General features: G+C 39.6%; 3 protein-coding genes and 4 long non-coding RNA genes across 8 annotated transcripts in view; 3 read left to right on the forward strand and 4 right to left on the reverse strand.

Annotated features, from left to right (window-relative positions):
- Positions 1-15,673: 15,673 nt before the first annotated feature.
- On the reverse strand, positions 15,674-19,998 carry LOC102081749 (uncharacterized). Its single transcript, XR_003221494.1, has 3 exons — positions 19,180-19,998; positions 16,817-16,936; positions 15,674-16,290 (listed from the first exon to the last, which is right to left on the reverse strand). It is a non-coding gene; the product is annotated as an uncharacterized LOC102081749 (long non-coding RNA).
- Positions 19,999-29,359: 9,361 nt separating this feature from the next.
- LOC112847874 (uncharacterized) lies at positions 29,360-32,843 on the forward strand. Its single transcript, XR_003221711.1, has 2 exons — positions 29,360-29,744; positions 32,549-32,843. It is a non-coding gene; the product is annotated as an uncharacterized LOC112847874 (long non-coding RNA).
- A 4,730-nt stretch (positions 32,844-37,573) lies between these two features.
- On the reverse strand, positions 37,574-38,299 carry LOC109203462 (uncharacterized). The gene is made up of 2 exons (XR_002063235.2): positions 38,214-38,299; positions 37,574-37,735 (listed from the first exon to the last, which is right to left on the reverse strand). It is a non-coding gene; the product is annotated as an uncharacterized LOC109203462 (long non-coding RNA).
- A 1,509-nt stretch (positions 38,300-39,808) lies between these two features.
- LOC106097781 (serine/threonine-protein kinase pim-2) lies at positions 39,809-42,840 on the reverse strand. The gene is made up of 10 exons (XM_019362832.2): positions 42,582-42,840; positions 42,308-42,478; positions 42,047-42,208; positions 41,764-41,858; positions 41,631-41,678; positions 41,314-41,535; positions 41,038-41,224; positions 40,709-40,864; positions 40,460-40,552; positions 39,809-40,338 (listed from the first exon to the last, which is right to left on the reverse strand). The coding sequence occupies exons 1-9, from the start codon at positions 42,643-42,645 to the stop codon at positions 40,461-40,463; spliced, it is 1,197 nt and encodes a 398-aa protein (XP_019218377.1). The 5' UTR covers positions 42,646-42,840; the 3' UTR covers positions 39,809-40,338; position 40,460.
- A 13,328-nt stretch (positions 42,841-56,168) lies between these two features.
- On the forward strand, positions 56,169-57,738 carry LOC112847741 (uncharacterized). Of its 2 annotated transcripts, XR_003221497.1 has the most exons (4): positions 56,169-56,686; positions 56,808-56,852; positions 57,396-57,458; positions 57,650-57,738. It is a non-coding gene; the product is annotated as an uncharacterized LOC112847741 (long non-coding RNA). The 2 variants fall into 2 exon arrangements; XR_003221496.1 differs by having other exon boundaries at positions 56,169-56,978.
- Positions 57,739-59,386: 1,648 nt separating this feature from the next.
- On the reverse strand, positions 59,387-70,984 carry tm9sf1 (transmembrane 9 superfamily member 1). Its single transcript, XM_003457889.5, has 10 exons — positions 70,831-70,984; positions 70,490-70,751; positions 69,166-69,377; positions 68,368-68,499; positions 65,099-65,221; positions 64,632-64,990; positions 63,556-63,710; positions 63,137-63,322; positions 60,925-61,198; positions 59,387-60,443 (listed from the first exon to the last, which is right to left on the reverse strand). Exons 3-10 carry the CDS (start codon positions 69,370-69,372, stop codon positions 60,050-60,052), a joined length of 1,830 nt encoding a protein of 609 aa, XP_003457937.2. The 5' UTR covers positions 69,373-69,377; positions 70,490-70,751; positions 70,831-70,984; the 3' UTR covers positions 59,387-60,049.
- A 99-nt stretch (positions 70,985-71,083) lies between these two features.
- fen1 (flap structure-specific endonuclease 1) overlaps positions 71,084-71,752 on the forward strand; it is a 4,106-nt gene continuing 3,437 nt past the window's right edge. The window contains exons 1-2 of the mRNA XM_003457913.5: positions 71,084-71,220; positions 71,657-71,751. Of these exons, the coding sequence (XP_003457961.1) occupies positions 71,670-71,751 (82 nt within the window). The 5' untranslated portion in view covers positions 71,084-71,220; positions 71,657-71,669. The remainder of the gene's footprint in view (positions 71,221-71,656; position 71,752) is intronic.

The raw sequence follows: 71,752 nt of genomic DNA on the forward strand, positions 1-71,752 counted from the left end.
GCAAGCAAGACGTCTCAGGCGAAGGAACTATTTTTCAAAAGGGCTGAACTTCATCTGGCACCTGGACTCCTACGATAAACTGAAACCATATGCCATCTGTATCAATGAGAGTGTTGATGGTTTATCAAGAAAAATAATCTGTCTTAATGCATACACAATAAATAGTAATCTGAAAGTGATTGGGGGGTATTACATAGAAGCGGTGAGTTAATAAATTATGTTTTCTTGCGTGTATGGATGCATGCGTGTGTGAGTGACAGATAAAGGGAACGAAGGAAGTGATAGAGAGGGAGTAGAAGAAGTATAGTGAGAGATGAGATGTGGGCCAGATTGAGGGAATGGAGAGACTTGCAGGAAGAAAGAGACAAGAGAGGGAGAACAGGTGGAGAGCAGCAGGGAGTAAATGAAATGCAAATTGTGTAAATACTATAATTTAGGCTTAAGAAATTGGCTGCCTTAAGGAACAGCTCAACAACCAAGACTAGAGAAAGATCTATGTTCAAGATGTTGACGTGGCATATGAAAACTTCTTATCAATAATATTAACTCTTTACAATAAACGCTGTCTCCTGGTGAATAAAGCAAAGAAAACTGAAAACATGGCTAACAAACGCATGTAAGAAAAAGAATCTGTTGTACAAGAAGAAGAACAATAGATGCTGAACAAACTTATAAGAGGTATAAGAATACATTTATAACAATTATCAGAACGAGTAAAAGAAATTACTACAGTAAACTTTTAGATAAAATAAAATATGAAAAACGTGGACAGTACTAAATGATACTGTAAATAAAGGAACTAAAGGATTGGAATATCCCAATAACTTTCAAATACAAAATACAATGATCAGTGACATAAAACAATTTGCAAATGGTTCTAATGACTTTTTTCTTGATGTTGGTCCTGGCTTGCCTAAAGAAATTGTAAAAACTGAACACCCTACTAAAAATAAAACATTAACTATTAATGTAGCAAACTCAGTGTTTATGAGGGGAGTAGATGAGCCAAGCCAATGGTAAGGACTAATGTAAAATATCACAGCATTACAATCACAGGAGTTAGTGTGTGGAACACCTATACAGATCAAATTAACAAAAGTACATCAATACAAAAATTCATACGATTGCTTAAAAATAATAAATTGCATGACTATAGGAAATACAAGCTGAGCACTAACTGTATTTCTAGTTTAACAATCCCACACCGACTGCTGCTCCACTGCCCTCTTAAGTTGAGCTCCTTTTATTAGCAGATCAGCAACAGGTGAGTGATTATCACAGGTGTAGCTGGCTCCAAGGCAGGGACTCTCCAGGCCTGGCGGGGCAGCAAAACTGACACAGCAACACACACGGGGAAACAAGGAACTAGGAGAAGATCACATCACAACTAACTAACTTACTTATCGTTCTTGTAGAAATGTGCTCCAAATAAAGAACTTTGTGTTGACAAGATTGTTAGCTAAACATTTTCAAATCAATATTGTCCGTATGGACAGCAACATTTTTTTTAAAAAGTGAACATATAAGGAGAGGCGTCCACCAAGTATTTCCTGCCATGGCGTCCATGTCACCATGGTAACGGCACAGCCAGATAACAACATGAAATTTCAAAACATATGTACACTTAACGAGTTATGTTTAATGAACCTCAACATAATTACAAGAGTTAACATTAAAGGCTTGCATGTACAACTTCTGCTTTTAAACAAGTTACTCGCCTTCTCAACCCCAGTGTTTTATGCTATCTTGTTCTTTCACTTACTGAATTTTAGACGTTTCTCATACAAAAGGCGTGTAATATTCTTCGTGTACATTCATACCAGCAACAGGGTTGAATTCATACTGGCCGTTGCCTGGTGGCATCGACCAGTCAAACATCTGGTGCGAGTTGGGGAAGGTCCATTGAGGTCCAGGAGCAAAACTGTCCACAGGATGAGGATAGGGCCCTGATAATTTGCACCATTTGTGATTAAGTTTACCTCCAGGTCCTGGGTGTACTCCTGCCTGAGTGGGGGCTGTCCCTCTCCCTGAAACTGAATCACAGACAGGTGGACTGTCAGTAAAACAAGAATACTTCAAGAATACTTCCCCAGATAATGATCAGAAAAAGTGCTTTTTAATAATAGGAGATACTTACATGAAGTGGGACGCCCTGATTCACATGCTGAGGATGTGAACTCCTCCTAAACTTACTCCGTCTGTTTGAAACCAAGTTTTTACCTAAAGATGGACGACAACAGAAAACATTTAATGAGTACAATGGACCCAAAATTCAATTTCTTATGTTCCAGTAGGTTGAAAAACACTCACCTGTTTGTAGGTCAGTCCTGTCATCTCTGCCAACTGCTTCATCTCACTTGGCTCATAGTAACGTTTCACATTAAACTGATGGACAAGAATATTCAGCTGTCTCTCTGTGAACACCACCCGGGCCTTTCCTTTAGGTTTCTCTGGAGCAGTGCTGGGATCGTGCAGAGTGGCACTGATGTTGCCATCCTGGCTTCTTGGGACAGCAAAATTTTGTTTCTCCTGTGAGACAGAGCTTGAAACTGCCTCAGAAGTATCACCGGTTTCTTCGAAGTGAAGACTCGCTTCTACACCGCTGCCAGAACTCCACGAGTCTGTAAGGGTAAAGAGACAGAGGCCAAGTAAGCACAAGTCTATATGGTCCACGTTGGTCAGTTACTGATATGTGTTGGCACGACTGACTTTGTAACAGTAATAATTTAAAAAAAGGATAAATTGATGAGTCTTAAATCCCAAAAGGTCTCAGACTGAAGAAGTCACGTGGATGAGTGACGAAACGTTTCTCTCACTGAAAACATGCATGCATTAGCATTATTGAGCATGCATGAAGACAATGAGTCTTAAACACAACAGTTTCCAACAAACTTGGGAAAAAAAAGTGGTGGGATATTTGTACATTCTTTAAAACCAAAAAGAATTTAAAGTGGACTCCCCGATCAGCTGTGGAGGGAGAAATGGTGACTTCTGCCATCAGGACTTACAACACAGAGTGAAAGAGTATTTTTGCAAGTTGTCTTAGAGGTTAGCCAACTCTGTTCAAATCAGCTCACCAGTAAGCAATGCTGAGTACATACCTGGTGAAAAGTGCATCCCATAATCTTCCATCTTTGAAATCCCAGTGATTAAAACAGGAAAGCTGGAATAAGTATCTCTGCTGAAAGAGCTCCAAACCAAGCAGGAAGGTGCTGTGTGTCCTAAGACTGACCTGACTTAAGAGCAATTCTCCTGTGCTTTTAAGGAGGTTTGTGGGAGTGGGCAGGAATGTGGGGGGTTGAGCTTCTTCTTTTGTGAGTTGCTTTACAAAACAGTCGGGCTGTTTCTACCAACTGGCATCATTTACATTTCTTTAAAATGCTGTTTCTCAGGTCTGAAAAAGGAAAGTACAGTTAGAAAGCAGCTGTACAAATGAGCTTTACCAAATCCTTCCAGCTCACACTTTATAAAATATTAAACTGTTAATGCCTAAAATTATTTTATCTTTTAATCACTGATACTTCAAGAAATGACAAAGTGTGATCTCTAACCTTTTCTTCTTCTCTGCTCCATCTGTGGGGAGGGAAAATTAACAGAGCCCCCCAAGACAACAACAACCACCTTAAGCTTAAGTTTAGCCGTCCACAGGAATTGTAATGTCAGTGAAATGGATTCAGTTTTGTTTGGTGACATTTCTGGAGTCCTGAAGTAGTACTGTAGTTCTGTTTATCCATCTAGATTGTTGCCCAGGTTTGTAAATAAGTCTCTACAGTAAATCGGAACAAGATGGACTTGTGATGTGTTTCTCAGAGTAACAAAAGTTTTCCTCAGCAGCAAAGTCTGTTTTTAGAAATCACGCCTGACTCAAAATGAAATCCACAAACTTTTATTAACATTTTAATGTAGGAACTGTTTTCTTTCTACTGAACTACATCCACCAGCTGTATCAGTGTGCAGGAGGAAGCACACATCAGGCTGTGATGAGAGACTTGAGCTCAAAACAGGTCAAACCCTTCCTTTGGTTGGTGGGTGTGACATGACACAGTAAGATTTCTGAGTCTTTTTTTATCGTATTTAACAGAAGCAGTATTTCATTCTACCACTGTCCTCATTAAAGGAAAATTAATTGCAGATAAATGCATTGGTGACTTTGAAAGAGTTATAACAACATATATAAGAAGTGGACTTTATCAGTCAGCTACACATGAAGTCCTCTACCACACCACCCTCAGAAAACCACACTGATTCCTCTTCAGCCTCCTTTAATTGACCTAAACTGCCACACTGTTTTCACACATAAACATGTTAAAACTGCTCACAAGAATTATTTTGGTGAGGACATCACTGGCTCCCTCACTGGTGTGCTCATGTTTGAGCAGCACTTAGCAGCTAATTACTGAAATGAACTGATTCCATGTTTGCATCAATTAACGCAGTATTAGATCACCCAAAGAACTTTCCACTCACATAGAGCATTTTGCAAATGCAACATCATGATAATTTGACCTGCAGGCCTTAAGTTGCACCTCTCTTTAAACCCCCACAGCAGCTTGTTGAGGCAAAAATGGTTTTTGTACTCATGCAAACCATTCAAAAATGTGACATGGAATATCACAATGACCGCTGACCACTCTTTTTGTCTTTATTAACTTTATTAAATGAAACAGTCTGAAAGTGGCAACTGAAATTAAATCAATTCATCAAGGTCTGCATCTTTAATTGTGTTTAAAACATATGATGGACTATATAATGTGAAAAATTCTCATTTAGTAAAGAAAACCAAACCTGATGAGTTGCTGACTGTGAGCTGCAGCTGGTGTAAATCATGCTTTTTATGGATATTTCTCACTGGTGAGTTGAGAACAGTTTAGCCTGTTCTGCTTTTATGTCAACTGGATCTGTGTTAGATGATTTTGATTTAACTTCCTGCTCTGGTTGTTTCAGACAAGACACCAGTTTGATCTTTGCACCGATGATTAATTTACTTTCTATCATCAGAAGATTTGTGCACATAGTTTATAATTTCAAATGTATCACAGCAAATACAGCTCCTCTTTAAATATATTTTACACAAAATCTGCATTATTTCAGTGAGCTTTGAAACCTGATATGTATAAAATGTTTTAAAATAAGCCAAATTATACCAATATTACATACAAATAAAGACTTGCACGTCTAATTTAGATCTTTGTGATCATCTGGAGAACATTACTGAGTTTATAAGGTAGCAAATGGCAGCTTTCACCTTCTTTGAAATGCACCTCTACATTGTAAAAAGTCTCTGACACTAAAACACCCACATAAGTCAACGTCAACAACAGCAAGACTAACGATCCACATCAACGCCCGTCATAAACCCACAGACACATGCATCTGGCCCCCTCTGGCTCATTCAGAATTAGAGACGCACCCAGTTCAGCCAGTGACCACTAAACATACGCTAATGTGTCTCTTAGAGTTCCTGTATCACATCCTGCTACCTCTGATTAATTATCAAGTCAATGCAGACAGATGGCACCAGGGCCATGAGAGATCAATGTGGGTAAAGGTGTTTGTGTTCACGTGTCTTAATTTGAAGTAATTTCAAAGAGACAGAAGTCATATTGTTTGCAGATGACACAAAGTTATTGTGGAAGTAACTTGGAACAACTTCTGAATGAACTTCAGGTGAAATGAGTTCACCTGAAACCTTGGCTGAATATGACCTACACCCGTTTTCACACCTTGGCTCGTGTCACTAGGTAGAGGATCGTTATAGGGTCCATTGTCCCTCTTGGGGCGACACTCCTATACGGCTTAAATCTGTGACTCTCTACCACTTTGAACTGAAAAAGCCTATCAGATGAGAGGTGAAACATCTTCAAGCAACTAAAAAAGTCATTTTCTTTCTAAGCTCCTGAGACTACGATGACCTGGATAACTGGGAACCTTCCCAGACATCTACGAGAAAATGAATTTAAGGAATTGAAGACTTGGTTTTTCTATAATGATTTAACACTGAATCTGAGCAAAACAAATCTCATACTATTTGGGAGTCGAACAAATTATATCACTAATAAACTGATGATAAATAACATAGAATTAGGATAATAAATAAAACTACTTCAACAGAACCACCAAATCCACTTTTTAGCCTTTTTATTAAATACTCTTAAATTTAAAGACTTGGTTGATCTCAAAACTCTACACATAATTAATAAAGCAACAAACAAATCTTTGGCCCACAACATTTAGAACTTGATCAGGGCATACTTGTGTGGCACCTTCTCAAAATCTCACTGATTCACTGAGAGAGAAAACATCTTGAAAGAGTGAGTGATGAATGAAAGAAAAGAAATTAAAGAAACTAATGTAAAGTGCAGAAAAGAATGTAAAACTCAGTGATACATGTAGTGAGCAGCACTTCTCTGAGTGAAATGAGCTTGTTGATGTCAGAGGTCAGAGAAGAAAGACCAGATGACTTCATGCTGATAGGAAGGCAGCAGAGACTAAAAATAACCACTCATTAAAAGCAAACTATACAGAAGACCATCTCCGAGAGCACAACATGTCAGACCTTGAAGCACATGGGCTAGAAGCAGCAGAAGACCACATTGGCTACCACTATCTGTCAGCTAAGAACAGCAAACTGAGGAAACAGACTCACAAATATTAGACAATAAGAGATTGGAGAAATGTTTCCTGGTCTGACGAGTCTCTATTTCTGCTGTGACATTCTGGGTCAGAGGCTAAACACAAGATTTCATGACTTTTGCTTTTTAACATCATATCAAATATTGTAAATTGATATGAAAGCAGCCTATGTTTTATATTTAAATGGCAGGAAGATAAAATGAAAGAAATAAAACCTGTAAAACAGTATAAAACATGCATGTAGCTTCCATGTTGAAAACTGCAGATGAGGTGGAAGTGTCTTAAATCTTTGTGAAAACCACCAGCATGTGCTTTGGCAAGACCAAGATGGAAGAAATCCTCATCTGAAGCTTTGCTGAACATAAGGATTTCTCTCAGGTCATCATGATTTGGTCTTTATCCTGATCAAGTTCTAAATGTTGTGGGACAAAGATTTGTTTGTTGCTTTATAAATTATGTGTAGAGTTCTGAGGTCAACCAAGTCTTTAAATTTAAGAGTATTTAATAAAAAGGCTAAAAAGTAAGTAAAGTAAGTACATTTTAATTTTGAGCTTGGACTAAATTATAAAGACATTAAAACAGTGCTTGGCAGTACACACAATTTTTATAAAAGTGAGAGACATCTGAAGAGAGTTCTTAGCGCAAGGGGACATACTCATCACAAAAGCGTACTCTGACCTGGAAGTCTTGGTTGAATTCATTGACAACCAGTTGCAGTACTCTGGTAGCTTCACGTGTACCGATGGATGTACGCTAAATGCACAGAACATTGACTACGCGTGAGGAAAGGGGATGTACGCTTGGTGTTGAATGAGCTGGATCCCTGAGGGGTGGCACTGAAGCAAGCAAGACGTCTCAGGCGAAGGAACTATTTTTCAAAAGGGCTGAACTTCATCTGGCACCTGGACTCCTACGATAAACTGAAACCATATGCCATCTGTATCAATGGGAGTGTTGATGGTTTATCAAGAAAAATAATCTGTCTTAATGCATACACAATAAATAGTAATCTGAAAGTGATTGGGGGGTATTACATAGAAGCGGTGAGTTAATAAATTATGTTTTCTTGTGTGTATGGATGCATGCATGTGTGAGTGACAGATAAAGGGAACGAAGGAAGTGATAGAGAGGGAGTCAAAGGAGTTTGCAAAGAAAAGTGACCAAGACTAGAGAAAGATCTATGTTCAAGATGTTGACGTGGCATATGAAAACTTCTTATCAATAATATTAACTCTTTACAATAAACGCTGTCTCCTGGTGAATAAAGCAAAGAAAACTGAAAACATGGCTAACAAACGCATGTAAGAAAAAGAATCTGTTGTACAAGAAGAAGAACAATAGATGCTGAACAAACTTATAAGAGGTGTAAGAATACATTTATAATAGTTATCAGAACAAGTAAAAGAAATTACTACAGTAAACTTTTAGATAAAATAAAATATGAAAAACGTGGACAGTACTAAATGATACTGTAAATAAAGGAACTAAAGGATTGGAATATCCCAATAACTTTCAAATACAAAATACAATGATCAGTGACATAAAACAATTTGCAAATGGTTTTAATGGCTTTTTTCTTGATGTTGGTCCTGGCTTGCCTAAAGAAATTGTAAAAACTGAACACCCTACTAAAAATAAAACATTAACTATTAATGTAGCAAACTCAGTGTTTATGAGGGGAGTAGATGAGCCAAGCCAATGGTAAGGACTAATGTAAAATATCACAGCATTACAGTCACAGGAGTTAGTGTGTGGAACACCTATACAGATCAAATTAACAAAAGTACATCAATACAAAAATTCATACGATTGCTTAAAAATAATAAATTGCATGACTATAGGAAATACAAGCTGAGCACTAACTGTATTTCTAGTTTAACAATCCCACACCGACTGCTGCTCCACTGCCCTCTTAAGTTGAGCTCCTTTATTAGCAGATCAGCAACAGGTGAGTGATTATCACAGGTGTAGCTGGCTCCAAGGCAGGGACTCTCCAGGCCTGGCGGGGCAGCAAAACTGACACAGCAACACACACGGGGAAACAAGGAACTAGGAGAAGATCACATCACAACTATAAATGATTAAGAAAGACAAATGAAACTCATAATATTCATTATACTCAAAAATAACACATGATCCCCAGGTCACAGACTCAGGCCCATGACATAATGCACCTTAAAATCCGGTGTGCCGTATGGTCTAAATGCGGTAACTTATCTTTCTTGTAGAAATGTGCTCCAAATAAAGAACTTTGTGTTGACAAGATTGTTAGCTAAACATTTTCAAATCAATATTGTCCGTATGGACAGCAACATTTTTTTTAAAAAAAGTGAACATATAAGGAGAGGCGTCCACCAAGTATTTCCTGCCATGGCGTCCATGTCACCATGGTAACGGCACAGCCAGATAACAACATGAAATTTCAAAACATATGTACACTTAACGAGTTATGTTTAATGAACCTCAACATAATTACAAGAGTTAACATTAAAGGCTTGCATGTACAACTTCTGCTTTTAAACAAGTTACTCGCCTTCTCAACCCAGTGTTTTATGCTATCTTGTTCTTTCACTTACTGAATTTTAGACGTTTCTCATACAAAAGGCGTGTAATATTCTTCGTGTACATTCATACCAGCAGCAGGGTTGAATTCATACTGGCCGTTGCCTGGTGGCATCGACCAGTCAAACATCTGGTGCGAGTTGGGGAAGGTCCATTGAGGTCCAGGAGCAAAACTGTCCACAGGATGAGGATAGGGGCCCTGATAATTTGCACCATTTGTGATTAAGTTTACCTCCAGGTCCTGGGTGTACTCCTGCCTGAGTGGGGGCTGTCCCTCTCCCTGAAACTGAATCACAGACAGGTGGACTGTCAGTAAAGCAAGAATACTTCAAGAATACTTCCCCAGATAATGATCAGAAAAAGTGCTTTTTAATAATAGGAGATACTTACATGAAGTGGGATGCCCTGATTCACATGCTGAGGATGTGAACTCCTCCTAAACTTACTCCGTCTGTTTTGAAACCAAGTTTTTACCTGAAGATGGACGACAACAGAAAACATTTAATGAGTACAATGGACCCAAAATTCAATTTCTTATGTTCCAGTAGGTTGAAAAACACTCACCTGTTTGTAGGTCAGTCCTGTCATCTCTGCCAACTGCTTCATCTCTCTTGGCTCATAGTAACGTTTCACATTAAACTGATGGACAAGAATATTCAGCTGTCTCTCTGTGAACACCACCCGGGCCTTTCCTTTAGGTTTCTCTGGAGCAGTGCTGGGATCGTGCAGAGTGGCAGTGATGTTGCCATCCTGGCTTCTTGGGACAGCAAAATTTTGTTTCTCCTGTGAGACAGAGGTTGAAACTGCCTCAGAAGTATCACCGGTTTCTTCGAAGTGAAGACTCGCTTCTACACCGCTGCCAGAACTCCACGAGTCTGTAAGGGTAAAGAGACAGAGGCCAAGTAAGCACAAGTCTATATGGTCCACGTTGGTCAGTTACTGATATGTGTTGGCGCGACTGACTTTGTAACAGTAATAATTTAAAAAAAGGATAAATTGATGAGTCTTAAATCCCAAAAGGTCTCAGACTGAAGAAGTCACGTGGATGAGTGACGAAACGTTTCTCTCACTGAAAACATGCATGCATTAGCATTATTGAGCATGCATGAAGACAATGAGTCTTAAACACAACAGTTTCCAACAAACTTGGGAAAAAAAGTGGTGGGATATTTGTACATTCTTTAAAACCAAAAAGAATTTAAAGTGGACTCCCTGATCAGCTGTGGAGGGAGAAATGGTGGCTTCTGCCATCAGGACTTACAACACAGAGTGAAAGAGTATTTTTGCAAGTTGTCTTAGAGGTTAGCCAACTCTGTTCATATCAGCTCACCAGTAAACAATGCTGAGTACATACCTGGAGAAAAGTGCATCCCATAATCTTCCATCTTTGAAATCCCAGTGATTAAAACAGGAAAGCTGGAATAAGTATCTCTGCTGAAAGAGCTCCAAACCAAGCAGGAAGGTGCTGTGTGTCCTAAGACTGACCTGACTTAAGAGCAATTCTCCTGTGCTTTTAAGGAGGTTTGTGGGTGTGTGCAGGAATGTGGGGGGTTGAGCTTCTTCTTTTGTGAGTTGCTTTACAAAACAGTCGGGCTGTTTCTACCAACTGGCATCATTTACATTTCTTTAAAATGCTGTTTCTCAGGTCAGAAAAAAGAAAGTACAGTTAGAAAGCAGCCGTACAAATGAGCTTTACCAAATCCTTCCAACTCACACTTTATAAAATATTAAACTGTTAATGCCTAAAATTACTTTATCTTTTAATCACAGATACTTCAAGAAATGACAAAGTGTGATCTCTAACCTTTTCTTCTTCTCTGCTCCATCTGTGGGGAGGGAAAAGTAACAGAGCCCCCCAAGACAACAATAACCAACTTAAGCTTAAGTTTAGCCGTCCACAGGAATTGTAATGTCAGTGAAATGGATTCAGTTTTGTTTGGTGACATTTCTGGAGTCCTGAAGTAGTACTGTAGTTCTGTTTATCCATCTAGATTGTTTCCCAGGTTTGTAAATAAGTCTGTACAGTAAATTGGAACAAGATGGACTTGTGATGTGTTTCTCAGAGTAACAAAAGTTTTCCTCAGCAGCAAAGTCTCTTTTTAGAAATCACGCCTGACTCAAAATGAAATCCACAAACTTTTATTAACATTTTAATGTAGGAACTGTTTTCTTTCTACTGAACTACATCCACCAGCTGTATCAGTGTGCAGGAGGAAGCACACATCAGGCTGTGATGAGAGACTTGAGCTCAAAACAGGTCAAACCCTTCCTTTGGTTGGTGGGTGTGACATGACACAGCGAGATTTCTGAGTCTTTTTTAACCGTATTTAACAGAAGCAGTATTTCATTCTACCACTGTCCTCATTAAAGGAAAATTCATTGCAGATAAATGCATTGGTGACTTTGAAAGAGTTATAACAACATATATAAGAAGTGGACTTTATCAGTCAGCTACACATGAAGTCCTCTACCACACCACCCTCAGAAAACCACACTGATTCCTCTTCAGCCTCCTTTAATTGACCTAAACTGCCACACTGTTTTCACACATAAACATGTTAAAACTGCTCACAAGAATTATTTTGGTGAGGACATCACTGGCTCCCTCACTGGTGTGCTCATGTTTGAGCAGCACTTAGCAGCTAATTACTGAAATGAACTGATTCCATGTTTGCATCAATTAACGCAGTATTAGATCACCCAAAGAACTTTCCACTCACATAGAGCATTTTTGCAAATGCAACATCATGATAATTTGACCTGCAGGCCTTAAGTTGCACCTCTCTTTAAACCCCCACAGCAGCTTGTTGAGGCAAAAATGGTTTTTGTACTCATGCAAACCATTCAAAAATGTGACATGGAATATCACAATGACCGCTGACCACTCTTTTTGTCTTTATTAACTTTATTAAATGAAACAGTCTGAAAGTGGCAACTGAAATTAAATCAATTCATCAAGGTCTGCATCTTTAATTGTGTTTAAAACATATGATGGACTACATAATGTGAAAAATTCTCATTTAGTAAAGAAAACCAAACCTGATGAGTTGCTGACTGTGAGCTGCAGCTGGTGTAAATCATGATTTTTATGGATATTTCTCACTGGTGAGTTGAGAACAGTTTAGCCTGTTCTGCTTTTATGTCAACTGGATCTGTGTTAGATGATTTTGATTTAACTTCCTGCTCTGGTTGTTTCAGACAAGACACCAGTTTGATCTTTGCACCGATGATTAATTTACTTTCTATCATCAGAAGATTTGTGCACATAGTTTATAATTTCAAATGTATCAGAGCAAATACAGCTCCTCTTTAAATATATTTTACACAAAATCTGCATTATTTCAGTGAGCTTTGAAACCTGATATGTATAAAATGTTTTAAAATAAGCCAAATTATACCAATATTACATACAAATAAAGACTTGCACGTCTAATTTAGATCTTTGTGATCATCTGGAGAACATTACTGAGTTTATAAGGTAGCAAATGGCAGCTTTCACCTTCTTTGAAATGCACCTCTACATTGTAAAAAGTCTCTGACACTAAAACACCCACTTAAGTCAACGTCAACAACAGCAACACTAACGATCCACATCAACGCCCGTCATAAACCCACAGACACATGCATCTGGCCCCCTCTGGCTCATTCAGAATTAGAGACACACCCAGTTCAGCCAGTGACCACTAAACATACGCTAATGTGTCTCTTAGAGTTCCTGTATCACATCCTGCTACCTCTGATTAATTATCAAGTCAATGCAGACAGATGGCACCAGGGCCATGAGAGATCAATGTGGGTAAAGGTGTTTGTGTTCACGTGTCTTAATTTGAAGTAATTTCAAAGACACAGAAGTCATATTGTTTGCAGATGACACAAAGTTATTGTGGAAGTAACTTGGAACAACTTCTGAATGAACTTCAGGTGAAATGAGTTCACCTGAAACCTTGGCTGAATATGACCTACACCCGTTTTCACACCTTGGCTCGTGTGACTAGGTAGAGGATCGTTATAGGGTCCATTGTCCCTCTTGGGGCGACACTCCTATACGGCTTAAATCTGTGACTCTCTACCACTTTGAACTGAAAAAGCCTATCAGATGAGAGGTGAAACATCTTCAAGCAACTAAAAAAGTCATTTTCTTTCTAAGCTCCTGAGACTACGATGACCTGGATAACCGGGAACCTTCCCAGACATCTACGAGAAAATGAATTTAAGGAATTGAAGACTTGGTTTTTCTATAATGATTTAACACTGAATCTGAGCAAAACAAATCTCATACTATTTGGGAGTCGAACAAATTATATCACTAATAAACTGATGATAAATAACATAGAATTAGGATAATAAATAAAACTACTTCAACAGAACCACCAAATCCACTTTTTAGCCTTTTTATTAAATACTCTTAAATTTAAAGACTTGGTTGATCTCAAAACTCTACACATAATTAATAAAGCAACAAACAAATCTTTGGCCCACAACATTTAGAACTTGATCAGGGCATACTTGTGTGGCACCTTCTCAAAATCTCACTGATTCACTGAGAGAGAAAACATCTTGAAAGAGTGAGTGATGAATGAAAGAAAAGAAATTAAAGAAACTAATGTAAAGTGCAGAAAAGAATGTAAAACTCAGTGATACATGTAGTGAGCAGCACTTCTCTGAGTGAAATGAGCTTGTTGATGTCAGAGGTCAGAGAAGAAAGACCAGATGACTTCATGCTGATAGGAAGGCAGCAGAGACTAAAAATAACCACTCATTAAAAGCAAACTATACAGAAGACCATCTCCGAGAGCACAACATGTCAGACCTTGAAGCACATGGGCTAGAAGCAGCAGAAGACCACACTGGCTACCACTATCTGTCAGCTAAGAACAGCAAACTGAGGAAACAGACTCACAAATATTAGACAATAAGAGATTGGAGAAATGTTTCCTGGTCTGACGAGTCTCTATTTCTGCTGTGACATTCTGGGTCAGAGGCTAAACACAAGATTTCATGACTTTTGCTTTTTAACATCATATCAAATATTGTAAATTGATATGAAAGCAGCCTATGTTTTATATTTAAATGGCAGGAAGATAAAAATGAAAGAAATAAAACCTGTAAAACAGTATAAAACATGCATGTAGCTTCCATGTTGAAAACTGCAGATGAGGTGGAAGTGTCTTAAATCTTTGTGAAAACCACCAGCATGTGCTTTGGCAAGACCAAGATGGAAGAAATCCTCATCTGAAGCTTTGCTGAACATAAGGATTTCTCTCAGGTCATCATGATTTGGTCTTTATCCTGATCAAGTTCTAAATGTTGTGGGACAAAGATTTGTTTGTTGCTTTATAAATTATGTGTAGAGTTCTGAGGTCAACCAAGTCTTTAAATTTAAGAGTATTTAATAAAAAAGGCTAAAAAGTAAGTAAAGTAAGTACATTTTAATTTTGAGCTTGGACTAAATTATAAAGACATTAAAACAGTGCTTGGCAGTACACACAATTTTTATAAAAGTGAGAGACATCTGAAGAGAGTTCTTAGCGCAAGGGGACACACTCGTCACAAAAGTGTACTCTGACCTGGAAGTCTTGGTTGAATTCATTGACAACCAGTTGCAGTACTCTGGTAGCTTCACGTGTACCGATGGATGTACGCTAAATGCAGAGAACATTGACTACGCGTGAGGAAAGGGGATGTACGCTTGGTGTTGAATGAGCTGGATCCCTGAGGGGTGGCACTGAGGCAAGCAAGACGTCTCAGGCGAAGGAACTATTTTTCAAAAGGGCTGAACTTCATCTGGCACCTGGACTCCTACGATAAACTGAAACCATATGCCATCTGTATCAATGGGAGTGTTGATGGTTTATCAAGAAAAATAATCTGTCTTAATGCATACACAATAAATAGTAATCTGAAAGTGATTGGGGGGTATTACATAGAAGCGGTGAGTTAATAAATTATGTTTTCTTGCGTGTATGGATGCATGCATGTGTGAGTGACAGATAAAGGGAACGAAGGAAGTGATAGAGAGGGAGTAGAAGAAGTATAGTGAGAGATGAGATGTGGGCCAGATTGAGGGAATGGAGAGACTTGCAGGAAGAAAGAGACAAGAGAGGGAGAACAGGTGGAGAGCAGCAGGGAGTAAATGAAATGCAAATTGTGTAAATACTATAATTTAGGCTTAAGAAATTGGCTGCCTTAAGGAACAGCTCAACAACCAAGACTAGAGAAAGATTTATGTTCAAGATGTTGACGTGGCATATGAAAACTTCTTATCAATAATATTAACTCTTTACAATAAACGCTGTCTCCTGGTGAATAAAGCAAAGAAAACTGAAAACATGGCTAACAAACGCATGTAAGAAAAAGAATCTGTTGTACAAGAAGAAGAACAATAGATGCTGAACAAACTTATAAGAGGTATAAGAATACATTTTTAATAATTATCAGAACAAGTAAAAGAAATTACTACAGTAAACTTTTAGATAAAATAAAATATGAAAAACGTGGACAGTACTAAATGATATTGTAAATAAAGGAACTAAAGGATTGGAATATCCCAATAACTTTCAAATACAAAATACAATGATCAGTGACATAAAACAATTTGCAAATGGTTTTAATGGCTTTTTTCTTGATGTTGGTCCTGGCTTGCCTAAAGAAATTGTAAAAACTGAACACCCTACTAAAAATAAAACATTAACTATTAATGTAGCAAACTCAGTGTTTATGAGGGGAGTAGATGAGCCAAGCCAATGGTAAGGACTAATGTAAAATATCACAGCATTACAGTCACAGGAGTTAGTGTGTGGAACACCTATACAGATCAAATTAACAAAAGTACATCAATACAAAAATTCATACGATTGCTTAAAAATAATAAATTGCATGACTATAGGAAATACAAGCTGAGCACTAACTGTATTTCTAGTTTAACAATCCCACACCGACTGCTGCTCCACTGCCCTCTTAAGTTGAGCTCCTTTTATTAGCAGATCAGCAACAGGTGAGTGATTATCACAGGTGTAGCTGGCTCCAAGGCAGGGACTCTCCAGGCCTGGCGGGGCAGCAAAACTGACACAGCAACACACACGGGGAAACAAGGAACTAGGAGAAGATCACATCACAACTATAAATGATTAAGAAAGACAAATAAAACTCATAATATTCATTAAACTCAAAAATAACACATGATCCCCAGGTCACAGACCCAGGCCCATGACATAATGCGCCTTAAAATCCGGTGTGCCGTATGGTCTAAATGCGGTAACTTATCTTTCTTGTAGAAATGTGCTCCAAATAAAGAACTTTGTGTTGACAAGATTGTTAGCTAAACATTTTCAAATCAATATTGTCCGTATGGACAGCAACATTTTTTTTAAAAAGTGAACATATAAGGAGAGGCGTCCACCAAGTATTTCCTGCCATGGCGTCCATGTCACCATGGTAACGGCACAGCCAGATAACAACATGAAATTTCAAAACATATGTACACTTAACGAGTTATGTTTAATGAACCTCAACATAATTACAAGAGTTAACATTAAAGGCTTGCATGTACAACTTCTGCTTTTAAACAAGTTACTCGCCTTCTCAACCCCAGTGTTTTATGCTATCTTGTTCTTTCACTTACTGAATTTTAGACGTACTTTGTCTTGTTGCATCTGTATGATGTGTTCTCGTGGGACCTCTCTTGTCCGCATGAAACACTTCAAATCCTTCTCCCTGTCTACTAAATGGACCCTTCTGATTCCTGAATGGATAGAAACAGAACCGCCATGAAAAAGTAGTGAGAGATTTCGCAAACCATCTCACCAAACTCCATCTTCATTTTTTTTTTGTACAATGTCCCTTGCGGGGCTCCATAAAAAAGTGAATATGGTGGTTCTTTTAAAGTGTTTTTATTTATGATCCTTATAACGCTTTTTTTGCAGAACATATGGGTGTGTGTTTCATAAGTGATATGGGATGATACTATTTTGTGATGTATTATCACCCCAAGAAGTTTTTTTCAGATGCTTTTTTAATTCTTTGTTATTTATCATCAGACTCCTGAATAGTATTGGTTTTGTTTTGCTCAGACTCAGTGTTAATTGATTATAGAAATAACCAAGAATTCATTTTCTAGCACATTCAGAAGTTGTTCCAAGTTACTTCCACAATAACTTTGCGTCATCTGCACATAATATGAATTCTGTGTCTTTGAAATTACTTCAAATCAAGGCATATTAACACAAACACCTTCATTTCTCTCTCATGGCCCTGGTGCCATCTGTCTGCATTGACTTGATAATTAATCAGAGGTAGCAGGATGTGAGACAAGAACTCTAAAAGACACATTAGCGTATGTTTAGTGGTCACTGGCTGAACTGGGTGTGTCTCTGATTATGAATGAGTTCTGAATGAGCCAGAAGGGGCCAGATGCATGTGTCTGTGGGGTTTCTGACGGGCGTTGGTGTGGATCGTTAGCCTTGCTATTGTTGACGTTGACTTATGTGGGTGTTCTAGTTTCAGAGTTTTACAATGTAGAGGTACATTTCAAAGAAGGTGAAAGCTACCATTTGCTCCCTTATAAACTCAGTAATGTTCTCCACATGATCACAAAGATCTAAATTATGTAAGTCATTAGTTGTTTGTAATATTCGTATAATGTTGCTTATTTTAAAACATTTTCAAAGATGCTGAGTTCAATTGGTTTAATTTCAGTTTCCACTTTCAGATTGCTTCATTTAATAAAGTTAATAAACACAAATAAAAAGGTCAGTGGTCATCGTGATATTCAGTGTCGGATTTCTTAACGGTTTGTCGGATTTTGATAAGCTTGTTTTGACCTTAAAAAGCTGCTGTGGGGGTTTACGCAGAGGTGCAACTGAATGCCTGGAGATCAAATTAGTGTGAGGACGCATTTGCAAAAATGTGCAAAAATGATCTATGTGATCACTTTCCACTTAACCTTGCTATCACTCACTCACTGACTGAACAACCCACAGAACAACCAAATGAAAGACCCACTGAACAACCTACTGAACAACCCATTGAATGACCCACTGAACTGAATTTGGTGTTGAATTTTTTTATTTTTTGCTAATTTAAGAGCTGTTAAAATGGACACTAAAGTAATGGGTAGGAGGTTAAATTGAAAGTAAAAACATTAATTTTAGGCATTACATTTTTGAGATTTTGAAAAGTGTTAGTTGGAAGGATTTGGTAAAGCTCATTTGTACGGCTGCTTTCTAACTGTACTTTCTTTTTTCAGACCTGAGAAACAGCATTTTAAGCAAATGTAAATGATGCCAGTTGGTAGAAACAGCCTGACTGCTTTGTAAAGCAACTCACAAAAGAAGAAGCTCAACCCCCCACATTCCTGCCCACACCCACAAACCTCCTTAAAAGTCCAGGAGAATTGCTCTTAAGTCAGGTCAGTCTTAGGACACACAGCACCTTCCTGCTTGGTTTGGAGCTCTTTCAGCAGAGATACTTATTCCAATTTACCTGTTTTAATCACTGGGATTTCAAAGATGGAAGATTATGGGATGCACTTTTCTCCAGGTATGTACTCAGCATTGTTTACTAGTGAGCTGATATGAACAGAGCTGGCTAACCTCTAAGACAACTTGCAAAAATATTCGTTCACTCTGTGTTGTAACCCATATGGAAAAATAGTAAAAACTTGTATGATTTACTCATGAAAGTGGCCACTTTCTCATCACTTTCATATATTGTTTTAGTAAGTATCCAAAACATACAAGTTTCATTCATATAATTTTTCAAGCGATCTTATATCTGTTTTCAAGTTTCACACAAGACAGATACAAACTTTATAAGATTTATATATATCTTTTCCATATGGGAAGTCCTGATGGCAGAAGTCACCATTTCTCCCTCCTCAGCTGATCAGGGAGTCCACTTTAAATCCTTTTTGGTTTTAAAGAATGTACAAATATCCCACCTCTTTTTTTTCTGGGAAACTGTTGTGTTTCAGACTCAGCAATTTACCTTTTTAAAGTGTTTTTTTCCTGCTGTCTCAGAGCAGAAACAAGATTTTGCTGTCCCAAGAAGCCAGGATGGCAACATCACTGCCACTCTGCACGATCCCAGCACTGCTCCAGAGAAACCTAAAGGAAAGGCCCGGGTGGTGTTCACAGAGAGACAGTTGAATATTCTTGTCCATCACTTTAATGCGAAACGTTACTATGAGCCAAGGGAGATTAAACAGTTGGCAGAGATGACAGGACTGACCTACAAACAGGTGAGTGTTTTTCAACTTACTAAAACATAAGAAATTGAATTTTGGGTCTATTGTACTCATGAAATGTTTTCTGTTTTCTTCCATCTTTAGGTAAAAACTTGGTTTCAAAACAAACGGAGTAAGTTTAGGAGGAGTTCACATCCTCAGCATGTGAATCAGGGCATCCCACTTGTAAGTATCTCCTATTATTAAACATAATTGTTTCTGTTTCTGTCATTATCTGGGGAATTGATTGTATTTAAATTAAGTGTAATGCCAATAATTTAAAACAATTGTTCTCGTTTTACTGACAGTCCGCTTGTCCCCTTCAGTTTCAGGGAGAGAGACAGCCCCCACTCAGGGAGCGGTACACCCAGCACCAGGTAAATTCAATGAGAATGGGTGCAAATAATCAGGCCCACTATTGTCATGCTGTGGGCAATTCTGCGGCTGGACCTCAATGGACCCTCCCCGACTCTCCTCAGATGTTTGGTTGGTCGATGCCACCAGGCAACAGCCATCATGAATACGTTACAGCTGTTCAAAACCCCGCAAAGGTAGCCGCTATGATCGAAGCAATGGGAAGAGCTGTGAGTACTCAGACTGTTCTCATTGAACACAACATGGATAAGATCTTGGAGAAGCTCACAGCTCTTCAACGAGAAATTGACAGACCTGGTGACCAGTGACAGACATTTAGACTGTCTGTGAAATTGGAGGCAGCCCTTTTACACTAAACCCAAACATCGTCTCTCTTCATACCGATGTCCCTGGAAGACCTGTTTTTTTTACTGTTACTGTTTTAGAGTTCTTTTTTCTCCTCTTGTCCCTGATGTGTGTATTTTCACTGTCTTTTTTTGGTTTCTTTCTGGTGTGGCTACGTCCGCAGCCCCAGGACACAGGAATTTCACTGCATGTTGTACTTTGTATGATTGTGTATTTGGCGAATAAAATTTGAATTTGATTTGAACTCCAGTTCAGCACAGAATGGAATGTAAACAACCCCGGAATCTTATTGTCTTCATGTGTTGGGATCTGTCAGGGGATGTTATGGATGGGGCATGGTGGCTGGAGGTTGCCAGGTTCTTGCTCACAATGCCACCGATGATCATGACTGGGAAGTGTACCAGCAACCAGGCGCCTTGCAGCAGGAGCACGGTGGTGTCCAGCAGAGCCTGAGTGTAGCTGTCAGAGCAGAGGAGCTGCAGGAATGAAAAATAAAGTCAATAAATGAGCAACACTGAGTCTAATAATCCATGTAATGCTGCCTTTGAGAGTTTCTGAAAAGCATTATGCCATAAGATGTTTTTCAATGTCCTGAATGTGAGCAAGCAAATACAAAATGAATATAGATTAATGAATAAATTGTTAACTGAGTGAACATTCAGCTATTGGATAAAACAATTATACACCAGATATGCACGACAAATAATAATACTCTGTATCTGAAACTATGACAGGCATTTATGCCTGCTAATATACTATAAGTTTGGAATCTAACTTGGACTGCTGCACTAAAACACAGATTGTTACAATAATTACACAGTGCTAGTCTATATAAGACAATGTAGGGATCTGAGGCTGACTTTGTGCTTCTACCTTGAGTCCAGCCTGTTTAATCAGAAGAAGACTAACTTGGGAAATAATGAACAGTAGATGGCAGTAACACACCACTGATGCATCTAGCCTGCCAAGGGCGTAGATTTGGCATGGACTGAAGGGACATGTCCCCACCATTGTCCAGCGATTATTGAATTGTCCCCACAATGCCAGGGTTTGGCAAAGACTGTTATTTTGGCCCCTGCTTTCTTTATGTCCTAAATTAGTCGTGCAGTTTATTCTTCCTTTTTTTAATATTATATTTTTATTGAAAAAGGATTTGTTACAATAAATTGCATTGATATTATTTAGTCAAAAAAGAGACTTTTTCTTAGTCCTTTTGTTTTACATTCATATAACAAAAAGTGAACTCGGTGGCTTGACAGTGTATACAAAATGTGGCATTATTAAATTATTTACATAAACTACATCCAGTATAACATATTATGAAGTAGAGGGTCGACCTGACATTGTACAATACATGGGAGATACACCAATTCAGGGCGGAGGGGGGGACACAAAGCTTATCCATTTATTCCATATTTTGTAGAATTCGTCTTTTCTCATTTTTAAGGAGAATGTCAATTTTTCCATTTTAAATATTTCAAAAACCACATTAAACCAGTCCTCAAGTGTTGGCGGAGTTGGATTTAGCCACTTTCTGGTTATTGGTTTTTCTTTTTTTTTTTGCTGGCCGCTAATAGTGCTTGTAAGACCTTTGTGTCCCCTCCCCAGACCAAGCCAGCAACCAGGCCCAAGTACAAATTTACAAAATTAATATCAAATTTTATCTTAAAAACCTCATACAGAGTTTTATGAATTCCCAGCCAGTAATTTTTTAAGTTAGGGCAGTCCCAAAAGATATGGTAATGATGTGCCCCTTCTGATCCACATCTTCTCCAGCATTCCGCTGTCGCATTTTTATATCTAGTTTGATGAGGGGTTTTGAAAAATCTAATAATATTCTTCCAGCAGTGGTCTCTCCAAGATAGTGAACTTGTTGAGTACCAATGAAAGTTACAAATCCTCTCCCACTTCTCGTTTGTTATACCCATCCCTGATTCCAATTCCCATTTAATCTTAATATTTTGAGTAGTATCCTTCCTTGCCTGAAGAAGCACATCATATAGTTTGGAGATTGTCTTTCTCAGAGAACCAACACATGCTAATTTAACTATGGGTAACACTTTATAATAAGTGCACACTATTAAGCATTAGTTAATCATCTGTTAAGCATTAGTTAATGGTTACTTAATTCTCTCTACAGCATCTACAAAGTATTTCTCATAATCAGTTAATATCTTAAAAATTCCTGACTCAACTGAGTTTGGGTTTGGGATATTGCAATATTTGTTAAAATAATCCCGCAGTTGAAGAAACCTGAAGAAATCTACTTGTCTTAGGCCATTTCTTATTTGTAAAGATTGAAGCCTCTGTAGTGTCCCTTTATGTGTGAAGGAATGGAATGTTGTTAGTCCCCTCTCTATCCAAGACTGAAATCTTTTATCACTTTCATTTGGTTTAAAATCTGTATCGTAAGCACACCATCTAAATTCTTTTAGTATTTGTTCACTACCACATATTTGAATCAATTTATTCCATATTTTTAGAGTGTGGCTTATCCACAATCCTTTGCCTTCTAAACGGTCTGCCAGTTTTTTATCCACAATTGAGGCTTGTAGTTGAAATTTAGAGGTTGTATTAAATTCTATGGATTTCCACTTACCTTTCCAATCAGGGTTACACCACTGCAGCAGGGGGATGACCTGAGATGCATAATAACAGTATTGTAAACATGGGAGCATTGCCCCACCTTTTGCTTTGCTTAACTGTAAAATACTAAATTTAGTTCTTGTTTTTTTTTCCCCCTGCCAAATAAAACGCAAAATCAATTTGTCCCATTCCCCAAACTGTGTTTGACTTACTTCAACAGGTAAAGTTCTAAATAAATATAGGAGTCTTGGGAGTACGTTCATTTTCACTGCTGATATCCTTGAATTTAAATTTAAGAAAGGCACCAGATTCCACCTATCTAAATCAGATTCCATGGCCTGTGACAAGAGACCATAATTTACTTGTGATAGATTGGAAATATTCTTAGTTAGAATTATTCCCAAGTATTTAAGTGTTTCAGCTTCCCAATTTATATTAGAATTATCTCGTGAAGTTTTAGATGCTGTATACTTTAGTGCCATTACCTGTGTTTTGTTTAGGTTTAGTTTATAACCAGACAGTTCTCCAAAGTCGGAGAGAGACGACATCAACTCCTCAAATAATTCTTCAGGTTCCCTCAAAAACACCAAGACGTCATGTGCAAACACTGCAACTTTTTGTTCTTCCCCAGCAATTGCAATACCTTTTAATTTTCGTGTTGTTTCTTATAAACTGACCAATAGGCTCAATATAGAGTGCAAATAGAAGTGGTGAGACCGGACAGCCCTGCCTGTTCCCTCGTTCTAGAGTAAAAGATTCAGATACATATCCATTGACTTTCACGCAACCCCTTGGTTTATCATAGAAGGATTGTACTATTGAGATGAAATTATTGTGAAAACCAAAAGTCTTCAATACCCTATAAAGAAAAAGCCATCTGACTGAATCAAAGGCTTTCTCAGCCTTTGAGAAAATTAACAAACAAACAAACAAACATTCCTCTTTTAGGTTTTTGTACCACTCTGCAGTGTACCCATCCGAACCTGGAGTCTTGCCTAATTTTAATTTCAATATTGCCAGGTTAAGTTCTTTGGTTGTTACTGGTTGAAGTAAACTTTCATTTTGGATATTCGTTAGAGTTGGTAGTTTTAATTTATTAAAAAAATTATCCATTTTTATTTCATCTGTTGTTTGTGGTTGAGTGTACAGTTCTTTATAGAACAACTCAAAGCTCTCTTGAATTTTCTCTAATTGAGTTTCAATGATCTTTGTTTGAGGGTTTTTTATTTTAAAAATTGTGTTTTCCAGTCTTTGTTTATGCAATTTATAGGCTAAGACTTTGGAGGATATGCTTCCTATCTCATAATAGTTCTGCTTTAAAAAAACAATTTTTGAGTTTCTTGCGTATAGATTTTATCAATTTCAACCTGTATTTTTTTATTTCTTTTTTTAAATCTCACATATACCTTTGTATCCATCTTCCCATTGTAATTGTTTTGACTTTGCCTGAAGGTTGACTAATTTTTGCAGCTTTCTTTTTCAGATGAGAGGTTATTGAAATTATTTTTCCTCTCATTACTGCCTTTAGGGTGTCCCATAGTATAATTTGCGACACTCCCCCGGTGTCATGCTCCAGACACATCTAGTTTAGGCTTCAATCTTTTATTGAAATCACCTCCACAGATTACCAGACCTTGTGAATTTACCATTAAATCAAATATTTGTTTATATACTGCCCAGTTGCTTCCTGGAGGAATATACACATTTATAAAAGTCATTTCCAGACATTCAATTTTGCCCGTAATTTTTATAAACCTCCCCTCCCCATCCTGTAATTCTGATGTGTGTTCATAATTAATTGTATTTGAAATAAGTATAGCAACTCCTCTCCTATATCCTGCCTTATATGAAGACAAAAATGTTTTTAAAACCTTGTCTTCTCAATTTATCATGTTCTGATTGACTCAGGTGGGTGTAATGGAGGAAGGCCACCTCTGCCTTTTCCCTTTTTAATTTAGACAGAATCTTACTTCTTTTGACCGGATTTAAACTCCATTTACATTAAAAAATATTAATTTAATTGGTTCTCCCTGCATTCATACCTTGCAATTTCCCACTTTCTCCCCCACTTCATATAAGCTGCTGCCTCGTAAACACAGCAAAACAAAAATTGCCACCAACAAAAAATAAAATGGTGAACACTTAACAGTTCTCTCTCTTCTGACTTCCACTCACACGGTCCTCTTACTGACCTGTAGCAAGTCCGAGGGAAAGCCTCCAACCCAAAATGAGTTGCAGGGCCTCTATTGTGACAACAGTCATGATGGTCCTCTCCCCCTTTTGTCCCTTTACTTCGATCAAGTTACTTAACACATTTATGTTAAGTCTGGCTCTTTATCTTGTCTTAACCATCAGTCATCACTACTGAAATCCATTTGTTGTAGTTTGGATTAAGTTTAACCTGTATTATCCGGTGATGAACGTCTGAACACTTGCAATTTGTCTTTGAAGCTGTATGGCTTTGCCGCCTCCGAAGCCCGCCTTGTTCGCACAGGCTGCCATGCTCCTCGTTGAATCCTCTCCCAGAGTGACACTGGTTTTTCAATCACTTTTACCAGCAGTCCCCGGCTCGCCATGTCCGCTGTTGCCTCTTCAACCGTGTCATACGTTGTCTTTCCATCTTCGTAATGTACTCTCAAATGGGCTGGATACAAGGTTTGGAAATCTGTCTTGTTTTCCTTCAATGTGCGCCTGGCTTCGGCGTATTCCTTCCGCTTTTTCAAAATTGCTGGAGCGTAGTCATGGTCGATGCTGATTAGATGATTATCCATAGTGAAACCTTTTTTCTGCCATGCCAGATGGATCACCTCTTCCTTCATTTTAAAACTCTGGAATCTAACAAGGATAGATCTGGGCTTTGGGATCTGGGTAGTTTATCCTTCCAACCAACAGAAATGTTGACCAGATGGATGAACTCCATTCTAACAATTTTCTGGTGTGGGCTCCCCTGGCACAGGCTGCTTCGTTGGTTGAAGCTGTTGTTCTGTGCACATTGATTTGAATCACTAGCTGTGTCCCAATCCAGCGACCGCACGCTTCGTAGTACGCGCACTTCACGGACTACGTATGGTGGGTACTACGAAGTATGAGAAGTGGCTACAATCTAGCTTGCCATCGTGTGTGTGTGTGTGTGTGTGTGTGTGTGTCTGAATGTAGTGTAAAGCGCTTTGGGGTCTTTAGGGACTAAGTAAAGCGCTATACAAATCCTGAATCAGTTTTAAATTTAAATGTATTTAGCCAGAACCTCCAGAATGTATTTCAACCCCCCCAACAGTTCCAATTAAAATAAATAAATCCTCTTTAAATCCTTTTTGGTTTTAAAGAATGTACAAATATCCTCTTTTTTTTATTTTTTTTTTATTATTGTTATCATTATTATTATTATTATTATTATTATTATTATTATTATCATCAGTAACTGACCCATATGAATCATATAGACTTGCACTTACTTGGCCTCTGTCCCTTTACCCTCACAGACTCGTGGAGTTATCACAACAGCCTTGAAAGCGAGTCTTCCCTTGGAAGAACTCGCTACATCGGTGGAGAGTGCTCTTCAAAAGGAGACGAGCATCAAAACCGGTGATATTTCGGAGGCAGTTTCCAGCTCTGTCTCAGAGGTGAAACAAGATTTTGCTGTCCCAAGCCAGGATGGCAACATCACTGCTACTCTGCATGATCCCAGCACTGCTCCAGAGAAACCTAAAGGAAAGGCCCGGGTGGTGTTCACAGAGAGACAGTTGAATATTCTTGTCCATCAGTTTAATTTGAAACATTACCATGATCCAAAAGAGATGAAACAGCTGGCAGAGATGACAGGACTGACCTACAAACAGGTGAGTGTTTTTTAAACCTACTGGAACATAAGAAATTGAATTTTGGGTCAATTGTACTTGTGATGGCCAAACCCGTGGCCACACTCTAAAGTCAGTAACTCTTGTATTTTCATTTGAACATAGTAACACACTTTAGTTTCCAATAACTTTATTGATTGGTTTGGATACATTTGTTCTATTTGTAAGCGCGCACATTTAGTTTACTTATGTATTCACACCACTTCATTTTTGACTAACCTTTATCTTTTTATTTCTTACCTGCTATCATCCCTGGGAGTTGCTAGACAAAAGATGGTAGCCAGGGTTTGACACCATTATATGCAAAGGGGGCTAATTGGACCACACCACCACTTCCTATTGAAGGGGAGAATGTGTGTTTTCTTTCATTTAAAAATAAAGTATTTGTATTTAATTAAATATTTGGGTTTAGGGTTTAATGGTTTTGATTTTCTTCTTTAGTGTTTACTTTATTAACAAATTAGAATGTACTGCATTGTGTTGTGATTTATGATTGTGTTTGTTTGTCACCCCTCATGTGTCACAATGGTCTGATCAGCCATTATATATACCCCTGTGTGTCATTTCATGTTTAGGTCAGTTATCTTTGTTTGGGCAGTCATTTGGTTTGTTAAGTTTGTAGTCTTAGCCTGAGTTCAGTTTTGTTTCTTTGACCTCTTTTATGAGCTCAACATTTATTGCTTTTGTAAATATATTTTGGGGTTAAATAAATGGCAACCCTATTTTTTCGAATAATTCCTGTGACTCCTCTTGTTTTTCAACTCGGTCCATCACAGTACTCATGAAATGTTTTCTGTTTTCTTCCATCTTTAGGTAAAAACTTGGTTTCAAAACAGACGGAGTAAGTTTAGGAGGAGTTCACATCCTCAGCATGTGAATCAGGGCGTCCCACTTCATGTAAGTATTTGCTACTATAAAACAGGATTGTTTCTGATTCTGTCATTATCTGGGGAACTGATTGTATTGAATGAAATGTAATTCCAATAATTTAAAACAAGTATTCTGGTTTTACTGACAGTCCACCTGTCTGTGATTCAGTTTCAGAGAGAGGGACAGCCCCCACTCATGAACTTTGAGAATTAATAATCAGGCACACTATCCTCATCCTGTGGCTTTACCTCAATGGACCTTCCCCAACTCGCCCCAGATGTTTGGCTGGTCGATGCCACCGGCAACGTCCAGTATGAATTCAACCCTGTTATTTTAAAACACTGGTATGAATGTAAAGAACTCTGGAATTCCCAATACACGTTTTGAAGGAGCCAGTGGAGAGCCTTGCCAGCAGCCAATGCTCTTTTAATTACAGATATTGTTACATATATCAGCTCTTTTGTAATAAAGTTTTATTTTCTTGTCTTCATGTAGCTCAAGATAACAGATTGTCAGATTTGATATCTTTCATTAAATGAAAGGAAAGGGGTGAATTTCTGGCCCTTTTTTATTTGTAATTATTGGACTTTAGAAATAGTTGAATTCAGTCAACTCTGGCTATTGTAAATGCATGTTAGTCTATCAAAAATACATCCTGGGAAATCAGAGAACACCATCAGAAGTTCTGTATAAAACATTAAGACATGAATTGATAGATGTTTTTCTTTATTTTGTTGTATCGACCAGTATTTGTAAAAATAATATACATGAAGAATATTATCTGCCTTGTGTATGAGAAACTGTAAATAAATTATTAGTTTCACCCATTAAAAACTGAATTTTCTACATGGCTCCAAACCTTTTGTCAGAGACTGAACATCCAAATGTTTTACAGACTTTAGACCAGGGGTCTCCAGTGCCCCTGCAGGTTTCAGATGTGTCCTTGATCCATCACAGCTGATTTAAATGGATAAATTACCTTCTCAACATGTCTTGAAGTTCTCCAGAGGCCTGGTAATGAACTAATCATGTGATTCAGGTGTGTTGACCCAGGGTGAGATCTAAAACCTGCAGGACACCGGCCCTCAAGGCCTGGGATTGGGGACCCCTGCTTTAGACTTTCCATGTTAAGTTGAGCTACAATCCTCTATATTCACCATGAAAGTATGAGACAGTTAATCTAAAGAATCAGAAGCTTTCAAACAGCCCACAAAGGTTGTCCAAGAAACACCTCAAACAACAACCCTACCTCAAACTTTGAATACTTCATATTCAGAAACCTGATAAGAGATGAGATACATTGGAAATTTTCTGCCTCTGTGAAATACAAAGTGAATACAGATTAATGAATGAATCATTACCTGAGTGACCGTGGATTGATATTGTACATTCAGCTATTAGATGATGATAATACACCAGACGTGCCCAACCCAATCTAACACTGTATATCTGAAACTATGACAGGCAGGAAGTCATTCATGTCTGCTAATATACTTTAAGTTTCAAATCTAACTGGACTGCTGCACTAAAACAAAGACACAGTTACAATATCTACACAGTGCTAGTCTATATAAGACAATGTAGGGATCTGAGGCTGACTTTGTGCTTCTAGTTCGAGTCCAGCCTGTTTAATCAGAAGAAGACTGACTTGGGAAATAATGAACAGTAGATGGCAGTAACACACCACTGATGCATCTAGCCTGCCAAACCCAAAGAAGAAGAACATGGCAGCAAGATTTCTGAAAGATTCACTCACTTTTCAACAATCCCACCAAATATTGTAGATTATGATTGTAGGAGGCCTGTCTGAACTTAACATACAGATTTCATGCTGTTGTTAAACATAACCATCAGAAATCACACCGTTAAGAGGTTTGTATTGAAAGTATTTTGTGATAGTTTATGGTGGGTCACGTGATTTGGGCGGTATTGATTGCTTATTTTAGGCATCTGTTCATGCAGTGTCAGTTGGAGCAGAGAGGATCGATGTGTGGCTTTATGTTTTTGGGATTGCTGAGTTTTTGGTTCTTTTGTGTGCTTTGCATTTGACTTGTTTCCCTTAGTTTTCTTTTATTGATAAAGATTTAAAGTTCTTTTTTGTTTCGGTGATCACTGTTTTTGTAGATGGCCTTGCACATGTATGCAGGCCCAGTATCAGCTTCTCAGTGGCTTTTTGTTTGATTCTGGAGTTTTTAAAATTTGCCAACAAAAATCTATTTATTGAAGAATCTCTAGATGGAGCATTGCATCAAGGATGGAGAGGATTAAAGTCAGCAGATATGGATCCAGACACAGAGGTAGGCCCTGACTGTTAAATGATTGCTGAAGTGAAGTTAGAAGCTTCATTTACTGGTGGATGTGCACAACACGCTGCCCTGTTGTTAATAGAAAGGATTTGGCATACATGGGCTATTTGGGGCTGTTTGTCTGTGGGAGGATTCTTTGATGCTGCTTATTGAGTTGACTATGCGAGGGCATGGATGATTGCTGAGTTTCTCTGGATTGTGTCCTAGCCATGAAGTGTGGAATCTCTGCTCTATTTTTCTCTGGAAACATGCTGTGTTTTTAAGAGGAAGTATGTGTAGGGGAGAAATTAGTCAAATGTTGCAAGCTGTTCTGACCCTTCAGCTTTCCCTGCAAGTACCAGGTAGAAACTCTTAAAACATTGCACTGTCTCCGACGTCTACTGTGACAGCCCTGGCCTTGTTGTTATTGGTTGGTGGGCTTCTTTCTTCACAGCTCCTGCTCCTCCTAATTAAAGTTGCAAGTGGTTTAACACCTATTTTGATATTGTTCCTTCTTTCTCATTTGAATTAACAAAAGGGTTTGGTGAAGACTGTTATTTTGGCCCCTGCTTTCTTCATGTCCTAAATTAGTAGGGTAGTTTAATCTTCCGACCAACACAAATGTTGACCAGATGGATGAACTTCATTCTGACAGTTTTCTGGTGTGGGCTCCCCTGGCAGGCACTGCTACCTTGAGGCTGTTGTTCTGTGCACATTGATTTGAATCACTGTGTAGTGGATGGAAGTTGGGGCTGGGTTTTGATTATCGATTAAAATCAATTCTGGCTTGGATAACGTGATATTGATTCATTAAAATCCTGAATCAATTTTTAAATATAAATTTATTTTGCCCAAAACACCAGAATCTCAGGTTAAACCTCACAAAATTTCTACAACCACCAAACAGCTAAAACAGTAAATGAGAGCAGGTACACGGATTCTGCACAAAGATGTAAACACAAAACGCGGACCTAGCGCATCTGAATCAGTGAGATGTCGCCTTTCTCACCCAACAGCACGTACACGGACATGGACACGCCGTCGGGGCTGAAAGCCGACAGCTCACTGATTTTGAAGCGTCGGCGGGCGCTTTGTGTTTACGTCCTTTTTGCGCTAGATTCTGAAGCTGGGGGTTTCATCTCTCTCCAAACAATATTGACTGAACCAGCAGCCAAAGACGATCCAAACTACGCTTCACATTTCGCTTCACATGAACATCATCAGGAATTCCCTCTTACTTTTGCTGTTTTGCTTCCACCATGATAAAATCACACTTCATGTAGAGCGCTCTCTCTCTCGAAATCGATAATCAAAACCCACCCCTACTTATTGCCAACCAGTCTACGGTGTCGGCCGCTGTTTTTTTTTTCTTTTTTTTTTTTACTGACTTCCGACAAGAAAGGCTCATTTCTGCTGTTCAATACTGAACAAATTTAAACTTCGCAATTTTGCATAATTTAAAAAAATGCTTAGCTGTGTCTCTAATCAAATCTCTGTAACTTTGCTCTGCTTCACTTCGTTTTTGATCTACTGCACAACATTATTAAGGTCATCTGCTATAAAAACCCAGACCAGGAAAATCGCCTTCATGTGTGTGTTTGATCCTCAGTTACTTTGACACAAAGGAATCTGCTGTGAAGCTTACACCTCTGATAAAGTCTCACAAGTGTCAGCTTTCTTTTTATAGATATAAAAATATAGATATGTACTGATAAGTGATCAGAATTATAATATTTCTGACTGTCTGAGGCAAAATTTCCCCGATTCAAATCAAATCGTGGATCGAATCGATTCGGGACCTTGTGAATCGAAATCGAATCGATTCTAGAAATCAGTGACGATACCCAGCCCTAATGGAAGTGTCCTGCCAATGCAGGGAGATGTGGATTGGTGCATTTGAATCTGATGCACTTTCTTTGCCATAGGGTGGAATGATTATGTTTTGGGATATGTTGTGCCCCATCTTCTTCGTAGGGGTGGGTTTACAAAATTGATTTTCCAATTAAAATAGATTTTAGCTTGACTAATGCAATATCGATTCATTAAATCCTGAATCAGTTTTGAATTTAAATGTATTTTGCAAGAACACTCCCACTCCCCAACATCTAAAACAGCAAATGAGAGCAGGTCAATGGATTCCACATAAAGATGTAAACAAAGAATGGAATTACAGCACATACACAGAACCACTGTCGGAGCTAAACGCCGACATTTCAGATTCTGATGGTGCAGTTTTTTCACTCTTCAACCAAAAGTCACTGAACCAGCAGCAAAATGATCAAAATTGTGCTTCACATTTGATAAACATCCTCATTAATTCCCTCTTACTTTTGCTGTTTTGCTTCTACCACACTTCCTGCACAGCTCTCTCTCTCTCTCTCAGTGTACTTCAAGAAAAGAAAAACAACTCAAATCTCAGTTTTCTGCATTATTCGCTTGCTTATTACACACCGGTCTACTGTTGTTTACAGCACCATCGCCTGCTGTTTTTTTTGTTTTGTTTTGTTTTTTCCCCCGGCGGGGGGGGGTCACCCCCAAAAAATGACCTCTGACAAGAGAGCCTCATTTCTGCTGTTCAACACCAAACAAATGTAAACTTTTAAAAACTATACCAAATTGCAAAATGCTTAGCTGTACCTCTAATAAAACCTCTGTAACTTTGCTCTGCTTCACTTCAGCAACATCAGGTAATGTTCATATGTTGGTTTATGATTTTCTTCTGTTTTTGATATACTGCAGAATATTTTTTAAGGTTATCTGCTATAAAAAGCAGGGGAGTGAAAATCTCTTTCATGTTTTCTGTGTTTTATCCTCAGTAAATTTGACTTTGACCCACTGTCCTGCTGTGGGCAATGTTGTGCCTGGACCTAATCCCAGATGTTTGGCTGATCAATGCCACCAGGCAACGGCCGCCAGCACAAATTCTACCTCTGCTCTTTCAACACTGGTATCAATGTAAAACGCCCCAGGATTTACAATGCACGTTTTGAAGGAGCAAGTGGAGAGTCTTGCCAACAGCCTGTTGAAGCTATACCCATCTGTCGTTTTTTTTTCCCCATATGTTGTAATTGTAATGCCATGTGCATGATTTAGACTGATGTAAGGAAATGAGGTGTTATTTTTCTGCCATTTTTATTATTTCATTTTACTATTTCTAGTTTCATTATTTTGTTATTGCTAGTGCATCATAATCATATAACAAGCATTTGCATTGACGCATTTATTAATAGTGATATTGCATTTAGATGTTTAAACATATTGGCACCCAATTAAGCTTTTATTACAGGTGCAGTTATAACCACTTTAAACTGTTGAGTTGAATTTATAATCTTAAATGTTTATATGCAGACTGCATGGTGAAAGAAAAGGCCTAACGCAGAGTAACTCTGTGCCAAAATAAGACAGGAAGTTACATGTTTTTGAAGTTGCATGCTTTGCAGGAAGTGAAACCGAAACCAGAGTCTGAGTGAAAGTTAGTCTGAGGAGCAGTTTCGATGATGCTATTATCTTTTATACTTTTATATCTTTTGATTAAGCTTTTAGTAGAGGTTCTTGATTAAAACATTTATTCAGTAGAGTACACATACATAGGTTCGGTTCGGTTATTACATACACGAGAGTGGCTTCTGTCTCTCTGTCTGGTGAGAGGTCAGGAGCTAGTCGGCGAGGTGAAATGGGGTGCGATTGTGGTTAGCACATAGACACACACGTAACCACACACACACACACACACACACACACACACACACACACACACACACTTAGTTAGAGGGATCATTTATAGGGGAAAGTTTAATCTGTTTTGCTTGGGGTTGCTTTTAGACTATTAGGAGGAGCAAACATATTGGCAACCTTTGAAACCTTTGGAACTTCTGTTATGAAAATGATTATAATCATCTATACACATTTGCATTTTGTGCTTATGAAAGAGCTGTCGCTCCTTGGTCAAGTGAGGGTCAAAAAACTTTTGGTTGGCGTTATGACCAGCCAGTCTACTGTGAGTTTGACTGGAGCTTTGGAAGGATCGCAACACACGCTTATCAGGTTATTTTTATGATCTCTTATTTGTTTACATTCTTTGATTAAGTTTTAAGTAGTACCATTTAAGTAAGACATTTATTCAATATATTACACATCAGTTTCAGTTGTGGATGTGCTGGCCTTTGTCTGGGGAGAAGGTGAGAGGTGAGACAAAGTGCAGTTGCGGTTATGACATAACCACACACATACATACACATAGTAGTAGGCTCATTTTGTGGTAAAGAGTTCAGATTTAATTCTGCTATAACTGCAAGAGTGCCGGCGTACGCGACCGAGCTGTTTCAGGAAACCGATCTGCTGATTCCAGCGATAAGCGACAGCGGTGAGACGAGCTGTGGGGGAAAACATCTGCATGGAGGCGAAGACGCGATGTTCTTTTTAAAACCGTGTCACAAGTTGTCAAACAGAACATTTGTGGTTTTGAGTTGACGTATCCATGTAATTTACGCAAGAGGGGGCGTTCTAATACCCCGATGTATAAAACTGTGTTCTGAAGTTTTGGAGATAGAGATCTGATGCTGTCTGAGAACAGGGTTAGATCTCTCCGCACGTGTGTCATTAAATCTTCGTCTAACTTCACCCGGCCAGATCAGTGGTCATTATTTTGTATTCCTCCTTCAATTTCTGAACCCTAACACTGAATATTATCTGTCTTGTGTATGAGAAGCTGTAAATAAAATGCTAGTCCCACACCTTCAAAATTGAACCTTGTACATGTCTCCAAACCTTTTGTCAGAGGCTGAACATTGAAATGAGTCTTTAGACCTCTATCTTTCCATCTTTCCATGTTACCTTGAGCTACAATCCTCTATATTCACAATCAAAGTATGAGACAGTTAATCTAAAGAATCTGGAGCTTTCAAATGGCCCTCAAAGATTGTCCAAGAAACACTTCAAAGAATAAACCGTACCTCAAACTTTGTATACTTCATTTTAAGAAATCTGAGGTGATATGGTGGAAATTAACTGGCTCTGTGATTATCTTGGTGCCTGGTTATTCCTCACAATGCCACGGATTCTCATGACCCAACAGCAACCAGATGCTTTGCCACAAGCACGGTGGTGGCCAGCAAAGCCTGAGTGGAGCCGTCAGAAAAGAGGAGCTGCAGGAATGAATAATCGAGTCAATAAATGAGCAGCACTGAGTCACATAATTAATGTAGTGTGTCATGATTTATGAGCTGAATCATCGTACATTTTCCAGAATCGGAACACATTTAAGCAAATATCACACAACCATGTTTCGATTTTAACTAGCCAAAATAACTTTTTAACACAGTTTAGTTAACACCATTTTCTTATATATTGTTACTGTTTGGGGTCCCCCCCCCACACACCTTTTTTTTTTTTTTTTTTTTTTTTTTTTTTAGTTATCCCATTTCTTTCTGGCCTGCAAGAGGGTGACCTTCCCCTGCAGGCCCATCTTCTCCACAATTGTCCTGATCACACACAAAAAAATAAGAGAGAAGTGTTGATCTCCAAATCCAAAAGTTTTCACAGCAGAACACAAGAGGAATCAGGACATCACAGGTTCTGTACAGTATGAGTGTTAATAAAACTGTACTCATATGAACGTATGAATATCATGTGTAAATTGATTTATTCTTGTACCTCCATGCCACAGTTGCCGAATTCTTCACCCCAGTGAAGAGGTTATCATTTTCTCCTCTCATTTTAATAAATTGACTCGTTTGGTCTTTGTTCTCTAAAACATATCACCAAAAGGTTAATTCAAAAAAATCAAAATTAGCTGGAAGCAGGAATACATGAAAAACTGCAGGACCCACCATACAAGCTAGTTAATGTGTAATTTTTACGAAGATTATTTTAATTAAAAAATAACCATAATTAATTGCCCAAAGCTTCACAACACAACCGCTACAAAAATTTGACTTTTGTGCCACCAGATTTTCATATACTTAAATTTAAAAGTGTATTCCTCTCCCGCATTAACTCCCACTTCGTCTGCGATTGTTATGAGAAAAATTCTCCTGTATCACCCACAATGAATCCTGGGATATGGTGGGCCACAAAGGATATATCCGACCCATCTTCCAAATCTGGGGAAAAAAAAGACGCATTTGTCGCCTCATTTGGAGGACTCTTCGAATTTGGACAGCCTTCGTCGCGTCACTGTGACATAATTGCCTACAAATGCGGCCTTCAAAGCATGCTACCCCTGAATATGGACAAAGCCACGGTCTGCAGGTTTTACCTCCACCTGACAATTAAAGCGCTCTGCTCCACTGAACACAAGGTTGGGGAGCAAAGACTCACCTCTGTGTTGTTGCTTCAGTTGTGACGGTGGAGTGTAGATTTTTTACTTGCACTTTGAGCTCCAGCCATTGGTCATCTTTAGGACAACAGAGCAGTAAGGTGTGACAGACTGACTTACCTGTGTGCACCACAGAAAAAAATCAATGTCCTCATTGTTGCTCTGATATATATATTGTTAATCAGCGCCTCAGCCTGACAAGTGCACACCCTCCAGTTATGAGGAATGGACAAATGGGAATCTTGCCCAAGTGAACCAGACTGAATCCTGTGTTGTGGTGCTCCATGACCCATTCTGTGAGCAGTAACACCGTGTAGAACTGTCTTATGGGTCTGGCAACACATCCAGAGTACAATGGCAAACATTATTCCACAGATTTCTCTGTCCCTACTGTGACAGCTCCAGCCTTGTTAGTATTGATTGGTGGGCCTGTTTGTGCTTAACCCAACTTGTTTTTTTTTCTTTTCTTTAATCTGCTTTGATTGCAGTGTCATAATTTAAGTCACATGTTGGTTAAAGTTAGCACCTAGTTTTCTTTAGATCTACTTTTTCTCAGTTGGATTAATAAATGGGTATGGTGAAAAATTTTCCCCTGTGGCTCTGCTTTGTCTGTCCTGAATTAGCCAGGCATTTCACTATTCCACCCAGCATAGATGTTTCTGGTGTGGGCTCTCCCACCAGACACTGCTTCCACGGCTGATGCTGTTTGTTAACACCTCATAAGGAAAAGCATGTCCTCACCTCACCAAAAGTGCTCTATGACCAGTGAATTTGGATGGGAGCAGAGAACTGGGGTGAGGGAGGTTTACAAGGAAGTGAATTGGAACAGGTACATCCTTTTGCAGTTTATGAATACATCACTGATTATCATGCCCATGTCTTCCACTCACACTGAGCTGACATCAGCATGGTTGGTTATGTTGCAAAACATGATAGTTTAAACAGAAGCTCTGCAGCCTCTGCAACAAACTACCTGCTCCAGCAGAGATACTTAAACCAGTTTTGCCTTTTAGTCTTACAATCCTGGCAGCAGCCTTAAAGGGAGTCTCCCCCTGGTAGACCTCACTACATGGGCTGAGAATGCTCTTGATAAGATTTACCATGACCCATCCAAAATGAAAGAGGTGGTAAAGATGGCAGTACTATCCAAACAAACAAAAGTTTTTATTTTTTTTAATGTTTCTAGAATACAAGTGAGAGCCAGCCCCCACTCGAAGAAATTCTACAACCAGCACATGGAGGCAAACTTGAGGAAAAAGGGTGGATGAATTAGAGGAATTGTGTAATAAAAATAATGTATACTTTATTGATCCCCGTGGGGAAATTACTCATCTGCATTTAACCCATTCACCCAGTGAATCATGGGGCAACCACTCCACCTACTGAGCCATCCCTGCCCCAGATGACACAATCACACATGCACGTCTGTTTTGAAGTCAGACATGCATGAATCACCAATGATTTTTCTTCCAAAAAAAATGAGGACTTTGGTAGAATGAAATACTGCTTCATGCATTTGAGTCTGTGAAAATCTATAATATTTTTTAATAAAGTGTTAAAAAGTTGATTAATTTTTCTGATTTTCTCCAGACGCCAGAAACACTCCATGTACATGGACAACAGTGACACCTACTGGTCCAACATTATATAACAAGTGTGTGTAGTCAAAGTCACAGCAACGTCCTCACTGCACACACACACACACAAAATCAAAGCTACACTTGAACAATTAGCATTCTCATTCACATATTTAACAGGCAAAATAAAATAATAAAAATAAAAATTGTATAAACCTGCAGGAAGAACACACTGTACATCAAATATCTTTTTTTTTTTTTTTTTAAAGAGTGGGGCCGCCAATCAGGACAGAAGGAAAACCAGAGGAGGTTCATGGATGTAGTAAAGGAGGACATGCAGAGGTTTTGTGTGAAAGGGGGACACTAGGGATGGGGTTAGATGGAGGCAGATGATTAACCATTGAACTGAAAAGATTCCAGAAACACTTCATTTACATAAACAGTGCCACCTAGTGGTCAAACATTAAACAAGAAGTGTGTGTAGTTGAAGTCACAGCAACAGATCATTTTCGTCCTCATGGCAAGAAAACTCAGTGGGCAGATAAATGAGAAAAAGAACAGGAAAAAAAAAATGAGTCAATACTTCACTTAGTTCACTTGAACTGTTTCTCATCACACATGAACTGGATCAGGGCATCATCCCATCAGCCTTCACTTCAGCTCCAGCCAATGTCCTGCAGGATGGAACTGAAGTGCAAATCATGAACGGGGCGGTCTGCTTCTCCCCACCGCAGGGAAAAGGGTAACACTACCTGGGTCTGGGTGCAGTTTCCCCCTCCAGGGGCAAGGGTACCTAGACCCGGTTCTTAGAGTACGCTTGGGGAGTGTGATTGTGTGTACAGCGTCTCTTTATGTCTGTCTTCACGTTGGTTGAGTGTGGAGTAATTGCTTATAAGATCATGAGGGTGGGAATGGATGTTTGTATCTGTGTGTGCCTGTATGTCTGTGTCTATATGTCAGGTTGGGTATCAGACGCCACCTCTCTGAGGACATCTCAGGCCCTCCAAGGTTTGGAGGCCTATCTCCCCCCACCACTTCCCCTGCCGGTGGCGGACGCCCTCAGACATCGGTGCGTTGGTGGTTCTTTGTGTCCGGGGATGGGCGCCCAGGCACACACCAGCTCACTCCTTGGTGGCTGCTTATCGGGGCCTGGAGCCTGGGGCTCGCTCGGGCCACTTCGGGGGTGGGGTGCCCTCGGCCTCTCGGCCCGGGGCTCGGTCACTCAGGCACAGCTGGATGCCGGCGGAGCTCATGGGCACGTCACTGCAACCCCCCTGGCTTCTGCTCCGCGGCTGCTGAGTGACCCCTCATCTGGGACTCTCCTCAGCTCTTTCTGGGATAGTGGCGCGGCTGCCCCCCTGTTGGTCTTCCTTGGTCTCTTGTGTTCTGGGGGCCTCTGGATGTCTGGAGTTTTGATCTCCTCCATACCTGCTTCATGCCCTGGAGAACGGGGCAGTGGCCCCCCACACCCTCTAGCAGATCATTACATGAAGGAACCTTTTAAAAAAAAAACAAGCGCGTCCATGCTCACAGGTGTACACACGGGTGATCACACACAAACTACACCCTTTTTGGCTCCTACCTCAAAGCACACTGTGCGCTGTCAATCTTACGTGCTGCACAATAATGTTTAATATTTAGTATTTACTGTCATATTCCCATAGATCATTGTGATGATGTTTATTACTCTCGTTTTCTTCTGCTTGCTTTCTTCTTTCTTTCTCAACAGGTGATCCAGGTGATCGATATATGTATTTTTTGTCTGCTTATTCTGTTGGTTTTTGTTTTTTGCCCTTTTTCCCCGTCCCTCTTCTCAGCTGTTTTTCTTTCCCTCTTTCTTTCTCCCCTTTCTTTCCTCCAGTCAAGTCTGTCCCGTATTCAGCAAGTGAAAATAAAATAAACAATAAAAGGTGAATCAAATGGACCATTACAGCAAGGCTGGGATGGTCAATTTGGTAAAGTAAATCCGTTGGGCATCTTTCTTCGCCTTTAGACAATAATTCTGATGGCAAAAGAGCCAAACGGGACAGGCAAAAAAAACCCCAAAAAAACAAAAAAAATGAAATCCAGACCCTTTAACTTTCAAGGAAATTATGATGCATTAGTACAAACAAATAATCATTAATAAATCAATATCAGTGACATAAACACACAGGAGATGCAGGATGAGTTATCCAGATTCATTTAATAATTAACCAATAAATTTAGATTGTTCAATTAATGTTGCTACTAATTCCCTGATTGATACATTTCTTTACATTTGCCCATTTGTTTGTTAAATTGATTCATAAATAATTAATTGATCAAATTAAACTCCAATTCCTGCTAGCTTTGGCAAAGCTGAGCATGTTCGGTCTGTTGTGTATACAGTTATGGCTCTAAATACAGACTGAAGTGGCAAAGTGCGCAAAAGCAAACTTTGTACCACTGACAAAACATTAGGCCACAACTGTATTCATAACTCAGGCTGATAGTAGCAACAGTTTTTAACCCAGCACAAGCTCTCTAAGAAGACGAGGAAAAACTCCTCAAAAACTTGAGAAGAAACCTCGGGAAAGGCAATTCAGAGAGAGATCCCCTTTCCACGGATTGCTGGGGGTGGGTGGGAAATGTATGGAAAATACAATGGCAACAAGACTAAAGACCGGGTGGAAGTTCCACTGCGATCTCATGGTCCACTTGCTCTTGTGGGGTGCTTCCAGAGGGGCGGGCCCTGTAAAAATGATAGAAATGATAAAAACATGGACAGCTATGTGCCATAGCTTTTGAATGTGACCGAATACTTCTCTGTTAGAGATTCTGCTCTGTAACACTGTTTTGCTTGGCATCAATACATCATTTGAGCCAGGGATGATTCTGAACTTCCTCTAGGGTGAGGCGGTCTTCATGGCTCTGACAGTAACAACCCAACAGAAAACACTTGCAATCTGTTCAGAAATACAAAAGTGGGGTTCGAGTTTATCACGTTGGTGTTTATATAAGTCTGCGTGTGCATTAGCGATACAGATAAAGACAGATAACACAGAAAACAGAATTTTCAAGCCTCGTAATGCGACAGGTTAAAGAATTAACATTCAGCTTACCCTCTGAAATGTCAGTGCACATCTCAGATGTGTTGTTGTCATCAGGGATGATGTGACGTACCAGCCAATCCATCACCATACCCAGCTGCAAAACTGTGACGCAATCTGCTGTGGTGGCATTAAAGTCCTGCCAGTTTGGAGCAGGTGATTTGGTCCCTAAAATCCAGAGAGAAATTTTTCATGGTAAGGAATTCATGTGTACACTAAGTGTGTGGGCACTAAGCGTGTGGGCACTAAGCGTGTGGGCACTAAGCGTGTGGGCACTAAGCGTGTGGGCACTAAGCGTGTGGGCAGGCAAGGACATTTAAACAGTGAGGCTGACGACCTACCATTTCTTCGTGTGACTGCTTCTGGTCTAAAAGTGACTCCAATGCCAAAATCAATGACTCTGACACATTGAAATGCTGAATGATCAGGCGATGTGTCAAACACAATATTGTCTGGCTTAATGTCTCGATGGAAGACACCCTTGGATTGCATTTCAGCGGCTGCATGTACCAGCTGTCTCATTATGACCTGACAGACAAATGAAAAATACGTTCAAATAATCAGATTTACATTATCCATTAAGGATTGCCATATATGTTATCTTGCCACTCGCTGACCTTAACCTCCCTCTCGTGCACAAAGGTTCTTCTGTTTGCCAGGTAGGCTTCCAAGTCTATGTTTTCTTTTGGCCTTTCAAAGACCATAATGAGTTCGTCTTCCAAGTCATACCAGTCGATTAAAACGGGCGTCACATTGCTGCTTGTAGCCTCTGGTCCTGCCCCCACTTTTATTAGCAATGCCACCTCCTTGGGAATCTTGGTCATTTTACCATTAAGAAGCTTGAGAAACAGAACATCAAGGTCAGTGTTCAAACATTAGGCTGTTTGAGGTACACGTTGGGGGAAAACAACAGAAAAAGACAAACATTTCTTACCACTGGTTGGTAGCTGACTAAAACATGAGCAACATGCTTAATCACCACCTGCATTACAGAGAAAATGTGTTTTAGAAAAAAGAGAACAGGAGGAACTAGAAGAATTGTAAAGTGCACACATAAGAAGCCATACTGGGAAATTGTCTTCTCTGCGTTTTCCAAAGAAGACAGTCCCAAAGCCTCCTTCACCCAGCTTATCCTGCTCTTTGTATTTTTCTTCAAAGTCCTCTACAGATTGACAAAACAAACACAGGGGTTGTGATTAGTTGTATGTAGGAAAGCTGTCATTGCCTCAATGTACACATTCATACAGGCTTTGTTAGAAGCTTCCTGGTGATTAGCAGATGGATACCAGCTAAACTCTGAGAGCTTGGGAAAGAGGCTCTATCACTGCAGGTGTGGTGTGTACTTCTTACCTATACTGTGACTTTTGTATGTGCTGGGCAAAGGTGCATCTGTCTCATAGACGGAGCAGCTGGCCTCCTCCTGTGAGCTTGATGTCTTGCTCTTTTTACTGCGTGGTTGTTTTGTTCCATCGCTGCTTGACTTTCGTTTGCTGCTCTTCTTTCTGAAAGCAGCTGCAAAAACAAAAACCAATTAGACCTCTGAACTCCACACAGGCCTACAGATGATCAATAACTAGAAAACAAAAGAATCTCTCTGAATGTCTCACTTACACTTCTCCAAGACAAGATGGCTGAGGCCTGGGGGTGGACTTTTGCTGTCCTTGCTTCTTTTGGAAGCTTTTTCCAGTCTTTCTGTGGCACAATCTTTTCGTTTGGAGCTCTTGATTCGCCCATCTGACGTCCTGTCCTCTATCCTGAGGAACCAGGGCTCAGTGTGGCGGTCTGCAGTTTGTACAAAGATCACTTGGTTACTACTGAATCAAAACACCCGAAGGAAAAGCCCCAAATTAAGATGAATTTAACAGGTAAAGGAGACTTTACTCACCTAGATATTTACGCACACCCACAGCACGTGGTGTGGTAAAGGTCGGCTGAGATTTTAACGACATGTCAGAAACTGGTTCAAAATTGTACTCTTTGTACTAAACCCACTTGAACTCTGACTTTGTATGCAGTTAGAACTATCACAAGACATTAAAACAAAACATGGGCATTGATGACATCACAGGAATCTAACATTCTAATCTATGCAAACTGTCTCCAAGGCTACAGAATATCAGATTAAATCATAACAAAGGAGTAAAAAGCAGGATCAGTCTTAGGGTGTATGTTACATGTTTGCCACATTGGATGAGTGAGTGCAATACTTCATCGGTCTGTGTTGTAGCAATCTGTTGAACCTGCTGAGAAACTTTTCTTTGTCCACTCTGCCCCAAACTTCACATGCTCCATAAAAGTCGAGGCCTAGAGACCTCTGCATAGTTATTGCAATTAGCAATAGGTTATCAGTATCATCTGATATACATGACATTTACAGTACAGTACTCACACATGACATAGGAGGGAATAAAATTTTGATTTTTTGACATAAATTTGATCATATGAAATTGGATTTTTTTAAACTATGAAATAATGTAACGTTTTCCTTCCGTCATACTTCAGAAATATAATATCTTAAGTTTTGAACATTTTAAAACATTGAAGTTTGCTCGTTGTATTTATAAGATCCAACATGGACGTGCTCCACAATCATTGGTCAGTCATGTTAAAATCCATTATCAGTGGAAAACAAACCTGATCCTCTACTAGAGGCGATTGTGCAGTACCTTTTAGACATAACACTCAGCAAACAGTTATTATCAGTTACAGGTAGTGAGATTTGGAGTGATATTCCAGCTGTAATAAGAGAATGTACTACCTTCAACACATTTAAAACTCATCTCAAACAATGGCTAAAGAGGAATTTGATTAGTGATTATTAATTTTATATTAATATGTGTTATCTTTATTGTTGTATGTTTTATATTTATTGTTTTATGTACTATGACATTTCATGTTGTAATTTTATGTTTTTGTGGTCTGGACTAGATCGTTCTACATTGTCTGATGGTGTGTTAAATTTCGTGTTTATAGATTTTGTCTGACCTGCCAGGGGCGACAGATGAAGGGTAGCCTTTTGGCTAACTGGCATATTTACACTGATGTATTCATTAACATGCACTTTCACCTTTAAAGAAATAAGGAAATTAATTCAATGTCAATTTAAACACACACTGACTTATTGCTGAAAATACTCAATCGCGGAAATGTGAATCTGTGGCTAAAGATTACTGCTGTTCTACCATTAAACCAGTCCCAAATCAAATACGCAGATCCATCTGCTGAGGCAACACCTTGCAGCCCTTTTTTTTTAACTAACATTTGTGTTTGTGTTTTTGGTCATATAGTCTAAATTATTTTTTCTAGTCTTTCTGTGGCACAATCTTTTCATTTGCAGCTCACAATGGAGCGGTTCACAACCAAGTATGACGCGTCAGGAATTAGAATCAGCACCTCCAAGTCTTAGGCCATGGTGCTCAGTCAGAAAAGGCAGGAGTGCCCACTCTGGTTCTGGGACGAGTTTCTGCCCCATGTTAAGGAGTTTAAGTATCTTGGGGTCTTGTTCACGAGTGAGGGGAGAGGGGAGCAGGAGATGGACAGATGGATTGGTGCTGTGGCTCCAGTGATGCGGCTCCGGTGATAGGCTTAGACTGTGTGCATATTTGATATAAGGTCAAAAAGTACAAATAGGTGTCCATTTAAGGATCATATGTTAATGTTTAAATAACAAAATAACTTAAAAAATTACAGCCAACAGGGGAAAAAATGATCAAAAATGGGTTTGTTTTAGAATCGTTGCTTCTTTTTTGATGCTCATCAGTGAAAGACAACAGATCCCTCAGAGGAAAGTTCCACGAATGGTGGCGCTATTTTCTGGATAACTGATTAGTTAGTACATAGTGATTTTATAACTGCTGGTCTCTAATCTGGAACACAACCTGCTCCAGAACAGGTTAGATTGATAGCATAAGTTACCATTGCAAGTTGCATCATGTTGGGTATTTGCTCACGTAAATATGTGTGTTTTCTGGGCATAGTAACTCTTATTTGGCACAAAATGATCCCTATGAGTGTCAGCTACTTCAAAAGGGTAGTTATTAGAGGATGGTGATAAACTGGTCATTAAAATCTATAAAGAACATATAAATATAACAGTAAAATGCAACATTTTTACAAACCAAGAGATTAATGCTGCAGAAAATAGTAAAGAAAAGAAAAAGAAAAAAAAGAAAAGAGGAGCTGCAGGAATGAATAATCGAGTCAATAAATGAGCAGCACTGAGTCACATAATTAATGTAGTGTGTCATGATTTATGAGCTGAATCATCGTACATTTTCCAAAATTGGAACACATTTAAGCAAATATCACACAACCATGTTTCGATTTTAACTAGCCAAAATAACTTTTTAACACACTTTAGTTAACACCATTTTCTTATATATTGTTGCTCTTTGGGGTTTTTTGGTCCCTCGTCTCACCCCCCCCCCCCCCCCCCCTTTTTTGTTAGTTATCCCATTTCTTTCTGGCCTGCAAGAGGGTGACCTTCCCCTGCAGGCCCATCTTCTCCACAATTGTCCTGATCACACACAAAAAAATAAGAGAGAAATGTTGATCTCCAAATCCAAAAGTTTTCACAGCAGAACACAAGAGGAATCAGGACATCACAGGTTCTGTACAGTATGAGTGTTAATAAAACTGTACTCGTATGAACGTATGAATATGATGTGTAAATTGATTTATTCTTGTACCTCCATGCCACAGTGGCCGAATTCTTCACCCCAGTGAAGAGGTTATCATTTTCTCCTCTCATTTTAATAAATTGAGTCGTTTGGTCTTTGTTCTCTAAAACATATCACCAAAAGGTTAATTCAAAAAAATCAAAATTAGCTGTAAGCAGGAATACATGAAAAACTGCAGGACCCACCATACAAGCTAGTTAACATGCAATTTTTACGAAGATTATTTTAATTAAAAAATAACCATAATTAATTGCCCAAAGCTTCACAACACAACCGCTACAAAAATTTGACTTTTGTGCCACCAGATTTTCATATACTTAAATTTAAAAGTTTATTCCTAAAAGTTTAGTCATCTTTAGGACAACAGAGCAGTAAGGTGTGACAGACTGACTTACCTGTGTGCACCACAGAAAAAAATTAATGTCCTCATTGTTGCTCTGATATATATATTGTTAATCAGCGCCTCAGCCTGACAAGTGCACACCCTCCAGTTATGAGGAATGGACAAATGGGAATCTTGCCCAAGTGAACCAGACTGAATCCTGTGTTGTGGTGCTCCATGACCCATTCTGTGAGTAGTAACACCGTGTAGAACTGTCTTATGGGTCTGGCAACACATCCAGAGTACAATGGCAAACATTATTCCACAGATTTCTCTGTCCCTACTGTGACAGCTCCAGCCTTGTTAGTATTGATTGGTGGGCCTGTTTGTGCTTAACCCAACTTGTTTTTTTTTCTTTTCTTTAATCTGCTTTGATTGCAGTGTCATAATTTAAGTCACATGTTGGTTAAAGTTAGCACCTAGTTTTCTTTAGATCTACTTTTTCTCAGTTGGATTAATAAATGGGTATGGTGAAAAATTTTCCCCTGTGGCTCTGCTTTGTCTGTCCTGAATTAGCCGGGCATTTCACTATTCCACCCAGCATAGATGTTTCTGGTGTGGGCTCTCCCACCAGACACTGCTTCCACGGCTGATGCTGTTAACACCTCATAAGGAAAAGCATGTCCTCACCTCACCAAAAGTGCTCTATGACCAGTGAATTTGGATGGGAGCAGAGAGTTGGGGTGAGGGAGGTTTACAAGGAAGTGAATTGGAACAGGTACATCCTTTTGCAGTTTAAGAATACATCACTGATTATCATGCCCATGTCTTCCACTCACACTGAGCTGACATCAGCATGGTTGGTTATGTTGCAAAACATGATAGTTTAAACCAGGGGTGTCCAAACTTTTTTCACTGAGGGCCACATACATACAAATATAGGAGGGGCTGGGCCACTTACTAGAAATTAGGTATATAACCTTAACTGTAGCGTATTAAAGTTAGAAAAATCATTTAAAAGTGGTCAAATGTGTTATATTGTTGAATATAATTAAAGACAAAACTGCCTTCATCACAGCTTTCCATAAATGGATCTTTATTGATTTATTCAGAGAAAGCTTTGGTAGCTCATTCTCAGAACAGCAGCAGATTTCTTCTTGGACAGAAGATTTACAGCACAGAGAAAAAACAATAAAGGGGAAAATGGGACGGGTACATTTCAAGCTTGTTATTTAAGTTATTAGGCTTAGCAACACACCTATTAACGTTCGTTTGAAACGGTTATCAACATTAACAGACTGAACTGGACTTAATAACAGGAGTCCATATAATTTTAGTGAATTATTCTGGTGAGTATCAGCTGCGCTGGGTATGTAAATCGGGCCATCCAGCCGCGGCGCTGATCGTACGCCACTCGTGCCAAAAATCCGGACAAATGTCACTTGATGAAGGAGCAAATCTGCATCAGATGAGATCAGCTGACTTTGCGTGTGCTGCGCACAGCGGTGTGTACTCTGTGTGTTAACAAGAAAAACGCATATAAGAAAGTGGTGCGCAAAAGCAGGGTAGTGACAGAATTGATGCGCATTATTGATATTTGAAGCATGTGTACCTGCACATGCATGCTTATTAACACACGTGTACTGTGGAATATATTTTTTACTCACCTAAAGTGCTCGTGCTCTCGTCCACTCCCCGCAAAAAATTAGCAGCTGTGCGGCGTCTGTGGCATCAGTGCTCGGATCGCATGCGATGGGAGTAAAAATCAAAAGCACAGCTTTATCAGACAGCTGCAGTTTAATGTTGGCTGACAGTTTTCAGTGCGTCGCACAACTGGATTTCCGGACATGCTGACGTTGTTGAAGTCCTGCACTTTTTCCGGGCACATTATTTCGGTAACTTTAACGAGGCAGCGTTTTATGAGGTCTCCATCTGAAAAAGGCTTGCCATGTCTTGCGATGAGTTGGGCGACCTCATAGCTGCTATTGGAGCCTTTTCCTGGACAATTTGAGCACGAAAAAAAATACTGTTGCTGACCCCGTAGGATAGCTACCCTTTGCTTTAATTTCTGCTCTCGCTCAGCACCAGTGTAGGATGCATAGGCCTGATGTTTGGTTTCATAATGACGTCGTACATTATACTCTTTCATAACTGCCACAGTTTCAGTGCAGATCAAACAGGCACACGTCCCCTTTAATTCTTTGAAGAAATATTCACTCTCCCACCGTGTCTGAAATTTTCTGCACTCACTTTCTACCTTTCGCTTCTTTGGTTCTACCATGTTTAGTAACTTGGGGGTAAATTTCTTCTGTGATTGTCCTTTTTGGTGGAGCAACTGCCTTGATCAACAGTAGCTCCCCCTGGTGTTAAAACTAAGAAGTGCAATAAACTCAAGCAAAAGTTGAAGTGCGGGCCATTTTCTATTCTATTTATAAAATTACTTGAGGGCCAATTAAAAATGGACCGCGGGCCGGACTTTGGACACCCCTGGTTTAAACAGAAGCTCTGCAGCCTCTGCAACAAACTACCTGCTCCAGCAGAGATACTTAAACCAGTTTTGCCTTTTAGTCTTAGAATCCTGGCAGCAGCCTTAAAGGGAGTCTTCCCCTGGTAGACCTCACTACATGGGCTGAGAATGCTCTTGATAAGATTTACCATGACCCATTCAAAATGAAAGAGGTGGTAAAGATGGCAGTACTATCCAAACAAACAAGAGTGTTATTTTTTTTTTTTTAATGTTTCTAGAATACAAGTGAGAGCCAGCCCCCACTCGAAGAAATTCTACAACCAACACATGGAGGCAAACTTGAGGAGGAAAAAGGGTGGATGAATTAGGGGAATGTGTAATAACAATAATGTATACTTTATTGATCCCCGTGGGGAAATTACTCATCTGCATTTAACCCATTCACCCAGTGAATCATGGGGCAACCACTCCACCTACTGAGCCATCCCTGCCCCAGATGACACAATCACACATGCACGTCTGTTTTGAAGTCAGACATGCATGAATCACCAATGATTTTTCTTCCAAAAAAAATGAAGACTTTGGTAGAATGAAATACTGCTTCATGCATTTGAGTCTGTGAAAATCTATAATATTTTTTAATAAAGTGTTAAAAAGTTCATTAATTTCTCTGATTTTCTCCAGACGCCAGAAACACTCCATGTACATGGACAACAGTGACACCTACTGGTCCAACATTATATAACAAGTGTGTGTAGTCAAAGTCACAGCAACGTCCTCACTGCACACACACACACACAAAATCAAAGCTACACTTGAACAATTAGCATTCTCATTCACATATTTAACAGGCAAAATAAAATAAAAATTGTATAAACCTGCAAGAACACACTGTACATTTTTTTTTTTTTTTTAAAAAAAAAAAAAAAAAAAAGAGTGGGGCTGCCAATCAGGACAGAAAGGAAAACCAGAGAGGAGGTTCATGGATGTAGTAAAGGAGGACATGCAGAAGTTTTGTGTTTTCACAAAGGGTTAGATGGAGGCAGATGATTAACCATTGAACTGAAAAGATTCCAGAAACACTTCATTTACATAAACAGTGCCACCTAGTGGTCAAACAAACAAGAAGTGTGTGTAGTTGAAGTCACAGCAACAACAGATCATTTTCGTCCTCATGGCAAGAAAACTCAGTGGGCAGATAAATGAGAAAAAGAACAGGGGAAAAAAAAAAAAATAATATGAGTCAATACTTCACTTAGTTCACTTGAACTGTTTCTCATCACACATGAACTGGATCAGGGCATCATCCCATCAGCCTTCACTTCAGCTCCAGCCAATGTCCTGCAGGATGGAACTGAAGTGCAAATCATGAACGTAGACCCAATATGTGATTAAAACTATGACATCATATTTAAGCTTTAAGTTTGCAGTTTATCAAGCGTCACTGAGCACTTCAAATCTACCTTCACATCTGAAACATAACAGCTGGACCTCAGCTTGCAACACACTGTGCGACAAATGACACAAAAGCATTGTCAGCTCAGACATCAGCAAAGGCACAACCTTTGAATATGAAATTATCTGACACTTAAAATGTCGCTCCCTTCATGTTTCCTTATCTTCTGTAGCACTAGCTAGATTCTGAAGTATAGAAATACAACATGTGGCCACCTGCACTCCCCCGGCTGAGTTCTACCCCCCCAGTATAAACGCTATAGATCACAGGTGTCAAACTCCCATCCTCGAGGGCCGATGTCCTGAAACCTTTCCATGTGTCCCTGCTGCAACACACCTGAATAAAATTAGTAAGTCATTAGCAAGACTTTACCTAATTTGACTGCATGCTGAGATGGCAATTCAGCCATTTGTTTCATGTTACAGCAGCTCATGAGTACATGAACACGGTGCAATAAAACTACTTTTAGAAGTACATTTTTCCCAACACATTTATTTTAATTTACTTGTGTAGGGTTAGGGGTTGCCACCTTAGCGCACAGTCAAGCTTCGATACCATCCATGATCAGTGCCATGTGTGATGTGGCCTGACAAACCAGTTTCAGGTGACCCTAAAACTTAATGTTCATGGAATAAAAATACAGTCTACTGGAAATCTATGAAAATCAAATATTATATTTCATCATTCAGTAATCAAGCAAGACCCAACGTCCTCTCCAAGGCGCCTTGAAAGTAGCCTTCAGGAATAGTTCTCCAGGCTTCCTGAAGGACATTCAAAGCTCTTTGGATGTTGACTGCTCTTTGTTCTGTTCACTGTCAAGATGATCCCACGCTGCTTCAGTAACATTGAGGTCAGGACTCTGAATACCAATCCATGACTGCTTCTACTGCATTGACAGTGTGTTTGAGCTTAACTCCAACACCACTGACTGAAATTCATCCCCAAACTTGATAGAGTCTCCATGTTTTACAGATGGCTGTGGACACTCACTGTTGGACTGCTTTCCTGACCACCTCTGCACATTGATAATTTGAAACAAAAATTCACATTTGGATTTTAAACTTGTGGCTACTGATTTTCAGTCTGGTTCTGGTGTAATTTGGCCTACCTCTGCCTTTTCTTCCCATTTCCCCTTCTTTACAACCACCCTTCCACCAAGACCATTTTTGATGAGGTTTATCTGCAGTCTCCCCTCTGGACACTGCACATCAAAAACATGCAACATTTCCATCTAATAGCTCACCTAAGTGGCGACTTAAAAAAAATAATAAAATAAATACAAACAACCCACGCATGCACAAAAAAAAAAAAAAGAAAAAAAAAAAAAGAAAAAGGCAGTACTTCATTTTACTGTGGTGATAAAATAGTTAAAGAGTCTCTGTTAAGTCAACATCAACAGAAAATTAAAATGGCTGTCAGATAAAATCCACAGAAAATCTGACACACTCAGCCCAGTCATTGTTACTAGCCGGCATCATTTACAATAGCTCTGATGTTTGGTGAGGTTCCCTCTTATCCATGCGTGTGTAAACACTGGGAGATGTTTATACAACCATTTAGGTGGTTGTGCGAGTCACGGGTGAGTAACTGGTGGTACCCCTTGGGGAAGCAACCTAGAGGAAGGAGTGCCAAAGTGGCCAAATTAATAAACAGTTTTGAGCTGCTATTTCAAAGAAAGCAGCTAGTGGCCACAAATCTTGTTCTTTTAAGCAATGTGTGGTAATTAAGAGTTTAAATTGAAAGGTCTGGTGGTATTGCAAGTCCCGCCATTTAATTTGCTGTGTTTTATTTTTTTATATTTCCCCGCAGTTCTATATTCTCAGTTAATTTAATAAACTTTTCAAAATTAATTTGCCACACGTCTGCCTTGTCAGAGTCTGTGTGCCTTTGTAACTGGAAAACCTTTGCACTGGCTAATGTAACATTTCCTGAGGTGTAACTGCACACCCAGGTGGCGTCAGTACCATTTAGTTACCCTTTCCTTTTCTCCTCCTTCAGGCCACCACACTTGGGACAGTAAAAACTTGTTTCTCCTCTGTGACAGAGCTGGAAACAGTTTCACTCAATGAGTCAGACTGAACCAAAATTGAGCACGAATTCACCTGTCTGTTGGTCAGTCCTTTCACCTCCTGTGGGTCATAGTAACATTTCAGATTAAAGTGATGGACAAGAACTTTTAAGTTAGGGTTAGGACTAAGCTAGGGCTCATATGTAGCACTTGTCCTCTGTAGACCATGCAAAGTGGCATTTTTGTTGCCGTCCTCCTTCCTTTCCACAGAGCTGGAAACAGTTCAGCAGTCTCAAAGATGTTGTTCCTCATCTCCTAATCAAGAGCTCTCTCAGCCCATATAGTGAGGTGTGCTAGGGGGAGATTACTTTCAAGGCTGCTGCCAGAACTCCACAAGTCTGTGGAAAGGAAGACAGAGGCCAAGTAAGCACAAGTCTATATGGTCCACATGGGTCAGCATGGTTACTGATATGTGTTGACGTGAGTGACTTTAGATCAGAAAATACAAAAGTAAACTGCTGAGCTTTAAGGTTTTATTCTGGTGGCACGCTTTAAAATTTGCCACTAAGTGTCGCCATTTGGGGAAAAAAAACCAAAACAAACAGTGGTGGTATAATTGGAAACAGGGATAGACCTCCTTTTCTAGTCTGGAAAAACTACTGAAACATGGCCTTACAACACAGAGGGTATTTTTGTAGCAGGTCAGAGGTTAGCTAACTCTGCTAATATTAGTTCATATTACCAAAGAAAAAATCTACCTTATAATATAAAGCACCTTGAAGTGACTGTTATAGTGACTTGGCGCTGTATAAATAAAAATTGAACATGCATACTAGTGATGGGTCCTGCAACACTGACGCACCGACGCATGTATCAAGCTCACCTAGCGAAGCCTGTATCGGTGCGTGCGTCGCTTTAAGAAAAAGTCACGTGATCGATACAGCTGCTGTATCGCTCATTGCCAACGCGCCAAACTGTGTTTAAAAAGTACCGCATCCGCATCTGTCAACGGAATGAGTCGCCACCAAAAAAAAAAAAAAAAACAGAATTACTGTCGCAAAGATTAAAAAAAAAAAAATACACATCTCTCCATAACAAAATTGAGCCCGAAAGAAAAAGAAATGTTTCTGCTGTGTGGGATCATTTTGATCTTTTAACTGCAAATAAGGTAATAGTTTGTCTGTCTTTGTTTCAGTGTAATCTATCAGAATAGGAAAAACAGCAATGTGAGTTGAAGTGTAAATTATTTATTTCATTTTATGCAGGTTAAATGTCGCATCTGTTCTGCAGAGCTTTATTACACAAACAAAAGCACCTCCTCAATGTTTAGGCATTACAGAGCCAAACATGAAAATGAGGAGACAAACACACCGAGAATGAACACAGGTCGGCCTATATTGACACTGAACAACTTTATCATCTTTTTTTTTTTTTATTAATATGTGTTTTATTATTTCGAAATCAAGCATCTAGGAAGACTGTTCTGGACCAGGCAGTCCTGAATTTTATTATAAGGGACTGCCAACCCTTAGTATTGTTGGGAGTGTCGGAGAGAAACATTCCAAGATCAGAGGATCCTTTAAGGTACTGGGGGAATAGGAAGACATCTTATCTGAACCTTTTCCACCTGGCTTTACAGCTTGTGTGTACCCCAGCTTCATCTGTGCCTGTGAGTTTTCCAAAGCTAGGGAAATGGTGTCAAAAAAACTCAATATACTGAATGCAAAGACATTGGATAAACTTATTTTTCTGAATAGAATTTTATAATAAACTCTGAGTCAAATGGGTAATATTACATTCACAATACTTTCATTTTAATTTTCACTTAGTGTCATTCACAATATATTTTATAGATGTCTACAATATTTGAAATGTAAAAGATATAAAATGATTCCATGGAAAGTACAATACCTTACAGTGTACAAGTATGACTAGGTCATTGAATCAGTGTCTGTTGTGAGTCTCAAGTAAGTTGCCTGCAATGATATTTAAGGTCCAGCAGGTGTCAGTATGGAGCAAAACAGCAACACTGTGTCGACACAGTATCAATACAGTTTGGGGAATGTGCTGAAACGCTTCACGAGGCCTCATCTACCCATCACTAATGCATACATACTTGATGAGCCACTGGCAGACAGCTTGGCCTGGCTTTCCTTTGTGTACATTGGCTGAGTCCTGGTAGTGAAACTGGCCGTCCATGGTTTGCTGCTCAGGCCTGTGAGATGGGAGCTCTTCCTTGGTTCTGGCAGTAGCTGCAGCATTGTAGTACTTGGGTTCCTGTCTCCTGAGTTCCCGTGGTTCTCCTCTGGAAAGATGTGATGCAGGTAGCAATAAGCAGGATAAAAGGAAAAGCTGAACATCATAAGCGTCTTCCAGTCCACCAGCTTTGGTGCCCCGTGTATTAAAACTGGCTTCAACATATCTGCTTGCGATCAAGATCCAGAAAGCTCTGTGTGCTAAATTGAACTTAAGGAGTAGCTTTTGAGGCGTTCAGAGGGCGTGGGGAAAGACATTGTTTTCTAATTGGTCCTCATTCTTCATTTCAATCAAGCAGATTTTTTTCAGGTTTGATGGGAAAAACCACCCCCCCAAAAAACCAACCCAGAAAATGAACTTAGAAAGTAGACATGTAAATGGGCTTTATTAAATCTTTCCATCTTAAACTTTTCTGGATATTAATCTCTGGATGTGTAGAATTTCTATGTCAAGAAAGGACAGCAAGGAGAGAAGTATAATCTCACAGATAATGACCAGTTTGTAGTATTGGGGTCAGCGTTTTCCATTTCTTTATACCAGTGATATCAAAATGTTGGCTGCAAGATTTGTAATCAGCTGTGTAAGATGATAGACTGGTATCACCTGCATATTAACTCACCTCCACATTTGCTGTGGGAAATGGCCACTTACAGTTAAGCCCATAATTATTCATACCCCTGGCAAATTTTGACTTAAAGTTACTTTTATTCAACCAGCAAGTTATTTTTTGACTGGAAATGACACAGGCGTATCACAAAAGACAATAAGATGATGTACAAGACGCATCATTGTGGAAAAAAATATTTCTCAGCTTTTATTTACATTTGAGCAAAAAGTAACATGTCCAGAATTATTCATACCCTTTACAAACTGTCACAGTCTCTGGGAAAATCCAAAGTTCCATCCATTCCAAATAGTCAAAGCTGTTCTAAAGCATCCTAATTACCCTGATTAATTGGAAATAGCTGTTTTACTCAACTCAACAGGTGAAAAACAGCAACTCTCTGCAGGTGGTCTGTGGACAGTCATGGCTAAGACAAAGGAACTCAGTGAGGACCTGCAGCTGTGCATTGTGGCTGCTCACAAGTGAGGAATGGGCTGCAAGGCCATATTCAAATGTTTTCAAGTTCCAGTGGCTACAGTGCAAAGTATTATTAAAAAATACAAGATGTTCCGCACTGTGGAAAATCTCAGAGGACGTTGTCGGAAGCCAAAAGTGAAACCTGTGCTGGCCAGGAGAATAGTGAGAGAGGTGAAAAAGAATCCAAGGATCACCACCAAGGCCATTCTGGTGAATCTGGGCTCTGCTGGTGGCAATGTCTCAAGGCAGACAGTCCAACGGACACTGTTGGGTGCCACGGATGCAGACCAAGGAAAACGCCACTTCTCCAGGCACTTCTAAGGCATGCAAAAGCTCATTTGGCCTTTGCAAATGCTCATCTGGACAAAGAAGAAGGTTTCTGGTCTTCAGTGTTATGGTCAGATGAAACAAAAATTGAATTGTTTGGTCACAATGATGTTGCCTTCATTTGGCATAAAAAATGGAGAAGCCTTCAACCCAAAGAACACCATCCCCACTGTCAAACATGGTGGTGGGAACCTAATGCTTTGGGGGTGTTTTTTAGCCAATGGACCAGGGAACCTAATCACAATAAACAGCACCATGAAAAAAGAGCAATACATGAAGATTCTCAACAACAACATCAGGCAGTCTGCAGAAAAACTTGGCCTTGGGAACCAGTGGACATTTCAGCACGACAATGACCCAAAACATACAGCAAACGTGGTGAAGAAATGGTTAGCAGACAACAACATTAACGTTTTGCAGTGGCCTAGCCAGAGTCCTGACTTGAATCCAATTCAGAATCTGTGGAGGGAGCTAAAGATCAGGGTGATGGCAAGAAGACCGTCCAACCTGAAAGATTTGGAACTCATTGCTAAAGATGAATGGGAAAAAATGCCTGTGGAGACATGCAAAAAGCGGGTCTGCAATTATAGGAAGCGTTTGATTGCTGTAATAGCCAATAAAGACCTTTCTATTGATTATTGAGAAGGGTATGAATAATTCTGGACATGATACTTTTTGCTAAAATATAAATAAAACCTGAGAAATATTTTTTTCCACAATGATGCCTCTTGTACATCGTCTTATTATCTTTGGGGAGACACCTGTCTCATTTCTGCTCAAAAAAGAACTTGCTTGTTGAACAAAAGTAACTTTAAGCCAAAATTTGGCAGGGGTATGAATAATTATGGGCTTAACTGTATGTGTGAGTGGGTTTGTTTCACAACTGCTGTGAGCCAGTGGCTGTGATAGGGCTGGGTTCATTGAAGGCAGGTGTATTTGATAGCACTCTAGTCTATACACCACACTTCAAACCCAGCTCGTATATTTTCTGTCTGCACAGATTTGTGACCCAGTATCAAGACTGTTTAGATCAAAAAAATAACTATGGATTGCATTTCCTGAAAAAAAGCACTGCGAATTCTGATGCATGATTTTTTGTTGTTGCTGAAATCGTGTAATTACTTAAATATTTGGGAAGCTTGTTAAATTTAACTGAAACACACAGAATAATAATGCCAGTTTATGGAAGGGGCCTGACTGCTTTATGAAGTGGGTCACAAAAGAAGCTCAGCCCCCCATATTCCTGCCCACACCAACAAGCCTTAAAAAACCCACTTGGGAGCAATGCTTTAGGTCAGTCTTAGGACACATAGCACCGTCCTGCTTTGTTTTAAGCTGTTTCAGCAGAGAAACCGATTTCAAAGATGGGAGATTGGGGATGCAAATCACTCTAAGTATGTACTTGCATTGTTGTTTATGAGCTAATATTAATTGAGTTGGCTAACCTCCAAGACAACTTGAAAGTCTTTGTTATATGGCCATGATGTTAGCTGTTACTTTCTCTCTCCACTTCAGGTTCCTTTGGGTTTTAAAAGGTGGTCCAAATATCCTGCCACTTTGGTAACTTTCAGTTTTAAGGTGGCGACATCTGGTAGCAAATATTAAGAATGCAGTCAACCTAAAATGCAGAGAGTTTGTAGGAGCAGGAAACGGTTCTGTTTAAGGCTTGTCAGGCTACTATTTTTGGTATAATTTTCTGTTCTAAAATCTCTCATGCTAACACATATTAGTAACCATGCTGACCCATGTGGATCATTTAGACTTGTGCTAAAATGTTATCTTTTTCCATTACCTCTGGGATGTAAACTAATTAAAAGGTTTTGGAGTTCCATATCTCAAGAATTGAGCAACATTTTTAAGAATCAGATCCAATGGGACCCCGGATATTTTCTTCTTGGTTTACCCTCAAAAGAAACATCAACTTATCTACAGCGTAAACTATGTGATAAACTATTGTTGCTGTAAATGTATTCTTATTAACTCAGTTAAGGATAAACCACCTACTGTTACTTTCTAAACAATTCACTGTAGTTGCTGCTATCTTAGCAGGAAATGAGAATTTGTTCCTCAATGTTTGGTCTCCCTTGCTTATTTATCTGCCAGATGATTTGTCCCAACTGTTGAGAGGGGCCGGTTGTCTTTAGGATCCCTTCAGGTAATTAGGAAGTGAGTACAAAGGAGTTCACTTTTGTCTCTTCTTTTTTAAATCTGTGGTTGAATAGATGGTAAATATTTGTCTTTTCTCTCTCTCCTCTTCTCCCCATATCTGTATCTTGCAAATGTAATTATTTTAAATGTTTGTCATTCTGTTTGTTTTTGCTTTGTGCTGATAATGAATAAAAACTGATTCTTAAAAGAAGTAATACTACAGTGTATGTACTTTCTGTAAAAATAAATGTTTACTGAAGTAAAAGTACAAATGTTCTGCATTAAAATATACTTCTCTGAATCTTTAAAAAAGATGTTTCGATGATCTGTGTGTTTGTGTTTGGGGGTAAACGGCATGCAATATATACCGTTTTAAAATTTATATTATATATAATTACATTAACTGCAGCAAGGCTATAATTAATATAATTAATGCTAGCTTATTTTAGTAAACGACACAATCACCATGCTACCACAGCAGAGCCGCCCCCGGTTGTATAACGGCTATCATCTGCAGAGAAATGGTTTATTTTCTGTGTTTGAGTTAGGCTTCAGAACTCATCCCAGTATATACTGTGACCAATAATCAATATAAAACAATAATCTGTGATCAATCATATCTAATTGACTCCAACTTGCTCACCTAAATGGAGAGACTTGTTCACACACTTTGCTATCATTCAAAGGCAAAGCATACATTTTCAGTGCTATGCAGGTGATGTGTGACTTTATCTATCCATGAAGCTACCTGATACACACCCCTTAGTTAACCTGTGTGTCTTAAAGACCTGGATTACCTGTAATTTCCTGCTTCTAAATTCAGATAAATCTGAGATTATGTACTTGGCTCTCGAAAGCTTAGAAACACTGTGTTTAACCAGATACTTACTCTGAATGGCATTACCTTCGCCTCTAGTAATAATGTGAGGAATCTTGGAGTTTTTGACCAGGATATTTCCTTCAATGTTCATATTAAACAATTATGTAGGGTAGCTTTCTATTATTTGTGCAAATCTCTAAACAAAGAAAACCTTGATTATTCAGGCCCAATCTTAAACTCCTCATAGTACCATCTCACCCTAATAGAGCACTTCGCTCTCAGACTGCTGGCTTACTTGTGTACTTACTTACTTGGACATTTAAAAGAATGGGAGGCAGAGTCTTCAGCTTGAATGCCCCTCTTCTATGGAACCAGCTCCCAGTTTTGCTTTGGGAGACAGACACTCTATCTACTCTTAACATGGGGCTAAACATGTTCCTTTTTGATAAAGCATATAGTTAGGGCTAAATCAGGTGATAATGATAATCAGGCCTCAAACCTAAGGTAGGATTAATCCTGCAGTTGGCCTAGCTTCTTGTGATGAGTGTTTTTTGTCCCATCTTCCTCCTCTAAGCCAAACCAGTTACGGCAGATAGTTACCCCTCTCTGAACCTGGTTCTGCCAAACATTTCGTCCCCTCAAAGAATAGTTTTGCTCTTCCTGCGGTCACCAAGTACTTGTTTATAGATGCTTGTCTGATTATTGGGGGGGTTTCTCTTTTAATGTAGGCCTCTTACAGTATAAAAGGCCTTGAGGAAACTGTTAAAATGGTTAAGCCTGATGATAATGATAAAATGGAATTATCAGTTATGGATTGGCCTCTCCAGAGTACAGACCTCAACTTGAGTGTAGGATCATCTTGACAGAAAACTGAACACAAGGCGACCAAAATCCAAGGAAGACCTTTGAATGTCCTTCGAGAAGCCTGGAGAACTATTCCTGAAGACTTCTTAAAGAAATTAGAAGATGGCTCAGTTCCATGTATGTTTGCAATTTTCAAAACACTGCTGCAACCATTTCCCATTTTTCTAAAAAGAAATTAGGTTGCATGAGACTTTTGCACAGCACTATAGATTTTGAGGTTACAAAACAAAACTGAAGAGGGAAAAACCCAGAACACTGGCAGTATTGTATTAAAAAGAGTTTTACTGTAAAGACTATATTTACATCAGAACCAAAATCACAGTCAATGGAGACCACAGAATACAGTTACAATATTGCCCCCTTCACCACCACCTTCAATCTACAAGGCATCATTCTTCTTATCCGCTGCAAGGCCATGTGGAGCTCAAACAGGCCAGTGCAAAACAATGCGTTTATTAATAGCTCTTGCACAATAAGCCAAAACTACAGTACCATTCTGCTGGTCTCAGTAGGTAAAGTATACTGTGGGAAATGTAGGACATATAGCTCCAGCATAACTGTGATGGACCAGGAAGCGGGAATCAGATGCTGCACAGTCTGAACAAAATCCATTCACTCACGTAGCAAATCCGACAATTTACCCATTTATCCCTGATGGGAAGCAATCATCCCTTTGTGTTGAAATATCCCCTTTTATCATAAATCTATGTGATTCCACCCCCAAACTCATCTGTCCGTTCACCAATCCAGCAAGCTGTCCAAGTTTAACTATTAAACCCTTTTAAATCAAGGAAAAGGCCCCTGTTTCTCCTCACTTTAATGCAACAGGTGTGTATGAGTGAAAAAGCAAAAGAGGAGAATGAAGATTGTCTTTGTGTGCTAAGTGGAAATGTCTGTTTAGAGTTGCGTGTTTCCAATTGAATTTCTAGTCCATCTTGAGGCTACGGTAGATGTAGCGAATAAATGCCAATGAGGACCAGAAGGACACGCTGCCCAGCATCAGGGAGAAGACCATTGCTGTGAGCAGGGAGTACCCAAAGAACTCAGTGCTTTGCACCAGGCCGCTCATAGAGGACCGGTTCCTATAGTAGAAAACAGAGTAGACAAAGATGAAGATGCCGGTGGATCCGGTGCTCAGCACACTCCTCCACCACCATTGGTAGTCTTCACCAGACAGCAGGAAGTAGGTCAGTGCCACAGAGATGCAGGCACCCACAGACAGGAGAATGGCGAAGACACACAGCAGGATGCCGTACAGCGTGTAGTGCTCTCTTCCCCAAACAGTGGCAAAGATGTAGTACAGCTCCACTGAGATGGCACTTAGGGAAAGATTGGATGGAAAACAGTGTTAAAAAACCAAAAACGAGAGGGAGTAATTCTATCCAATTCTATTTAGAGCCAGTCACTCTAAATTCAACTTCGACGTATGCTTATGTAAATGGTGCATTAAAAAAAATAAAGAAAAAAGAATGAAGTGCAACAGTTCCCTGATATTTTTCTGTTTAGCCAAACTTTAGTTACTGGAAACATTCGTGAATAGTGCGCAGTGATCTATAAAACACCTGAATGTAAATGAGGTGACAGAATAAAGAAAAAAAAAATTCACTTTTGCAATGACTGTCCCTGTTATTATCTTCCTAAGGCTCAGGATGATGGGTTTCCCTTTAATAGTTCACAAGTCTGATGTTAATTACTTTGGAGTAAAACTATAAAGTGTTGTATTGTCACCTTTTCTACTCTCTGATCTATGACTACACTTCTACAAATGTCCCCCTGACTAAACACCTGAGGTCAGCTCACCTGAAGGGAAGGAAGCCGCCGATGGCCATGTGCACAATCGTATGTTTGTACCAGGGCTGAGCCGGGATCTGTCTGGGGATGTTACGGGTGCGGCACGGTGCCTGGAAGCTACCAGCTCGGTTCTTTCCCACAATGCCACCGATGATCGTTAGTGGGAAGCCCACCAGCAACCAAGCGCCCAGCAGCAGGAGCACGGTGGTGGCTGGCAGAGCCTGAGTGGAGCCGCTCCACCAGTGGACAGAGTTCACTACACTCCACGTGAAGAACAGTGGAGCTGCAGGAATGAATAATCAAGTTAATAAAAGAGCAGCATCTAATAATCCATGTAATGTTTTCATTTGAGGGTTGCTAGAAAGCATTATGTCATAAGGAACGTGAACACAGATTCATGAATAAATAATTTACTGGCTAGATGTGGATTGATACTGTACATTCAACTATTACAACTAACTGAGTACCTTTTACTTACTAAATACCTTTTATTTACTTTGAGGGTTTTTAAGCCTATATTTGATAACATAGTTACGAAAAACTGTGACAAATAGTAGGTTAATGGCATTCAGCACAAAGCCCAAGTGGGAAACAAACCAGAGATCAGCTGGTGAGACCATCTGTGCCCACATGGTGTACACCTTCACCATCGAGTCATCCCGCAAAATACTTTTTAAATTAACAACTATCAAAATCAATTGTATTTATTATTTAAAACAGTTTTGCAAAACTTAAAAAAAAAGAACATGCAAATTAACCACATCCAAGTGCAGATATGAGAATGGAAATATCTGATAACTAAATCAGACATTAGGTCTTTAATCTTTAACCTGCCAGCTCCTTTGTAAATGGTCAACATGAGGTGTGAGTGCGGCAGATAACCGTTTTGCATTTCAACAGTGTTGCTACTTGATAAAAGATACGCTGTGGATGTTATGACTTCAGTTAGAGCTGGGCGATATAAGATTTTTTCATATCACGATATGTTTTTTTCATTTCAGGCGATAACAATATATATCACGATATAAGCCAAATAACTATATTTGTAAGATTTAAATGTGCCGTTGCTCACAAGTAAAATGTGAAATAATCAGCAGCTTGTTTTGATTTAAATATTTATTTCCCATAATAAGTTCAACAGGGTAGATGTACTTAAGGAACATGAGACTTTTTGAGATAAATAAAGGGAAATATTGCAAACTACACAAAAGGCAGCCGCTAAAGCGTTTAAGTTTCAAAATAGAACAAACAAAACAGACTACTAAATTGTCAATTCCACTAAGAAACAAAATATTAATTCTAAAAATAAATGTTAGTTTGTTTTACAGAAGAACAGACAAAATTGACTAACTTTTGTCAATATCAAATAAACTGAGAACTAAAAGGAAATTCTCAATCTCTCCTTGTTGTATAGCTTAGCTTTTCAAACAGTTTTAACAGTTACTTTAGTCTGACAAAAGCCGAATGACGAATTAGCGCTTTCAGTCAGAGATTGAGCATGCACCGCTTTATTGTATTTCCAGACACGGCACGGCTGCAGCCAGGTGCTCTTATGGGGCTGCTTCCCAAACAAATACACATGTGCGGCTTGGCACTTGTGCTGTACGTAACAAGTCATGTGACGTGACGCTGCGGCTGTGATTGGTTCAGCTCTGCGCTACTTAATTTGGATTGGCTGTTCTTTTTTTTTTTAAGAGGACAAGAGAGACGAGGCCTATCGCAATAGTTTAATTTTTCTATCGAGAAAAAGTTATTTCGCAATACATATTGTTATCGTTCTATCGCCCAGCTCTAACTTCAGTTAAATATAATGAACTACGTTTTCTAGTAAAGAAACATGAATGCCAATAATGTGGAATTTTATTTAAAAAAAACAAAAACAAAAAACAAGCACCCCCCCCCAGCTTTCTTAGAGGTTTTTGGGGGAAAGGAAATGAAATCCTAAATTGTTTTAAACATCAGAAATACAAACAATCCCATCTGGTATCTGAATATATTCATGAATAAATTCACAATTAATTTGAAAAATGGTTTCAGGTAAATGCTGTATTATGTTTAGAGCTACAAGTACACACCTGAAGTTATGCTAATTTCACTAACTCGTCCTTCCTTATCCAACAGGGGGCGGAAAAAACACGCACACCGACCGTGCAGCCTTTGATGAGAATCTGACACGTGAACATGTGCTATTAAATGCTGGGTCGCTTCCATTTTCACTTACCGGAGAAGAGAGATGATGTGAGGATGATGTTCCACACCCAGCGCTGGCCGTTGATCTGTGTGTAGAAACTGCATGAGACGTAGCCTGACACACAGCTGGTCAGAGCATACAGGACGATGGCTGCTGAGTTGATGGCGCCATGGCGGTGCACATTGAACATTCCCAGCAATGCCATGAGGATTATCGCTAAAGCAAACAAAGGATATATTAAGGTGATTATCATATGTTCTGTATGTATATACAAGTATCAGGTTTTTCCTTTTACTCTAATGCTTCAGACAAAGACTGTTGTTATGGGATAGAAGTGCTAAGAAAACCAGAATGCTCAATTTTCAAAGGGAACAAAAAACAAGATACCTCACTGGGATTAAACAGGCCAGTGTTTCATTGTGTTTGTGAATTTGAGAGTCAATCCTCACCTGTGGCAAGGGTAAGGAACTGAGCCCCAACTCCCAGCACAGCACAGAGCAAGCTTTTGAAAGGAGGAAACCTAAATACGTCAGTATGGATGATTTTCCAACCATTGTCTCCTTGGTCCAGATCATCACAGCCACCCTCCTCTTCCACATTGTACCTGAAGGTGAAAGCAAAGTATTTTTATGATTGGGAGAACCAAAAAGAGAGCAAGAAACGGCTCTGTTATATTTACATGGTCTTGCAGGTAATACAGGTCCAGGAATTGCATACAATTTTGCACATTTAGACCAAAAAGAAACTACATTAAGGACTAAACTTCACATTAAAGCTTCTATTTAAACATAGTAGTAAAATGAGAGCTTGGAGACAGAAAAACCAACAAAAGCCCTTAAAGTGTTCAACAGATACAAGGACATAAAATAAAGAAAAGGAAAATCTCTGATTTTCCTGCACAGACATCTCCAGGTTTTACAGAGAATGGTCTGAAAAAGAGAAAATCCAGTAAGCTGCTCACTGCCTTGTTGACACCAGAGGTCAGACGAGAGTGGTCAGACTGCTTTGAGCTGACAGGAAGGCAACAGTATCTCAAATAACCACTCGTCACAACCAACGTATGCAGAAGAGCATCAGAATAAAAAAACATGTCCAACCTTGAAGCAGATGGGCGTAAAGCAGCAGAACTCACTTGGTGCTACTCCTGTCAGCCAAGAACAGGAAACTGGGGCTATAACCTACATCAACTTACCAAAGTTGGATATGAGAAGACTAGAAAAACTGTCTGGCCTTTTGATTTTGGTGTTAACAACGTGAAAGCATGCCTTATATCAACAAATCAGGCTGGTAGTGGTGGTGTAATGCTGTGGGAGATACTTTCTTGGCCCACTTTGGCCCCCTTCAGTATTGTGCCCAAGGGTCCTTTGGCAGGCAGACTGAAGCAGCCGGGAATTGCACCTCCAGCCTTCTGTTCTCAGCCAACCCATTATTAAACCACATTAAAGGGACACAGAGACCTGACATTTTGTTTTGTCTTTTGTATTCAAGCAATGCATTATTCACTGTCTTTGCGTCGCTTGCTCACCTAGCAAAGTCATTCTTAAGGACTCTCATGAGGATGATGATGACGAAGCCAAGAAGCAGCACCACCAGCACCAGTGAGTTAATGATGGACAACCAGTGGATCTCCAGTGTTTTGGGGAAGAACGAGTAGTCTCTGAGACGCTCAGCTCTCCGGGAATAGGGCAGAGATGATTCAAACCAGTGCACGCTGTAGGTATGGGTCACCGTCAGGCTGCCTCCGCCTACTCCGACACCCCCCACTGCTGCACCTGCCCCCTCCTCTAAGGGAACAGGCTTAACGTCTTTTACTGAGACATTGGCAAAGATCACAGAGTCGCCGTTGTACTCGATGTTGAAATCCAGATGCGTCCACAAACCCACCTGATAGAACAGAAAAGAGGCAGGAGGAGTTTAGAAGTAAGAGGAATGATGCTTCATTTGGTTTATCAAGAGCTTAGCATATCAATAAAACATTTCCATAATTTCTACCTTGTGGCTGTGAGGCAGGAAACCACTCTCCTCTATGTATCCTACAAAACCCCAAATTGGAATATCGTCCAGGACAAATTCAAAGTAGTACAGCTCCTCAATGGCCTCACGAAGCTCGTCCACCTACCAAGGAAAAAACAAGCACCAACAGTTAACAGATGACATATTTTAAGCAGTAGTTGTTGTCATTGTTTGTTCTAATATGATGGGATCACTGTTTTTTGTCCTTGTCTGTATACATGTTCTAGAAATAGTGTCTCTGTATGTTGCTATTAACTTGTGTGTAACATCAACCTGCCAGAGGGTCTACAGATGGAAATTAGCCTAGGGCTATAATCTGGCACATTTACATTTGTTAAAATGTTCATTAAAATGTATTGACCCTCTTTTTTTATTAGAAAAAGGTTGTGGCCTCACATAATGAAACAGCTGTGCTAAAGTTGTACAGATGTTTATTATGTGAAACTGCTATTTTACAGACTCCATGGTTCAGCATACAACAAAGTACAGGTGTAACAGCAAATATCAAGAGGGATTAGATCCTGATATGGATACATGTATCCAAGGTAACAAAGGATGAAAGACTTCCATGAAATGCAAAAAACCCAACAGTTTTAGTTTTATCATCTTATCCAGAAAAAGAAAAAATAACTTCACTGCTACAGACCAGCAGATCTAAAAAGGAAATCTGTTTACACATAATTTCTGGCCACTTTGAGAATTGCCTTGATTTCCATTAAACAAGGTCCAGGAAACATTCCTCAGAGATTTTGAGCACAGTCAATGCCATGTTCAAGAAACCAGGTTAAGTTTATTTAAGCTTTGTGACATGGTTTGTTATCCTCCTTGAAGCAGAAGATGGTACACGGTGGTGGTCAGCCAGTTCTGACTCATCAGATCGGGAAACATTTCTCCAGTCTTCTACTGTCCATCTTTGGTGAGCCTGTGTGAACTGTAGCCTCTGCTGTTCTGACAGGTACTGTAGCCCATCCAATCTACTGTCATGTTATGTGTTCAGAGATGCTCTTTTGCATACCTTGGTTGTATTGATTAGCCATCTGAATTTTTGTTGCCTTCCTATCAGCTCAAAGCAGTCTGACCATTCTCCTCTGGCCAGAATATCGACAGGCCATTTTCACCCAGTCCTGCTGCTCACTGGATATTTTCTTTTTCAGACAATCTCACGGTAAACTCGAGAGAAAATCCCAGTAGATCAGCAAATTCTGAAGCACTCGATGGAGCTCACCTGGCACCAACCAACACATTCAAGGTCACATAAATCACCTTTCTTCTGCATTCTGATTCTCGGTTTGAACTGTAGTAGGTCACCCTGACCATGCCTATATACCAAAATGCAATGAATTGCTGACATTTGATTGGCTGATTAGATGTTTGCTTTAACAAGTAGTTGAACAGGTGCACCCATCAAAGTGGCTGGTGAGTAGCTTTACCCATATACAGGTCCGTCTCAAAAAATTAGCATATCGTGATAAAGTTCATTATTTTCTGTAATGTACTGATAAACATTAGACTTCCATATATTTTAGATTCATTACACACAACTGAAGTAGTTCAAGCCTTTCATTGTTTTAATATTGATTATTTTGGCATACAGCTCATGAAAACCCAAAATTCTTATCTCAAAAAATTAGCATATGTCATCCGACCAATAAAAGAAAAGTGTTTTTAATACAAAAAAAGTCAACCTTCAAATAATTATGTTCAGTTATGGACGCAATACTTGGTCCGGAATCCTTTTGCAGAAATGACTGCTTCAATGCGGCGCGGCATGGAGGCAATCAGCCTGTGGTACTGCTGATTTGTTATGGAGGCCCAGGATGCTTCGATAGCGGCCTTAAGCTCATCCAGAGTGTTGGGTCTTGGGTCTCTCAACTTTCTCTTCACAATATCCCACAGATTCTCTATGGGGTTCAGGTCAGGAGAGTTGGCAGGGCAATTGAGCACAGTAATACCATGGTCAGTAAACCATTTACCAGTGGTTTTGGCACTGTGAGCAGGTGCCAGGTCGTGCTGAAAAATGAAATCTTCATCTCCATAAAGCTTTTCAGCAGATGGAAGCATGAAGTGCTCCAAAATCTCCTGATAGCTAGCTGCATTGACCCTGCCCTTGATAAAACACAGTGGACCAACACCAGCAGCTGACATGGCACCCCAGACCATTACTGACTGTGGGTACTTGACTCTGGACTTCAGGCATTTTGGCATTTCCCTCTCCCCAGTCTTCCTCCAGACTCTGGCACCTTGATTTCCGAATGACATGCAAAAGTTGCTTTCATCCGAAAAAAGTACTTTGGACCACTGAGCAACAGTCCAGTGCTGCTTCTCTGTAGCCCAGGTCAGGCGCTTCTGCCGCTGTTTCTGGTTCAAAAGTGGCTTGACCTGGGGAATGCGGCACCTGTAGCCCATATCCTGCACACGCCTGTGCACGGTGGCTCTGGATGTTTCTACTCCAGACTCAGTTCACTGCTTCCGCAGGTCCCCCAAGGTCTGGAATCGGTCCTTCTCCACAATCTTCCTCAGGGTCCGGTCACCTCTTCTCGTTGTGCAGCGTTTTCTGCCACACTTTTTCCTTCCCACAGACTTCCCACTGAGGTGCCTTGATACAGCACTCTGGGAACAGCCTATTCGTTCAGAAATTTCTTTCTGTGTCTTACCCTCTTGTTTGAGGGTGTCAATGATGGCGTTCTGGACAGCAGTCAGGTCGGCAGTCTTACCCATGATTCCGGTTTTGAGTAATGAACCAGGCTGGGAGTTTTTACAAGCCTCAGGAATCTTTTGCAGGTGTTTAGAGTTAATTCGTTGATTCAGATGATTAGGTTAATAGCTCGTTTAGAGAACCTTTTCATGATATGCTAATTTTTTGAGATAGGAATTTTGGGTTTTCATGAGCTGTATGCCAGAATCATCAATATTAAAACAATGGAAGGCTTGGACTACTTCAGTTGTGTGTAATGAATCTAAAATATATGAAAGTCTAATGTTTATCAGTACATTACAGAAAATAATGAACTTTATCACAATATGCAAATTTTTTGAGAAGGACCTGTATTTGATATTTTGGATATTAGTTGGTTGGGTAGATATTTGGCTTTTAAGTTGAGGAGTAGAATAGCATTTTTGTTTCATTTTTACGTGGCTGAAAATCCTCACAGTGGTGCTGGTCAAAGCTTTGAATGTTTGCAGTTTATTACCAACCAGTTTTCTGATGTTAGGCATGTTAACTATTACAAATTTACTCCTGTAAATACCTGTTTTTCTGAAAGAGTGAGCTGGCAGAGAGCTTTTTTCTCCACGTTCTCTCTGAAGCGGATGTAATATAAAGACTCTGCCATTCTGTCACCATCCAGCACTTCTCCCAGGCTCAGAGACTTATGATGCACCTGATGAAAGAAGTATTAGCATTTAATATACAGGATGTTTTTTTTTAAAAAGTGCCAAATTAGGTGATCATAATTCTGAGAGCAGTTATTTCAAAACTGTTAGCTAAATAAAAATCGATACAATGTTAATACAATGTTACTGCTGCCTTTGAAAATGCAGGCTCCACTGCTACCAACACAATCAAACTTCCAATAATGGCTTTTCTCTTAAACCTGCGAGCCATGAAATAAACTATCAACTTAAAGAAAAAGCTTGTGTTTTGGTGAAATGTGTGAATTCTTAACAGCAAATCAGTTACACAAAATTAAAACATTTTTATTACTCTCATGTTTCAGGATGTCATTTTGATCACATTTTTACAAGAAAATGCCATGATCTTTCTATAAAAAAGACACTTCTTTACTCAACATGAATTAATACGCATTTTCAGATTTTGTGGTTGGGAGTAACACTTCACCTCAATATTACACCCTCAAGTAGAAACAAACAGATATGGGATAAAATATAACATAGCAAAGTCTTTTCTTAAAAATATTTTCACAGGAACTGGAGACGTAAGTCCTGAGATTTAGATATTATCATTACACTCTCATCTACATGTCTCCAGTTCTTCTGTTTTGTTACAACAGACCAACACCACGCAGTGACACAGAACTAATACTGACCTTCTCCGGCCTGCAAACAGGCAATGTGTAATAGTGATATGTCTCCTGGGGGTTATGATAAGGGCCCACTTTGTTGACATAAAGAGTCACATTGTCTCCCTGCTTGTAGCCAAGGGCCCAGCCTAAGAACGAGAACAGGATCAAGACAGAGTGCAGCACCATCATCCTCTGACAGCCACCTGACGTGCGTCCTGTTCCACGATGCATGGCCCCTGTTGAAAACACGACAGCTTATCAGTTCAGGTTTATTTTAAGCTAGCCTGTCTCTCACTTTTGTGCACTTCTAATGTGACACGTAATTATCTTAACACGGAGAGGTATAACTGCATAATTTTATGCAACGTCACTCCTGCGCTGTGTTAACAAACACAGCAGAAAATGATGAAACTGGCTCAAACACAGATGCTGTGTAACCACAGTGAATTGCAATGCATTTCATCAGTTTCATCAGCCCAAAAGAGGGTTTGGGATCAAATAAGCACCGTCAGTTTGTCTGTTGGAGTTTATAAGAGCAGAAAATAAGTAACATTGCTCAGAGGGACAGTTTTCATCCAGGTGCAGAGTTTCAGAGTTGCTTTCAATTTCAAAGCATATTAGACAAACATTAGTGTTCATGGTATGCTTAACTTGCATATGAACATGTATTAAGTTTGCGTTGGAATGGTGACGCATGATGATACAATGCCACGGCTCCCCTTTCATTTGCATACTCTACAAAGCACACAAACGTGTTCCCTATCAACTACATTTCCAGAAAAACCACAATCCTCACATTTTTTTATGCAAGTGATAGAAGGAGAACTTTAGAAGGGCGACCTAGAATTATTGCTGATGTGGCATTAGTGTTGAATTTCACAGCAATGCAAATTTGGTCTGAATGGTAAGGTTGCAATGCCTTTGATATAAGCCAGATCACTTTTTGATCGTCCCTTGTGACGAACTAAAGAATAGCATCACAGCTCTATGCACATCTGAACTTTTTACTGATTACAAGACTACATACGAAGCCCACGAAGTATTCAGAAAGACTCAAGCCAAAAGAGTTAAATCAGTTGAATGAATAATAGCAGCAAACACGCAGAAATGCCTCACACAGTGAGATAAGTAATAGTATATACAACAACTGCAGTAAGCAGTAAGAGCAAGGTCGCTACACTACAAGCTGTGTCCTGTTTCTGTGGACAGCAGCATGATTATAATCAAAGGGGGCCTCCTTAATTTAAGTAAAACAAGCGACTCATCCACATCAACGCTGTTTTACTCCAAATAAGCACATGCTCGCTAAAAAAGACTACAACAACGAAATCAGCACAATCGGATCTACCGTTCGTCCGTCCCGATGCTCCAGATCCAACAAAATCTGTCTGTCCGCCGGCTTCTTTGGACTCCAGGCCCCAGCAGGCTGCTCTCTTCTCCGCTACAGTGGAGCTCAGTGTGAAGATTCAGCCTTACAGCCGAGCATCTTGGAAATTCTTGATATCTTGTGTCAACGTAATATCACTACGTTCATATCCGGGTACACTGAGTACTTTTATTCACACATGGGCCAGTGTGGACGAAGAAGAAGAGCTCCGACTCCACGTCACCTTAGAAAATAAAAATAACGACGACTCGGCTGAGTTTTCCGGAGTGGGCGGAGAAACAAGAATACACCTGAAATCTTACCGGTTAATCCCAGCCGGTGACAAATTTAACTCACAAGCAATGTAAAATAAACGTGGAGTATTTACGGTCTTTAACGCCTCTGGAAATTATGAACTAAAAGGTGGGAGTTCGCGGCTTTCGACGGTGTTATTTTTTCCCCCTTTTTCCTATAAACCGGATTTCCTTCAACAGTAAATAACCAATCAGTGCCTTTGCGGGTCTTCCGTGTCGGAACTCAGGGCTGATTAATCAACCTTGCACTATCGATGCACGGTTTTTCGGAGTACCTGGAAGTGAGGCGCTCGGTAGATCGATAGAAAATGCCTGCTATTTGATTTCCCGCGAAACAGTCAGTTCCTCGCGCGCTAGGACGTGGAGCGGCTGCACGAGCTGAGGTGTTTTACTAAATTGGTGAGTCCGTTGTAAATGTTAACAATATATAACCTGCAAGCTAACTTTGATAGTAGATTGCTGCATCCTGTGGCATTTTCATTAAAGTCAGCTGGTACACACTAGTAGATCAAAGCCAGGATACATTTCTGCTCGGCAGTTTGCTTACATGAACTCGTCGATTTAAAGATCATTGTAAATTCACAAACCTGGCACACACATTGCTGAGAGATAACAAATGAGGCGGAGCTCGTCTTTTAATTGACATCAAGCCTCCGTTAAAAAAAAAAAAGAGCTTCATATTTGTAAACAACTTGTACTGTGACCTCTTTGTTTTCTCAAGCTTCTGCAGACCCGACCTGTACCAGTGATAGGGGCCTTTGTGAAATGCAGTGGGGATGGAAATGACACAGCATGTTAACCACAGAGCTTCACTCTCTCTCTCTTTTTTTCTCAGATTTTCTGACACAATGGGAATACACGGACTTGCCAAGCTAATTGCTGACCAGGCCCCTGGTGCCATTAAAGAGCAAGACATAAAGAACTACTTTGG

The sequence above is a fragment of the Oreochromis niloticus genome, linkage group LG9 (genome assembly GCF_001858045.2).
Source record: "Oreochromis niloticus isolate F11D_XX linkage group LG9, O_niloticus_UMD_NMBU, whole genome shotgun sequence".
Lineage (NCBI taxonomy): Eukaryota > Metazoa > Chordata > Actinopteri > Cichliformes > Cichlidae > Oreochromis > Oreochromis niloticus.

Coding starts and splice junctions, on each gene's coding strand:
- tm9sf1 (XM_003457889.5), bottom strand. CDS start 69,372: ATGCATCGTGGAACAGGACGCACGTCAGGTGGCTGTCAGAGGATGATG. Junction 61,199..63,136: donor CACATCATCTCTCTTCTCCG/GTAAGTGAAAAT, acceptor TCATTCCTGCAG/CTCCACTGTTCTTCACGTGG. Junction 60,444..60,924: donor GGCGGCTTCCTTCCCTTCAG/GTGAGCTGACCT, acceptor TCTTTCCCTAAG/TGCCATCTCAGTGGAGCTGT.
- LOC106097781 (XM_019362832.2), bottom strand. CDS start 42,645: ATGTCGTTAAAATCTCAGCCGACCTTTACCACACCACGTGCTGTGGGT. Junction 42,479..42,581: donor GGGTGTGCGTAAATATCTAG/GTGAGTAAAGTC, acceptor TACAAACTGCAG/ACCGCCACACTGAGCCCTGG. Junction 41,679..41,763: donor GCAGAGAAGACAATTTCCCA/GTATGGCTTCTT, acceptor TCTGTAATGCAG/GTGGTGATTAAGCATGTTGC.